At 46.7% G+C, this 71,148-nt stretch overlaps 1 long non-coding RNA gene and 1 other non-coding gene across 3 annotated transcripts; one reads left to right on the forward strand and one right to left on the reverse strand.

The window, feature by feature from the left end:
• Positions 1 to 17,867: 17,867 nt before the first annotated feature.
• Positions 17,868 to 33,231, reverse strand: LOC128932239 (uncharacterized). Of its 2 annotated transcripts, none has more exons than XR_013536251.1 (4): positions 31,767 to 33,231; positions 29,252 to 29,329; positions 24,698 to 24,765; positions 17,868 to 19,588 (listed from the first exon to the last, which is right to left on the reverse strand). It is a non-coding gene; the product is annotated as an uncharacterized LOC128932239 (long non-coding RNA). The 2 variants fall into 2 exon arrangements; XR_008481838.2 differs by having other exon boundaries at positions 31,042 to 33,231.
• A 2,306-nt stretch (positions 33,232 to 35,537) lies between these two features.
• LOC118154162 (U4 spliceosomal RNA) lies at positions 35,538 to 35,675 on the forward strand. The gene has a single exon (XR_004744060.1). It is a non-coding gene; the product is annotated as a U4 spliceosomal RNA (small nuclear RNA).
• The last annotated feature ends 35,473 nt before the right edge of the window (positions 35,676 to 71,148 follow it).

The raw sequence follows: 71,148 nt of genomic DNA on the forward strand, positions 1-71,148 counted from the left end.
GAATTGCAAATCTGGATAGTATGAGAAGCCAGAAGCCCTCACATATTTTTCTGGCAAAACACAGTTATCCAATGACTTAGCAATTCCATGGAGATAATTCACCTTCGGTGGTAAAATATGGAGACAGAGAGAAAGCCAAACGCTGATGTTTTAAAGGTAGCCTGAAGCTTTACTGCTGTTGTGTGTGCACGAGATCGCGATTCAGGTAGATTTGTGATCTGCGGGATTTGATGATTTTTCATGCTCTCACTGGCTTTTCAAAATGCACAGCGCCCTTTTTCTTTGCAGAGCTCCAGTGAAGCATGTCACTGTTGCTATTAATGAAGAACCTCAATGGATTTGTTTCTTAGTTTAATGCATTAATTTCATGCTACATTATTATTATCCGGTATAAAATCCTCAAGAACTACTTGTGATCCACTTTTTAAAAACTGTGGGTAAATATAACGTGAAATGTCCCACCTTAACCATTTGTAAGTATACAGTTTACTGTCGTTAAATCCATTCATATTGTGCTATTTGTTACAATTTTACCCTTCCTCCTACTCTTACCCTCATCAGTCTGGACTCACATGGTGGTCACAGTGAGATTTTGTTGGCTGAGATTTCTGCTCATCCCACCCCAAGGCACATCTTTGTCCTGTGAGGGTCTCCCCTCCATTTGAACAGTAATACTACCAAACTCTTTAATTTCAGCCAACTTCCCACAGAACCATAGTGAATAACATGTTTATCTCTAATTTATAGTCATTCTTCTTTACACCAAAACTACAAAGGAAAAGTTATGAGGGGAAGGAGCCAGCGTTTATCAGACAGCACTGTGCTCCTTTTGTGCTAAGCAATTTACAGATCTCATCTATTTACTGTTTTAAGTATCCTTTACCATAAGTGGTATTATCTCCTTTTAACAGATGAGAAAAATGTGGCCCAGAGGGGTTAGGTAAGAAGGTCACACAACTGGGATTGAACTCCATGTTCAAATAAACCAAAATCCAACATGGTACATGGGCTAAGAGAAAAAGAACTCAGAAAGACAGGGAGAGTCTAGGAAGGAGATGCGAGCAGTGAATGAGTGAGGGAGTGAATAAAAGAAAGAGAATGCTGGTCTCCCTTTCTAAAATCAACATCATTATCTCTGCTCTTAACAGCACTGACAGGGTGTTTAGCTGACTGGGCTGCTTTCTTTTTTTTTGAGATGGAGTTTCCCTCTTGGCGTCCAGGATGGAGTGCAATGGCGTGACCTTGGCTCATTTCAACCTCTGCCTCCCAGGTTCAAGCGATTCTCCTGCCTGAGCCTCCTGAGTAGCTGGGATTACAGGTGCCCAGCACCACACCGGCCTAATTTTTGTCCTTTTAGTAGAGATGGGGTTTCACCATGTCGGCCAGGCTGGTCTTGAACTCCTGACCTCAGGTGATCCGCCCGCCTTGGCCTCCCAAAGTGCTGGGATTACAGGCGTGAGCCACTGCACCCAGCCTGGGCTGCTTTCTTAAGAAGAGTCCTCCCACAGAGGGCTTTGGCCCCTGCTCTCCCCAGTGGGAATATGATTACAGATGGGTTACTTTGATCACTGGTATTCTTCTGCTCAAAGGATCACTCAGAGCTACAGGTGGAGTTTCTGACTCTGCCTCGAATTAAAACACCAACTATTTGTCAAGATAGACTTTTCTTAACCAACCATCTCCAAGCATTGGAATGTCTCTGTCTAGTTGAAAATATCCCCCCAGGGAGTTACTATGGCAACCCCTGTCTGCAGAATGGCAGGATCAAATCCTTAAAAGAGACTTCCAAATTGGCATGGCCACTTGCAGCCAGAGGTCCACACTGGGTTTTGCTGTGGGTATCTATCTGATGACCCCAACCTAAGGCATAAAAATCCAGGAGTCAAACTCAAAGATACTGAAGACAAATGAAGCATCTGCCCAGCCTCAGGAGTGGGTTTGCAGGGTCTTTATCAGGCTGTGCTTATTTTCCTCTATCTTTGCTCCATCTTCCAAATTCAAGGTCAAACACTTAAAGATTTGTCTGCTATAGAGATGGACTGCCATGCAAGCTAGGTGAAGAGGTAGCTAGCTCAACAGAGGCAGATAAAAGAAGATAAAAACATTTGAAGATTTGAAAACTGGAATTTGTTTTTGATGAAGGATTAAGATAATTTTCAAGAGAGCTCAATCATTGTGCCTGTGGGTTTTTTGTTTTTGTTTTTAAAAATTGAATAGAAATGTAAAAGCAAAGAGGTTTGGAATACAAGGTTTGACACAGGCAAGTTTCAAAATTACACACCCTCCAGGACGCCAGTCTGTGCCCTCTAGCACGTCTTGTGCCAGTTTTTGGTAAATGCTGTGATACACCTAAAGAGGACAAACAACATACCTCAGCATTTAAAAGATGTACACGGTCAGTTACGTGTGAGAGCCGGGTTTGCAGATGTGTGCAGAAAACCTGTAAGTGTTACAGAAGCATTAGGCTTTCCAGTCCTCTCTTGATAATACCTTCCTGCATTGTTATTTTCCTTGACTCTAATCACCCAGGAGGATTCCAGAAAAGTCCCTTCATCTCTTTCTTCCATCCCCTCTGCCTGAGCTCTCTGCCCTTCATAGTCTGATGCCACAGCAGGAACAATGTCGCCCAGACTCTTGGAAAATTCAGAACAAAGAAATACTTTTGTCATAGGATGGTGTATTAGATTCCCAGGGTGGCTTAGAAAAAAACAAGAATATATTCTTTCATAATTTTTGAAGCCAAAAGTCCAAAATCCAGATGTCAGCAGGATTGGCTCCTTCTGGGGGTTTGAGGGAGATTTCTTCCTGTGCGTGTCTCCTCGCTTCTGGGGCATCTGTCACTCGGGGGTGTTCTCTGTCTTGCAGATGGGTCAGCCCAATCTCTGTCTCCATCTTCACCTAGTATTCTCGCTGTGTGCCTGTGTCTCTTCTCTTCTTCTTACGTGGACTCCAGGCATGTTGGATTAGGGTCTCCTGTAATCCATGATGACCTCATCTTAATTGGTTAACTTTGCAAAGATTTTACTTCCAAATAAAGTCATATGCACAAGTAGGGGGTGAGGTTAGGATTCCCACATATCTTTACATGAAACACAATTGAAACCACAGGCGCTGGATTCCTCCTAAAATGGACGTCGAGACAAATATTTGAATGCCAATAGCTTATTGGTGAGGAGGCCTCAGGAAGCACTGGGAAGTAAGTGGGAAAAGAATTGGCTTTCTCCGATTAGAATTCAACAAAAATTCTAACATTGGAAAAGAACCTCACATCATCCGCACTCCTGCATAAGGGAGCATTGAACTGCAACCCTCAGAGCGGGACTCAGATCCAAACAAGATTAGAGTCGGAAAGAGAAGAGGAGAAAGCCAACAGGTATGGACTGCAATAACAAGCAAGATTCCCAGCACCTGAGCACACCCCGCAGTCACCGGAGTCCCATCGACAGTGGACAATCACCACGTGTGGGGCTAGAGAGGGCCGTGGGCTACCTACAACATCCACTCCAACTTCAGGGGCTCAGAAGAGAATTCTTCTTTGTTGAGAATAAAGAATTTTTATTGTAAATCACCTCAATTCCTTTTTAAATGTTGGCAGGTAACCATTGTTTAATAAATTACAAGTAAGATATATTACTCCAAAATCATTTTCTTTGAATATTGCCCAGCTATAGAGCATCACAAATAATTTCAAATTAATAACTGCATTTTAAAATAACCTTGTCTCTACCTCATACCTTTCCATCTTCCTTGAGTTTGATTTTCAGTCCTATGCCTTCTTCTTCCCAGTCCATGCCCATCAGGTAAATTTCTATTCTTTCTTCGAGACCACATTGTATCTCACCATTGACCATGCGCTCCACTCAGTCATCCATACAGAGCATGGTACCTTGCACACAGTAATTACTCTATAAGTGTTTGATGAATGAATAAGTGAATCAATGTGGGATCGCTGATTATTTCAGGCTCTCCATCCCACACAACTTTAGAGTGGCACTCTAACGACATAACTGTGCAATTCATTATACTTAAATGTGTCATCAACCGGGACATACTTTATATTCACATGAATACCTTGAAAATACTAACAATTTGTTCAGGTGTCACTGAAGAGGCCAACGCATGAGCGATTTTTCTCGCTGCAATGTGATTTGCTTCGATGTGCCGCTGCATGGCTCCTGCCTCGGGGTCTGTCCGTATTCTATTCACAGCTTCTTCTCTTTGACTCGGGGTCTGCTTGCTGCCTTTCCTCCAAAGAGCCAGGCTGTCACCCATCATTTCTCAGTGGGGTGGAATCTCAGTGGTTCCAGAGCCCCAGTGTGCAGCAGCCCTGCTCTGTGGACAGTTCTAATGCTCCCTTATGCAGGACTGGGAATGATGGGAAGTTCTTTTCCAATGTTAGAATTCTTGATCGGATTCTAGTCCAAACAAGATTAGCTTTTTCTGAATTTCTGCAGGAGCTGAGGAACATCTAAAACACGGGCTATTTGTCTTTAAATTATCCAATTCTGTGATCGTAAATTCACCTAGAATTCTATGAAATGCAATGCTGCTACCAGAGCCGGTTCTAGCATAAACATCGTTCTTGGTTTCCCCTTCGTTATTATTGCCCACGTTATCAATAACAGCTGTTGTCAAGCACAAAACGGTGTGAGCTGTTTCCCTTGGAGCCACAGGAGAGGTAACAACACCTTTTAAACTTGGAGCTTAAAATCTATGGCATTTTTCACAGGCATTTTTTGAGCATCCACACACAATTTAACCAATACTGACTGCAGGCTGCTGCCCTGAGAATACGATGGTGAACAAGCCCCAGTTCCCCAGGAACATCCATAGTGACAGCATTCACCACAGGCAAAAGCTGGAGACAAGCCAAGTGTCCATCAGCAAATGAATCAACAGACAAAATGTGCTGCGTGTACACACACACACACACACACCAGATTACTCAGCTATATAAAAGGATGATGTCCTGATACACGTCACATGAATGAAGCCTGAAAACATAAGCTAAATGAAAGAGGTTAATCACAAAAAGTCGGTATCTTAGTCTGTTTTGTGTTGCTATAACGGAATACCTGAGACTGGGTAATTTATAAAGAAAAGAGGCTTAGGCTGGACACCTGTAATCCCAGCACTTTGGGTGGAGGATCACTGGAGGCCAGGAGTCTGAGACCAACCTAGCCAACATGGCAAAACCCCATTGCTACTAACAAATACAAAAATTAGCTGGGCGTGGTTTTGTGCACCTGCAGTCCCAGCTACTCGGAAGGCTGAGGCAGGAGAATCACTTGAACCCAGGAAGCAGAGGTTGCAATGAGTTGAGATTGCACCACTGCGCTCCAGTCCGGGCGACAGAGCGAGACTCTCTCTCAAAAAAAGAAAAAAGAAAAGAACGAAAGCAAGGAGGTTTTATTGAGCTCATGGTTCTGCAGGCTGGGGCGTTCCCAGTACGGCGCTGGCCTCTGCTGAGGGCTTCCACGCTGTCATAACATGGTGGAGAAGGTTAACAGGAAGCAGACACATGCCAAGAGCGACTAAACGGGAGGCGGAATCTCACCTTAACCCACTCTTGCCGGACAAATTCATTCCCGGAGAACAAATGCAGTCTCTTGAGAGTGAGAACTAATTACGGCGAGAATGGCACCAAGCCATTCCCGAGGGATTCACCCCCATGACCCAAACACCTCCCACTAGGCCCTACTTCCCAACACTGTCACATTGTGGACAAATTTCAACATAAGTAGAAATTCAACAAACCATATCCAAACCAAAGCAGTCACATATTACAGATTCTCCTTAGATCCAAAATGGGTTAGTCTGTAGAGACAGAACACAGTGGCTGGTAGGAGGGCAGAAAAGATAATGACAACTTAATAAATACAGGATTTGGGCTGGGCACGGTGGCTCACGTCTGTAATCCCAGCACTTTGGGAGGCCAAGGCGGGCAGATTACCTGAGGTCGGGAGTTCAAGATCACCCTGACCAACATGGAGAAACCTCAGCTCTACTAAAAATACAAACATTGGCTGGGCGAGGTGGCTCATGCCTGTAATCCCAGCTACTCGGGAGGCGAGGCAGGAGAATCGCTTGAACCCAGGAGGCGGAGATTGCGGTGATCCGATATTGTGCCATTGTACTCCAGCTTGGGCAACAAGAGCTAAACTCCGTCTCAACACACACACACACACACACACACACACACACACACACAGACACACACACACACAGACACACACACACAGACACACACACACACAGACACACACACACACAGACACACACAGACACACACACAGACACACACACACAGACACACAGACACAGACACACAGACACACACACACAGACACACACACAGACACACACACAGACACACACACACAGACACACACACACAGACACACACACACAGACACACACACACAGACACACACACAGACACACACACGATTCTCTTTAAGATCATGAACATGTTTTGGAGCTGGTTAGAAGTGGTGGTGGCACAGCAATGAGTGTACTAAGTGCGATTTAAAATGGTGAATTTTATGTTGTGTGAATTTCACCAAAATAAACAATTTTTTTAAAGATCTAATTTGCATTCCTCACAGTGCATTATTTTCAGTTTTATGTCTGGAGTTGTGTGGGCATCCTAAGAACCTATAATGTAATGGAGGAGACGGACAACGGTCTAGAAATGGAGGCAGTCATTTCAATGTCACCGAGAGCTTGAAAGCAGAAAAGTATATGAAAACTATTCACAGATCAAAGCTGGATTCGGCACTGTGGTGGTCCTGCCTCACGGCCTTAGCCTTTAATTAACAGGGTTTTCTTTGTTTTTTGGCAATTTGGGTTTTTTAGTAGCCATCGGCCAAGCTGATGGAGGAAGAGAGAAATACAATGAGGTCTGAGGCACAGATTCCACCTGCCCTCAATCCCACCCGCTGTCCACTGCCATTCTAACAGGGGAAAGAGACCTGACCACAGGCCACTGGAAATGAGGTGGAATAGTAAACATGGTGGGAGGACGGAGACCTCAGGCTCCGTGCAAGCCCAGGAGGAGGAAGGGAAATCATCTCCATCCAAGAGAAGGACACACTGTCTACTCATGCAGGGCTGATGCTACATGCCAAGGGCTCTGTGCCCCAAAGGCTGTTCAGAAAAGAAATTCATCTCATCAGTACAGGAGGCCCGTTATGCGTGTGGAAAATTATTTTCTTGGTTTTCTCTCCCCAAGAGTTGCCCATCTGGCTTCCCATATTCTTTGGGGGATGTTGAGGGTGGGAAGCATCAAGGACAACGAAACCCTACTTCTGGGTTTTGCTCTCTGCCAGGACACTTCTCCGTGCTCCACTCACAGAACCTCTCACAGTCATGCTTTGAACTAGGGATTATGACCATCCCTCCTTTGCAGATGAGGCCCAGAAAGTTCAGTGATTTGCTCAAACCCCACAGCCAAAAACGAATGAAATCAGGATTGGAACCAAGGCAGGTCTGATGGCCCAGACTCTGCTCTGTGTGCCTCACCCTATGGCCTCCCCATTTGGCTAAGACTCAACACTATCGGGGATAAACCTGAATTAGGACAAGATTTCCAGGTAATGACATGAAGGAAAGATTAGTGCAAAGCTGAAAATGTCAAGGACCAGTAGCTGAAAACATCACGCACAGCAGACACTGCCCTCCCCTGGGTGACTGAAGCTGACGCCCTGAGACCTCAGCTCTCCTTCCCATGAAAGGGTCCAACTTCACATTCGGGTCAGGTTGCAGTGGATCAGAAACTGGGGAGGGGAGGGAGCGCCAGTGCAGCCCTCAGATCACGTCTGACCTTTTCGTGTTTTTGTTTTTTATTGTTCAGGTTTTTTGTTTTGTTTCATTTTTTTGAGACAGCGTTTCCCTCCCATCGCCCAGGCTGGAGTGCAGTGGAGCCATCACAGCTCACTGCAGCCTTGACTTCCCGGGCTCAGGTGATTCTTCCACCTCAGCCTCCTGGGTAGCTGGGACTACAGGCGCATGCCACCATACATGGCTAATTTTTTGTATTTTTAGTAGAGACGGGGTTGCCTGTTGCCCGGGTTGGTCTCGAACTCCTGGGCTCAGACAACTAGCCTGCCTCGGCCTCCAAAGTGCTGGAATTCAGGCATGAGCCATTGCACCTGGCCTTATGTTAAGAGGAATAATTTTTTTAAACCCTTTTTGAGCTTAAATCTAGTGTTTACAATTCAGGAGGTTTTACATAAAATAGAAGTTTCTGCCTCCTTTTGACAAGCCACACTGGACCTGTGCTCCTGAGCACTCCCCAGGAGTTGGGCAGCCATACCAAGGTTGGGTGGGCTCCCTTCCCCCCAGGACCTGTCTAGCTCCCTGTGCATCTGTGACCTTGGCTGCTACGTGAAGCCACGTCCTCAGCCCAGAGTCGAGGCTGCAAGGGAGGTGTCTGAAGAAAAAAGAGCAAATTGTATGCAGAGCTGAGTTCACTCTGCTGCGATGAAAAGGCCAGAATTGACATTTTTAAAATTCAGTATCTTCTAATAATAAAACCCTGTATTTACTGAGAGCTGTGCTTCTGAGTGCACCAGGCTTTGTACAAACATCACTCTGGAATGCTCGCAACGGAGGCTCAGGGTAGTGAGAAGGTGACTTGGACTAGGATCTCCATAGTTAAAAGAAACAGGCATAGAGGAAAAGTGGCCGGCTCCAGGCAGAATCCAGAGGCCAAAGCACCACGACATGAATTCAAAGAATGAATCTTCACTGAGCACGGACACATACCAGGCACTGCAGCAGACAACGAACAGGACGGTCTGCCCTGTGGCGAGTCTGCCTCCCAGGTCTGGTGCTCAGTTCTCTACTCCTTGACCACAAAAGAGATGGGGAGCAAAGCCGCCTCAGTCCCCTCCCGCAGGTCCACACTCCTCTCACGTTCACCCTCTTTATCTCAGGCTCTTGCATCTGTGATCCTTGGTGCACCCTAGTCTGCCTGCAACTTGTCCAGCAGCTGGAGCCCTGCTTACCCTGGGCCCTGAGTCCAGAGACCACCTGCTGCATAAAGTAACGATTGTATTGTTTTTGTTTGTTTGTTTGTTTTTGAGAAGGAGTTTCACTCTTGTTGCCAAGGCTGGAGTTCAATGGCACAATCTTGGCTCACAGCAACCTCCACCTTCTGGGTTCAAATGATTCTCCTGCCTCAGCCCCCGACTAGCTGGCATTACAGGCATGCACTTCCACCCCAGCTAATTTTGTATTTTTAGTAGAGACGGGGGTTTCTCCATGTTGGTAAGGCTGGTTTCGAACCCCTGACCTCGGGTGATCCACCCTCCACCTCGGCCTCTCAAAGTGCTGGGACTACAGATGTAAATGACCGCACCCGGCCTGTATTGTTTTATATCAGTTTTTTTCTCTCCTCCTGTTGGGCTGTGCCCTCCATGGGAGGAGGGAGCATATTTGATAGGGAGGCATCTCTATCTTCCTGGCCATGTGTCCAGGTGGAAGGGCGTTGACCAGAACATTCCCGTCCCTGCCCGTAGCTCCCCCACCCACACCAATATTCATTCCTTCTTTGCAGAAGAGTAACTGGCTTATCTAGCAGATGAGCTGAAATGCCTGGTATGCTGGGCTCTGCCCTTTCTCTCTCTCCAATCTGGCTGCCCATGGAGGAGCCAGGTATGCCCTTCAGCCTCACAGTGAACGCCCTAGACACACTCAGCCCTTTTGGGGAGGGCACGGTGGTCTGGCTCTGCTGTAACGGATTGGACAAGCTCGTGAAATAACAGGAGGTGGAACATTGAAAACACTTCCTTCATTCCATCTTTACCAGTAATGAAGCTGGTAATTTAATCTCCCTCCTTCAGACTCCTGAATCTCTCTCCATTGGTTTCAAACTGAGGATAGACAGGAGTGTGATTTCTTCCTCCCGTGGAGCCCTCCCAGGGTCTCTACCGCTTCTCTCCTCATGACGAGCACGAGACCTGGTACATAATACAGGTTTTGGATAATAAATTACTCAAAGATTCTGGATGGGAGGCCCCACTTTCCTTCCCCACTGTAGGAAAAGTGCAAAGCACACCCACTGACATCCCACACTGGGTACGCAGGATTTCTAGGCAGGGGTAGGGCAGGGTGGGGTGGAGACCCCTCCAAGTTTCATTGACTGAGGCTGAAGTATGAGGTTCTTCTATCTTGTTTAAGATTATGTATGAAATGGAATTGTTCCAGCCCAGGGCAAAGACTGGTAAGGAACTTTCTGTTGGAAGAACAAAATCCACATGAATTTGATGAAGTTTAATGCTGTTGAGGGAAATGGAAATACCTGTTGAAGTTTTTCTTTAAAAAGCACTCATCTGCCTAATGCAAAAGCAGCAAATGTTGATACAGGATGTGACCAGACATCAGAAGGTAAGTCTCCTCATGTTTGTCTTCCTCCAGCGACAGGGTCGGAACAAGAGAAGCCCCTGCCGTGAGGAGATGAGAAACTTCGTGGCATATGTCAGTGGCCAGAAGTCAGCTGTAAATTTTAATTCCGCACAAGGAGAGGAGATTGAGCTTAAATTTTAATTGAGGCTGGGAGAGTTTGTATGAGCCCCAGGGAATGACAAAATGAAAGAAAAAGTTTGTTTGTTTGTTTAAAGCCTGAAAGTAACAAGGGAACTTAATAAAGATCTGAAGACTCCCAACCACAGTGCAGAGGAGCAGAATGTGGAATTTTCCCCAAGAAAGTAAACAGAAAAAGCCGGGCGCGGTGGCTCACACCCGCAATCCCAGCACTTTGGGAGGCCAAGGTGGCGGATTGAGATCAAGAGATTGAGACCACCCTGGCCAATATGGTAAAACCCCATCTCTACTAAAAATACAAAAATTAGCGGGGCGTGGTGGCGCCCTCCTGTAGTCCCAGCTACTGGGGAGGCTGAGGCAGGAGAATCACTTGAACTGGGAGGTGGAGGTTGCAGTGAGCTGAAATCATGCCATGGCACTCCAGCCTGGCAACAGAGCAAGACTCTGTCTCAAAAAAAAATAATAATAAAGGAAAAAGAAGTTAACAGAAAATAATGTGAAATTAAAAATGAACTAACAAAATAAGTAGCCCATAATCATCACATATTTCTGTTGTGTTAGTGCTAGAGGTCTAAACCTTCTGTGGGGCAGGGGCTGCAAGGTTAGGGAGCAGGAGGTGGCGGGGCTGCTGGGTGGAAAAAGGCCCCGAAGACAGGGACCCGCTGGTGAAAGTCAGGTCCCTTCCAGACATGTTCCCACAGCTCTCTGCTCTTTTGGTTGTGTGCAACTCCGTGTGCTGAGAGGTGAGGGAGCTGCCGATTCATGCCCAGTTGCAAATGTTGGCTTGGCCACTCACCCAGCTGTGATCTTGGGCAAGCCTCTCAGTTTCCCCATTTGTAAAATGAGGATAATCACATCTATTATTTCAGAATTGTTATGCAAATTATGTAACCTAAACTAATCGTTTGTGCCACAACCTAAAAGCATTTTGTCACCTTGTGGATCCAGAAATTCCATCTTGTCAAGAAAAAATTCCCACTTGTCAAAGACTTGTAGTTTTCTTTGGAAGGGAAAATTCAGGAAGCCCTAATAACCAACAGTAAAGATTGCTTCCTCTCCCCCTCTCCCTGTCTACCTTGTGTAAATTTTTAGTTTTTATTTTCCAGCTGTCTTACTCCATCCCTGAAGCAAGACCTTTCAGGGATGGGCCACAGCAAAGCCCTAAAGTGAAGTACCATAATGTGATAGTAACGCTTTCATTGATTGAGTTGTTCATCTGCTTCAAGCATGAGTTAACCCCCTCAACAATGAGAAGAACACTGTTATTATTCTCCTTTTGCACACGAGGAAACTGAGGCCCAGAGAGGTTCTGTAACTCACTTCAGGTCCCATAGCTAGTAAGTTCTGTCAGGTCCAGCCCTGCTAGCCGTGCGCCCTGCCTTCACCTCCCTGTGCCCTCCTCCGCCTCTCCCTCCACTGCACTCCTAGCTGGGACTGGGAGGGAAGCATAAAAGATACAAAGAGAAGCCCTTGGAAAGACCCAGGAACTCTGGGGTGGCCTCCCTGGGTCTCATCCTCCCACCAGGACTGTGATCTGTGGCAAGAGATCTAACTGCTCTCTGCTTCCTGGTCCCCTCTGCAAAACACAGAATTAAATGACGTAATTACAGAACGTGCTTGCCAGGCTGAGTGGCATGTGTTCAGCATTCAATAGATGTTGGCTCTTATGATCATGATTGGCTTTGTCCTCTCAACCAGAGCATGCCTAGAGGCAGAGAGAAAGAAGCAACAGGAGAAGGGAGGAAGGGGGTGGAGGAAAGGGGAGGGAGAGGGAGGAGGCGGAGGAGGACACTAGGCTACCCTTGATCATTAGCACACTGTAATCAGATCTTAGCGGACTCTTCTCAGAGACACATGGGGTGATTGCTTGAATCTGCTAAAAGAAATAACGAGTGCTCGTGGTCACCAGATTAACCAGCTAATCACGGCTCTCCATCTGTGATTATGAAGGAGAATCGAGAGCTTGTTAGGTAAGAATTGAATGAGCATTAGTCGATTCTAGAGGCAAAACTTGCAAGGAACATCAGAAACTCAGAACAATAGCACATGGGAAATCGCATCTATTATCTCAGCATTGTTATGCAAATGATGTAACCTAAACTAACGCTCTGTGTCGCAACCTAGGCGTGAGTCAAGCAACGTCTTAGGAGGTTTTATTCTTTTTAAGTATCCAAGGCCAAACCTCAAATGTCTTAAAAATGCGGACCCAGGATAGAAAATGCATCTAAAATATAACAGGTTAACACTCAGTTCAAAAGACTGGCCTCTGGCTTCGGCTATTAATTAAAGTGTTTAAAATATTATTTTCCTCTCTCCTTCTCTCCCTTGTGTATGCTTTTCGTTTTTATTTCGCAACTGTCCTAGCCCATGCAGGCTGCTGTAATAAAATACTTTAGACTGGGTGATTTATAAGCAAGGAAATTTACTTCTCATAGTTCCAGAGGCTGGGAAGTTCAAGATCAAGGCGCCCGTGGATTCATGTCTGGTAAGGGCTTCTCACAGAGGGCACCTTCGATGTGTCCTCAGATGGCAGAAGGGGCAAACAGACTTCCTCAAGTCTTTTTTATAAGGTCACTAAGCCCAACCACAAGGGCTCATGACCTAGTCTACCTCCCAAAGGCCGCATCTCTTACTATCAACACACTGCGGATTCGATTTCAACATACGAATTTGGGGGCCACACCAACAGCAGACCATAGCACCAGTAAATCGGGCTTACCTGTGGTTATTTCATTTCTCCGCAGGTCCCACCTGCAGTGTGTCGGAGCTCTGACATCTGGAAATGAGCTGCCATATCTTCTGATTACCAGGGTTCTCTTGCTGCTCTGACCAGGGAGCAGAGTGCCTTTCTTCCTCACCCTTCCCTAGGTCATGGCAGAGGGGGCATTGATACCACTGGACATGTCTGCTGTGGTGGCTGCCTGACCAAGCTCCAGCTGCTCACGCAATGGTGCACAGCTGCCCCTGCTTCCTGGTCTCTGCTGACTGATTTGAGGGCAGGCACCTGCCCCAAGGGCTGTAATTATTTGGCTTACAGAGACGGCCAGGACCCATCACAATTTTGTTGTTGTTGTTCAGAAATTCAAAGCAAGAAAGATGCATTTGCCCACTAGTTGCAGGAGTGATGGCCAAAGATCACGCAGCAGAGTCAGGGATAAGGAGAACTTACCTGCTGGTGGCTCCAAAGAAAAAAAAAGCAGATGTGAAGTGTGTGGCCGTGTCCAGCCAAGGCGTAACACCAGAAAAAAGTGTCCACACCGTGGCAGAGTCCCGTGGACCTAGGAAGAAGCTGAGGCATGGCTTAAGCAGTTCAATGAATGAACTCATGTGAGCCAACTTTGAGTGACCACAGCCCAGGAAACATTTCGAAGTTACTTTGGGAAGTGCTCCTGAGAAAAGCAAAAAAAGCTGAAGCTTTCAAAGAAAAAAAAAATGGCCAAACCAGAAGACGGGGCAAGTACAAGAGTTGTTTTTCAAGGATTACAATTGATGTGATTTTATCTAAAGCAGCTTTGGAGTCAAGGGATTGATTGTAACAACCTAAAAGGGTGCCTGGGGTCCGGAACCACCCAGCTCAGCAGGAAACAGTGGCGGTAACAGCAGGTGTTCTGGCAGTGGCTCTGCTGGGGGCTGTGATCCTGAGGGTCCAGAGTTCCCTGGTTAACATGTGCCTGAGGCTCAAGCTAAAATGGCCTCCTGGCTTTATTTTAGGTCCTTGACTAAACTTTCGCCATCTTCCGACATCTTCCTCCTTCAGTTTCCAGATCCGGGTGAGCCCCCCGGGGCTTGGCCTGATTACAGCACCACGGGGGTCCCTGCGGCCAAGTAGGGTTCTCTTTGGAAGCTGAGTGAACCCAATCCTGGTATTGGGTACAGAGAAAAACGAAGGCACTACTCCTGTGGCTAGAATACTCCGCCAGGGACGGGGAGGATTTTGTTCTGATGCCACTCCAGAGTCTTCTCTCGTCTGCCCGAATCGCTTCACAAGACGCCATCGAGTGCAGATCCTAACCTTGGAGCAAATCCGCCTGGCGTGGCTCTGGGCGTGGAGCAGCCTGCACAGTGGGACCATGAGGCCATGGGCAGACTCATGGTGAGATGCGACAGTGGAAACAGCCTCTAAAACAAGCGCTTTAGCCCCGTTTATAGATGTTATAAATGTTTCTTATTTCTGAACTTGCTTATTGGGGCCAGCACGCACATAGCCATTCAACAGGTACTTTCTTTCTTTTTTTTTTTTTTGTTTTTTTTTTTGTTTTTTGAGACGGAGTTTTGCTCTTGTTACCCAGGCTGGAGTGCAATGGCGCGATCTCGGCTCACCGCAACCTCCGCCTCCTGGGTTCAGGCAATTCTCCTGCCTCAGCCTCCCGAGTAGCTGGGATTACAGGCACGCGCCACCATGCCCAGCTAATTTTTTGTATTTTTAGTAGAGACGGGGTTTCACCATGTTGACCAGCATGGTCTCGATCTCTTGACCTCGTGATCCACCCGCCTCGGCCTCCCAAAGTGCTGGGATTACAGATGTGAGCCACCACGCCCGGCCTTCAACAGGTACTTTCTGAGCCCTCTGATGTTCCAGCCCCTGGGCCAGGTGGTAAGTGTGATTCAAAGATAAAATATTCGGCAACTGTTGCTCTGGACTTACAGTTTTGAAAACAAAGAAACAAAGGGCCTGTACTGTAGACATCAAGACAAAAACATGTTAACTGTCATAAGAAGGACAAATAAAATGCAGTTTTATTCACAGCCGGGGCCCAACTACTTCCTTCTGAAAGGATTAAGGGAAATATGGGGGCCAAGCTGACATTCTGTCTGCCTCGACCCTGGGGTAGGATTTGAAGGCTGGTGCTGGAGGCACGAACAGGAAGTGCTTCCTGTTTAGCTGGAGAGTAAAAAGCAAGAGAAAGAAAGAACTTAATTAATCAAGTGGCAGGGGCAGATTAAGGGAAAATCCTAGGTAATGAAAAATATTACAATGTGGAATTTGGGCTTTATTCTGAAGACAAATTTTGTCATGGAAGGTTTTGAACAGAACAATGGAGGGCGGAGCCAGCCCTTAGAAAAATTACCGAAAATTGTAGGAAGAGGGAGGCTCCAGATGAGCATGAGGAATTTTCCAAGACTCACTGAGTTGAGCGGAGGGTGGGCGCCTCCATCTCTCTTCCCTGTGCTGGGGTCTAAGCCACCTGATCACGTGCGCTTTCCCTCCATGACAAATGGCTTTTCTCTTCCTGATGGACCCCCGCCTGGCCTCCCTCTACTATAAAACATTGCCAAATGGATTTAAGTCAAATTCTGTGTAATAAAAACATAAAGTAAGGCAAAATAAATGGGAATGTTTTTAAGTAACATGCTCTGGCATCTCATAAAAGCCTCTTAAATTGATTACAAAGACAGCATGGTGTAGACTACAGAAAAAGGAAGGTTTTATGGGAACCCTGGCAGAGCCCCAAAGTGGAGCTGCACTGTGGCTGCTGCAATCATAATTCTTCCTCCAATCAGGTTTTGTGCTTAAAGTGCAGGGCTCTGCACAATGAAGGTTATTTTCCTTCCATAACCGGGCATATATTTAAAAACAAAACCCCACGACGGTTAGCAATTCCAGACAGCTCTGACCAGGCTCCTATCAGGCTTCTAGGCTGCTGAAATCTTGAGGTCTGTTTTCTAATGATTGGGAGAACCAGGAGTGTGAAAGCTTTATCCCAGTGGTTGGGAAAGATCTGTATTTGCATCAGTCTGGGGGGCTGATTTTGCATGGTGCTTAGCCTTAAGCCTGGTATTCAGTACAGAGCAAAATGATGGCACTATGCCTGCTGGGAAGCTCCTCCAGATATGGAGAAGATCCACTTTAGAATCTTCTCTCATCTGCCTGATCCTAGTCTGCAAGATGCCAGTCCTGTGCCGACCCTTGACATCAGAGCAAATCAGCTTGGCCGTGGCTCTGGGCTTGGGGCAGGACAAATGGAGCCATGAGGAGGATCCCTGTGTTCTGCAGTGACATGAGGACCCCCTGACGGCCACACGATTTCTCTGGGAATGGGGATACTTGGCGAGGCTTCCACTTACAGAAGTGGAAGATCTTGTAAAGTGAGGGTCAGACTCGCAGAGAAGGTCACGTACTGCAGGTTAGACTGAAGAGGCCGATTGAGGTGTTTTCTATGGAGTGTTCAGACTGGTGCTTACATAGTAACTAGAAGACCAGGAACAACCCCCATGGCTGGACTGTGCCCACACTCGGCAGACACCAGTACTCTCTCTAAGTGTATCTACATTCTGGTCCCTCCTTCTTGGGAGATGGATCTTGACCTTATAGCTAAACCAGGGGATATCTTTTCACAAAACTCCTTATATTAATTTGCAGTATTTTCCCCAAGAGGGTAAGATTCTTCCAGTAAATGAACTCTTCTGCTTTCTCTCTCTCTCATTTGCTCTTGCTCTCTCTCGCTGCCTCCTTTGTTCCTTCCTTCCTTCTTCCTTTCTTTTTCCTTCCCCCCTCCCCTCCCCCCGCTTCTTCTTTCCACATCACAGCTGGGAGTCTACTAAGTGCCACTCTGCTAAGGGCAAGGGGGGACAAAAATGAACAAGGTCTAACCTGGCCTGCCCAGAGCTCCCAGTTCATGTGATGCTTCTCAACCAGATGTGCACCTGGTCAGTCACCTGCAACATAAAAGAAAAAAAAAAAAGGTTCCTGAGCTCCACCCTAGTCCTACTACATTGAAATATTTAGGAGTGCAGCCTAAGAACATGTATTTCGAAAAAGTCTTCCTGTGTGTCTTTGTTATATAACTAAGGAAAGAATTACGCGCCTGGGCCAGGCACGGTGGCTCACACCTGTAATCCCAGCACTTTGAGAGGCCAAGGTGGGCGGATCACGAGGTCGAGAGATTGAGACCATCCTGGCCAATGTGGTGAAACCCCGTCTCTACTAAAAATACAAAAATTAGCCAGGCGTGCTGGTGTGTGTCTGAAGTCTCAGCTACTCGGGAGGCTGAGGCAGGAGAATTGTTTAAACCCGGAGGCAGAGGTTGCAGTGAGCTGAGATCTCGCCACTGCACTCCAGCCTGGTGACAGAGTGTGAGCCTCCATCTCAAAAAAAGGAAAAGAAAAAAACAACTACTAGCCCGTTGGAGAAAAATAGTTACAACATTATATGATAAGTGCCAGAATGGAGGTATAAAAACAGATGTGTCAGCAAAAAGAGGTCATTGATGCAGTTAGGAGAGGGATGTGGTCAGGGAAAACTTCAGAGGCAATGCCTGAACTGGGTCTTGCAGGATGAACAGAGTTTGCTAAGGCGTTATAAGGGCAGGGAAGGGAGAGTTCTTTAGATGCACACACATGAAGGAAAAACTGATTCATTGCAGGGGCACCAGGCAGCACTCTGTGGCTGCAATGCAATGAGCAAATGGGGAATGCTTTGGGGCATGTCCAGATGGGTGACTTGGGGCCAACTGATGCTAGTTGCAGAGGTCTTGCCAACTCATTCGTATTTTTCCCCTCTGAACCAAAGGAGAACTTTGAAGAATTTTAAAGAGGGCATAATCAAATCACATTTACATTTGGAAAACATAAACTAGGGACAGTGAGATGAGGCTGAAGCAGGCAGGATCCCCTGGGAGATTCTCAACATGAATCCGAAAGGCAGATCCAGCATCTCACAGGACCCAAAACTCTAAGGACGAGACGGATTCATCAGAACCTTTACAGATGTGTCCAGGTTCTTCAGTTTTCACTTACTCTCAGGAAAAATTAATAGTCCATTTTCCATCTCCCTGTTACACCATCAACCACACACATTTGGTGGGAGAAAAGGGTCTATAAGCCTCAACCAATACACTCACTGGTCTTCCAGTCCTGGGTCCTCAAGATTGCAGGCAAGATAATACCACTGTCCCGAGCCCGTCAGCCACTTTACTTCCTGCTCAGTATTCAGCGAGTGTTTGTTGATCAACTATGGCAGGTAATAGCCACACAAATAATCAACGCCTTCATTTGGTGCCAAAGATGTTTTCAAGAAGGTGCAAGCTTTCTTTTCATGGTTAAATCAAGAACAGCGTGTTGCATTTATTGTCTTGCGAACACATCCCCTATCTTACGTTCTTTACCCAAAACATACCGAATCGACCAAGAAAATCCCAGTGAATGAAAAACTCAGAGGAATTCCCATCGAGCACACAGTATTCGTAAGAACAGTTATTTAACAGCTCAAAGACAACTTTTAAATCAAATGCTTATCTAGAGCCAAGAAACTGGCTTGAGTGTGCTTCAAAAAGCTGTATGACCTAAAATTAAAGCACGTATAAAAAGAACAAATTCAAAACTTCAAATGAATGAGGTTAAAACCATCTCTAAGAAAATGTTAAATGGAAGAGCAGATTTGTTTAAGGGCCAACCACTGAATGAAACAACTGAAAACCCAAGGATTACACACTGTGATTGAATGTTACAAACGAATGGTTTAGAGAATGGCAATAGATACAGTGATGTTTATAATATATGCCAGGTTTTTAAATTGAGGTCTGTTATTTGGTACCCAGGTTGCTTATAAAATGGCTTTTTCTGTGGTGAAGAACATGAAAAAGCAGCAAAAATGGACTGAAAATTGCCTGCAGACTTAAATTAGGCTCATCAGCCTAAACTGTGATTTTTATATGCCTAAACAATGACGAGGTCAGCAGAGGCCAAAGCCAGCTGCAAAGCCCTAGAGAAGCTACTAGCAATTTAGCGTTTTCAGATCACGTGGAAATTTTAATTCCATTTACCAAAGATATGTGCAGAAATGGTTTTCATGATGATTCAGACCTGTAACTGTAAAAATGTGAAATTTACAGCATCATAAAATGGTTTGTGTCAAATGCAAATATCCCAGCTGGGTGGGTCGGCCAGGGAGGTGGCGGTTGGGCTCCTGCCCGAGCTCATTACCATTCCAAGTTCAGCACGGGGATTGTTTGCTTTTAGTCTCTAAAAGGGCATGTTATTCTTAAGTAGCTTCTTTGATTATCTTCTGAGCATTGTGATGGCCTCTTCAAATGGTGAACAGCTGTGCAAAGCAAACACATAAGCAGAAAGTATGTTAATTCGGGGGTAAATTAGGGCATTTTCATATATTCTTGTGATTACAACATAGGGTGTTCAAGTGTTAGTAAGTTAATATTACGTTATCTGGTATGCAAAGAGGAGTGAGAATCACTAAGGTCACATGTTTATGGACATCAAAGGTTGAAAGGGGCACAGAAAATGCTTAATGAGGGATGGTGGAAATAGAGAAAATGAAAGACAGGGTTAAGGTTGGCATTCAAAAGAAAAAAGAAGGGAAAATAGATGACTTGTAGGTATTGGCTCCAAAGTGTGGCAAGAGACAGCACAGAAACTGGGCCTCCCGAGCAAACGTGACTATTACTGTTTAGGACTTTCTCCTTAGTTCAGCGAAAACGAGGTCTTTGTCACACAACCATGAGAGATTAGGCTTGCAGACACTTTGAAGGGTGAGAAAAATGGAATTTGTTGGACAAAAAGGGAAACAGGAACTCTCGGCAAAGCGAGTCTCGCTAGCTAGCTGGCTTCCCACCTCACAGACAGAATCCCAGGTACCACACTGGAACTGGAGAGGCCAGGCTCCTCCCCTGCCCCTGGGGAACCTCAGGAATTTCAAGAGGCTCCACACCCAGGTGGGTTGGAGGTTCTCCGGTAACCCCTTTATACTTGGCTGTCTCATTATCACTTAGCTTCCGTTGGCCCCATCCTTTAGTCAATCAACAGCAAATACACATTTATAGGTAGTTACCAAAAGCTCGATGGCCTGGAGCAAGGAGGGAAAAGATAATCTCCCAGGGATAGCTGCCTTCTCACAGACCCCTCTCTGGGAACAATCCCTCTCTCAGCTCCTATGGAAGGGGCAGGACTCGGCAGCCTTCCAGTCATGGCTGAGTGGACAGGGTCCAATTTAATGGCTGCAGGATAATCAGTCAGTTTCTCTCTGGAAAATTGGAACTGAACACACTGAAACTGTGTTGGAAGTGGATGCTGTACCCATCGTTTCACAGAGTTGGGGTCACTTGGGAAGGCACTGAGGTATTTCAGGTTGTTACAATGAACAAGGAGATGTCACTGGCATTCATCGGGGGATGCAAAATATGCACCAATGCACCAGACAATCAGCTCAACCCGGAACCGTCCCACCCGGGCTGCCTAGGGCACATTCGTCGGAAAAACAGAAAGTCAAAGAAAGATGTCTTTGTGTGTGGCAGGGGAGGACAGGCACGGAGGGAAAGTGGGCTGAGAGAGGAGACAGAGGGGCACAAAGGTGAGGGAGACCCCGTGGCTCTTCCAGACCCTTCCTGTTGTCTGCAGGTCTGCTGTTCCTCCTGCTCTTCGTTCTGTGGTGGTGTGAGATGTTACTATAACCTTCCAATGAGGCATTTATTAAAAACTTGACCTAATTTGAGTTGAATTAGTTTTTTGCAACTAAATGAGTCTAGACAAAAAAAAAAAAAAAATATGCCACGATCCGTTTCCCAAGAAGCTTAGAAGTCAGTGGAGACAGGACAGCATAGGTGAACATCACAGAGCCTTACGTTACACCTTCAGTAGTGAGGCTGGCGTCACAGTGACAGGATGCTTGGCAGTCTGTGCTTTACTGAAGGTGCATAATAAGCTGTGTCTCCCACAATGTATGGTTAAATACTCATGAAAATATATCAAATGTTTCCCCACTCCTGCACAAAAAAAAAAAGATAAATAGAATAATACGTATATATGCTTGGGATGCGTGATAGAAAGCAGGAAAGGTAGGTTTTGGGGAGAGAGTTGTTTGTTTTGTTGTTTTGGTTTGGTTTTCATTTTGAGAAAGAGATCCGGGCCCTGTTAGTGCAAGAAACAGAGGGGAGAAGACCCAGCCAAACCCAAACTCTGCAGCGCAGGGTCCTGCCTCCACCACCCCAACCCGAACCCCCAACCCCCAAGTTTCCTGGGCTTAGCACTGTGATAGACAAAACTGTCTGCATAAAAGCCAATTCTGGAAAAACAGTATGTTTGCATTTCCCCTTTCCAACAGAAGTAGCCATACCGTCTACCATAAAAACAGAAGTGCCAATGTACAACCTAGATGATCCCACTTTCTTTTGTCATAAGGGGTCTCGGGGAAAAGTGGCACACACATATTCAAATCTGAGTTTATGTCAGAACAACTAACATGGAAGCAACTTTCAGATCCACCCTCCCGGAACTGGACTCTAGACTATAACAGAACTTAGTCGGTCCTGTAAGGAACGGGACAGTTGCTTGAAATGGTCCCCATTTGTACCTGCTAAGAACTATTAATATTCCTCACCACCACCCACCCCAGCAATATCCAAGGTGTCCCAGTCCAGATGATATGCTCACACTAGCCAGGAGGCCTGCAGGACTCAGACCAAGGAGACAAGCGGAAGGAAGACCCAGGGAAGGAAGGGTCTTTGGGCTCTGGAAGCAGCCAGGCATATCTTCATCTGAGTTTTCTGTTTTGTTTTATTGTTTTTTTTTTTTTGAGATGGAGTCTCACTCTGTTGCTCAGGCTGGAGTGCAGTGATGTGATTTCAGCTCCCTGCAACCTCTGCCTCCTGGGTCCAAGCGATTCTCCTGCCTCAGCTTCCCGAGTGGCTGGGATTACAGGTGCATGCCACCACGCCCGGCTAAGTTTTGTATCTTTAGTAGACACGGTGTCTCACTACATTGTGCAGGCTGGTCTCAAACTCCTGACCTCAAGTGATCTGCCCGCCTCAGCTTCCCAAAGTGCTGGGATTACAGGTGTGAGCCTTCGAGCCCGATCCGATTATTAAGAAAGATTTGTTCTGCACTTAGAAAGCCTCTGACCGTGCTGGGGGCTAAAGAAACATCAGAAGAATCCGGCCCTTGGAGAGCTCCAAGCCATACACTGATATATCTGCTTAGGATGTATCGGTGAGCAAAATGGACAAAGACCCCTGTGGGCTTAAATTCTAGGAGGAAGAGACGAAGTGAACCATATACACAATAAATATGTAGCATTAATATGTTAGAAGGGGATAAATATCATGAAAAAAGAAAAAGTAGAGCAGAGAAAGGAGATTATAAGGGTGGTGAGGTGAGGCAATTCAAGCCACAGGAGTAAATACACTAGTCAGGTGGGTTAGCCTTTTTGAGAAGATTTTATGTCATTCAGCAATTAGCTCATTTGACGGTCCCATATTGCCAACAGGATGATCATGATTTCCATGGTGTTTCTCAAAGTTTAATGGCCATACAAATCTTCTGGGGATGTGGCTAAACTGGAGACTCTGATTTAAGGTCTGAGGCGGGGTCAGAGATCCTGCATTTCCTTTTTTTTTTTTTTTAATACTTTAAGTTCTGGGGTACATGTGCAGATCTTGCAGGATTGCTATATAGGTACGCACATGCCATGGTGGTTTGCTGCCTCCATCCCCCCATCACCTACATTAGGTATTTCTCCTAATGTTATCCCTCCCCAACTTCCCCACCCCTGCTATCACTCTCCTAGTCCCCCACCCCGCAACAGACCCCAGTGTGTGATATTCCCCTCCCTATGTCCATGTGTTCTCATTGTTCAACACCCACTTAGGAGTGAGAACATGTGGTGTTTGGTTTTCTGTCCTTGTGTCAGTTTGCTGAGAATGATGGTTTCCAGATTCATTCATGTCTTTGCAAAGGAGATGAACTCATCCTTTTTTATGGCTGCATAGTATTCCATGATATATATGCACCCCATTTTCTTTATCCAGTCTATCCTTGATGGGCATTTGGGTTGGTTCCAAGTCTTTGCTATTGTAAACAGTGCCACAGTGAACATACATGTGCGTGTGTCTTTATAATAAAACCACCCCATCAAAAAGTGGGCAAAGGATATAAACAGGCATTTTTCAAAAGAAGACATTTAATGCAGCCAACAAACATATGAAAAAATGTTAATGCTGGGCGCGGTGGCTCAAGCCTGTAATCCCAGCACTTTGGGAGGCCGAGGCGGGTGGATCACAAGGTCAAGAGATTGAGACCATCCTGGTCAACATGGTGAAACCCCGTCTCTACTAAAAATACAAAAAATTAACTGGGCATGGTGGCACGTGCCTGTAATCCCGGCTACTCAGGAGGCTGAGGCAGGAGAATTGCCTGAACCCAGGAGGCGGAGGTTGCGGTGAGCCGAGATGGCACCATTGCACTCCAGCCTGGGTAACAAGAGCGAAACTCCATCTCAAAAAAAAAAAAAAAAGAAAGAAAAAATGTTCGTCATCACTGGTCATTAGAGAAACAAAAATCAAAACCACATTGGACACCACATTGGACACCACCTCAAGCCAGTTAGAATGGCGATCATTAAAAAATCTGGAGACAACAGACGCTGGAGAGGATGTGGAGAAATAGGAACACTTTTACACTGCTGGTGGGAGTGTAAATTAGTTCAACCACTGTGGAAGACAGTGTGGCGACTCCTCAAGGACCTAGAAATAGAAATTCCATTTGACCCACAATCCCATTACTGGGTATATATCCAAAGGAGATCCTGCATTTCTAACAAGCTCCAGGAGATGCTGCCGGCTGTGAGACCACACGCAGGGCCATGAGGAGCTACGGGGCAGGACCATGCCTTCCGTTTCTGTGGTGTTTTTCTCAGCACCCCATCCCCTGCATGGCTGGAACAGGTGCTCCATAAATATGTATCGACTAAACGCATGGAGAGGAGTGGCGTAGCGTCATGTCAAGCAGTATAATGAATAATGAGCAGCCAGACTGTGATGACGGACTCCGTTAATGGATTCCTTTTCAGAGGCAGGGCCTCATCATAATTGCGTTCATTTGTACTTCACTATAACAACATTTACACCATACAGAATTAATTTCGTTTTAAATGGGGACGCCATTAGTGCTCCTAAAAGATTTCTTGTCCTGGAATTTTAAATGAATTCATCATGAATTTAAATGTGTTCTCTCTACAGCCTCAGGGCTGGCCCTGTGCTTAGAAAATGACCCATCTAGTATAATTTGATGAGGCTGGAATAGGCCATCTGCTCAAAAATACTTCCTCCCCTCACTCCAGAAAATTCAACACCCTAGTTTCACTTAATAAATCACAAATAATTTGATTGATAATCAGGTCAGTAAATATTTACACAATACTTACAACTTCCCGAGAACCGTGGGTTGTAGAAAGACGAATACGGCAGTTCCTGCCTGCGAGGACCTCTCAGCCTGATGTGAAGAAAAGAAACAGCTATTTAAAGATGTGTGCACGATTTAAAGCTATTTGTTAGAAACTCTAAACTTTTATGGAAAGGAATAACTTTCTAGTTCCTTAAGTGTGGCAATTAATCACCAGGAAGTTTCTTGAAGGACACAGAGGGATGATATAGTCTGTCCCTACAGGGACTTTGGAGTCAGCCATGGGTGCTAATTATGTGCAAATTGGGTACATTCCAGTGAACTGTTTCCCTCTCTGAGCCTGTGTCCTCATCTGCAAACAAGTAATAACAACCTTCGCCTTCCCGTGTTATCTGAGACTTACTGAAATAGCATATTCAAAGCACTTAGGATACTACACTTTGTACAATGCCCGAGTAGATACAAGGTAAATGTTGGTTCCTTCCCCCTCATCATTTCTTTGAATGGAATAAGATGTGTGCTTCACTCCTTCCTTCATTAAAACTCACCAAGCATTCACTGAGTCCCAGATATCAGGTCAGATGTTAGGGCTAAGATGGCAGATAGAAGCGTGGCTCCGCCGGGCACTGTGGCTCATGCCTAATAATCTCAGCACTTTGGGAGGCCGAGGCAGGAGGATCATGAGGTCAGGAGATCAAGACTATCAATGAAACCCCCTCTCTACTAAAAATACAGTTTTTTTGTAAAAATACAAAAACTTAGCTGGGTGTGGTGGTTCGCACCTATAGTCCCAACTACTTGGGAGGCTGAGGCAGGAGAATCACTTGAATCTGGGAGGCGGAGGTTGCAGTGGGCCGAGATTGCACCACTGCACTCCAGCCTGGCAACAGAGCGAGACTCTGTCTCAAAAAAAAAAAGAAGTGTGGCCCATCTTCACACCATCCTATAGGGCACCCAGAGAAGTTAAGGCACATGGCACAGCCTGCTCAGTGCCAGGACAGACATCAGGGCAGAATTCTCCAGACAGGCTGGAACCGAGTGGAAGAATCAAAGGCCTCCCTAGGAGGGACGTGGAGCTGAGTCTGGAGGATGACCAGGAATTGGCCCAGAGAAGGCAGTGGGGGGATTCTAAGAAAAGGGAACAGCACGGCCAAAGACCCCCAGGGAAAGCAAGCACAGTGGAGGGTGGGGATAGCACAGTGGAGGGTGGGGATAGTGGGGGCAGCTGGAGGTGGAGTTCAAAGGGCAGGGATTTTCATCATCCCTTGGAGACATTAGGATTTTAAGCTAACAACGGCAGTGAGAATAGGAAGAAGGAGATGGCACAGGAGACGCCCAAAGAAGAATAGACAGGATCCTGGAGGAAGGTGTCCATGATGGCTCTGTTTTGCAGCCCTGCACCTGCAGGTGAGAGCCCCAGGAGGGCCAGCGGCAGTGGCCCCAGCCTCAGACCCTCTTCCCTACCAGACCAGCCTCTCCTGGTTGCTAAGCTGACTTCGAGAGGACCCCTTGAGGCCAGGGTATTCTCATGAATGACGGCCCTCCTTTTGAGTCTTCAGTTTCACCCTCTCTATTAGCATTCTCTTCTGCTTAAAAGGATGGTCTATAGCATCCTGTCTTCAAAAATAAACCCAAACTGAACCAGGCACAGTGGTGCACATCTGTAATCCCAGCACTTTTGGAGGCCAAGGCCGGGGAGGACTTAACATCAAGAGTTCAAGACCAGGCTGGGCAACATAGCAAGACCCCCATCTCTAAAAATAAAATAAAATGACACTAAGCCAAGCCTCCCCAAACCGGCCCCCCCTTAAGTTACTGTTTTCTTTTTTTTTGCCACTTCCCCCCAGGACTTTTTACAAGACAGTCTTCATTCCTCGCTTCTTCCTTCACCGCAGGCTCATTTCATTTTAAAAGCAACTCCTTCTGTCTCCCTGTTTATAGGCATGACTCATAATTACTACAGAAATTTAGAAAATACAGAGACACCCGTCATAGGCCGCAGTACAGACAGAACCACTGACTACTAATGCACAGGTTCCCTCCTTAGTCCTCTTCTCTGTGGAGCTAGAGAAGTAGATGGCAGGTGGATAGATTGACAGATTTGTGGCCAATTTTTTATGTTACAGATTCTGGCTCATATTGAATATAATGTTTTATACCCTGAAGTCTGATTTAACATAATATTGTACTCCTAGGTGATTAAATATTTATAATAATGGTAATGGTTAACTGACATTTCATCTCTGATATTCAAGTTGGATACCTGGGCAGTCTTCATTTTCCACAATTATAAATAGTGCTGGGGTAAGTAACCGTATGCCTCCATCTTTGTCTACACACTAAGCCTAGAAATAAAATTTTGAGCCAAAGGATATGAGTTTTTTTGTTTGTTCATTTGTTTTCAGACAGGGTCTAGCTCTGTCCAGGCTGGAGTGCAGTGGTCTGATCTCAGCCCACTGTAGCCTTGACCTCCTGGGCTCAAGCAGTCCTCCCACCTCAGCTTCCCAAGAAGCTAGGTTTCTAGAGTGTGCCACTACACCCATGCCTGGCTAATTTTGTTCTTTTTCTTTTTTTTGAGACAGAGTTTCGCTCTTGTTACCCAGGCTGGAGTGCAATGGTGCAATCAGGATCTCGACTCACCGCAACCTCCGCCTCCTGGGTTCAGGCGATCCTCCTGCCTCAGCCTCCCGAGCAGCTGGGATTACAGGCACGCGCCACCATGCCCAGCTAACTTTGTATTTTTAGTAGAGACGGTATTTCTCCATGTTAGGCTGGTCCCGAACTTCCAACCTCAGGCCTCACCCACCTTGGCCTCCCAAATTGCTGGGATTACAGGCATGAGCCACCACACCGGACTTTTTTTTTAAATTTTGTACAGACAAGGTCTCACTATGTTGCCCAGGCTGGTCTCAAAGTCCTGGACTTGGTGTCCCACAGTGCTGGGACTACAGACAAGAACCACCATGTTCAGCTGTGGACATGAGTATTTTTGAAGGTCTCAGTACATGGGCACATCAATGTTTGCTCTGTGAGCTGTTGGAAGGGACATCTTAACTAGCACAGGTGACTACCCGTCATTCACTTGTTAACTCTTCCATCTAGCTTTTCCCTTTGTGACGGTGACAAAATTGCTACCTTTCCAGGTTCTCTGGCGATTTTCTGATTCTTGCTCCCAAGACTTCTTTTGGTGCCTTCTCCCTCTCTCGACCTCTCTGGCTCTGGCTCTGCAGGGCTCCGCAGATGTCCTGATCTTTCCCTGATGGCCTCGCCTCCCTCGGCACTCACGACTCTCCACTGCTCTGCAACCCCCACAACCTCTCTGGTTGCTTCTCTCTGCCCTCGCCTCCTAGGCTACAGCTCCTCATGGGTACCCCCAGCCGCCACCCACCCCTTTTTTTGCACTAAATACATGAACACCCATGAAGAAGCAGATGCTGCCCTCAGAGAGGACAGGCCCATCATAAATACACATGAGGTCAGCAGAGCCACAGGGGTACAGCGACCTAAGTCAGGTGGAGAGAGTCATTCAAAGGAACTGGCCATGTGGAGGGAGGAGTACGGCTTGGTGAAGAGGAAGAGGAGGGAAGAGACACAGCAGACTGAGAAAAGAGATGTGACGTTCCTCCCTGGTGCCCCAAGGTTGCCCCGTCCCAGCAGTTACCTTGGCAGGACCACTGAGAGGCCACAGCCTGTCTGACCCCCTCTGGGCTGCGTCCCTTGCTCTGCTTTGTCCCTCCTGATCCCACCGCCACTGCAGGGAATGTGGACAGCTTAGCCCGGCCAAGGACAAGCGGCTTGGTCTCGGCAGAGCCACAAAAACTAAGAGAGAGGCCAGGACAGAGGCCTGTGGGCAAGGGGAAGCAGAGGGGAGCACCAAGCCGCAAGCAGAAATCCCCAGACCCTGGGCAGGTTGTGTGGCTCGAGGTGGCTTCACCTCCCCACCCCCCAGTTAGCCCTAGTTCAGGCTCAGGACAAAGTCTCACCCTGCTCTGCTCAGTGTTCAATCAGGACAAAAATAGTAAAACCACATCTGCCATTCCTGGCAATCCTGCCACAATCCATGATGAGTCCTATTAAAACATCAGGAACGAAACAGCACCATCGATTGAATATAGAGATGGGGTGAGAGGCCACGTCCCTCTCCTTCCCATTACCTACAGCATTTTTACACCAGAAGAGACCATTACTTAGAAAACCATTCCTGTCATCCTTAGAACGGCCAAAAGTCTTCAACGTCTTAATGGAAAGAAAATTATTGGTGTGATCATAATCAAAGACCTCAGCTCCCTGGGGGAACGTTAACCCTTCTGTACCCAGCCCACCCTGCAGAGACAGCAGAGATCCGGTATTTGTGGAGGTAACATGGAGCTCTAGACTCCACATCAGTCACTTAGCGAGCATGTCTGTGTGGCTTTGTGTTTTAAAAACTGGCTGTTCATTTCTGTGGGGAATATTTTATGCTTGGGAGAATCGTGAAGGTCTCAGTGTATCTCTCTTGCAAACATTAGAGCTGTGTACACATTTTAGTGAGGCATGTATATTCCATTCATTTATGTAAAAATACTCGAGTGCTTACCGTCTGCTAGGCGGAGTTCCAGATGCTGGGGTGGAACCTGAGGAAGGCAGATAAGGCCCCCGTTTCCCCAACTTACATCTATGTGAGGAGACAGAGAAAAAAGCAGAGATACATAAGTGAGATTATTTTAGACTATAACACACAGAAAACACAAACAGGCCAGTGAGTGATTGAGGGTGGGAGGACTATCTTAGATGGGGGAGCCAGGGTCCCTGAGGAGGTGGCGTTTGGACTGAGACCTGGGCAAAAAGAAGCCAGCCAGAGTGGTGTGGCATCTTCGCCCCTCTGAGCTGCCATCTCCTCATTCTGCAAAGTGAGGGCATTGGGTGCCAGGTTCTCGGAGGGGCTCCTGCAGTGCTAAGTTTCCACCTACAGGGGTGAGGAGGTCAGTTAAGCCTCTTCCCACGTTGACTTTGAGCTGTAAGTCCCTTGGCCAAGGCCTGCCTCAAGTCCCTTTTGGAAGATACTGGCGAGGTTTTCAGCAGATCCTGGCTTCTGGTGAACAATGCCTAGCTGAGTGGTCAGATTCAATGTCTGTAGGAAAATGCCTCAAAAGGAAAAAATTAGCCAGAGAATCATCCTATGCTTCAGCAACTCCACTTCTGGGTATATGCCCAAGAGAACTGAAAGCGGGGGGCTACGCCTTGCACCTCCATGTTCACATCAGCATTTGCCACAACGGTACAGGTGGAAACTGAGGTGCCCACCGGCTGGTAAGCCTGTGAACGAAATGTGGTGTGCCTGTCTACAGTGGCATATTCATCACCCTTAAAAAGGAACGAAACTGTGACACGTGCTACAATATCCAGGGACCTGGAAGATGTGCTAGGTCAAATTAAGTCTGACACAAAAGGGTATTTTATGCTTCCATTTATACAAGGAACCTACAACAGAGGTTACTAGGGGCCGAGGGGTGGGAGACTGGAGCGTTACTGTTTAATGGATACTGAGTTTCTATTTGGGGCATAGAAAAGTTTTGGATATGGCTGGTGGTGATGGCTGCACAGCAGCGTGGATGTGCTTATTACCACTCAGTTGTGCATTTCAAAAATCACTGGAGGCCGGGCGCAGTGGCTCACGCCTGTAATCACAGCACTTTGGGAGGCCAAGCAGGGTGGATCACAAGGTCAGAAGATTGGGAACATCCTAACCAACATGGTAAAACCCCATCTTTGCTGCTGATGGTCCGCACCTGTAGTCCTAGCTACTCAGGAGGTTGAGCCAGGGGAATTGCTTGAACCCGGGAGGCAGCGGTTACAGTGAGCCAAGATCGCGCCATTACACCCCAGCCTGGCAACAGAGTGAGACTCCGTCTAAAAAAATAATAATTGGAATGGGTGAAATGCGTTTTGTGTTATACGTATTTTATTATTGGGGAAAAAAAGGCAGTGGAGGACAGATCAAGCAGAAGAGTGACAAGTTCACTCTCAGATGTTAACTAAGATGTTATATGTTAAAATAGACTGGGTGGTGTGCAGAGACCAAGGACCACCCCAGGTTTCTGAGGCCCCTGCCAGCCCTCTAATTCCACAAGCCTGCCTGGCTGTCACTTCCAGGGCAGACCTAGCAGACACTGTCAGAGGAGCAAAGGGCTGGAACCTCTAACTTGGGCAGGGCTGGGAGGGATAAAACCCATGCCAAGTCCCTGCTGCTCCAGCATACCAGCCACACAGGTTGGGAAAAGAACCACTTGTCCCTGCTGTCACTTCTGGGGGCTGGTGTGGCTCTCAGGGAGAAGTCAGCCAGGCCACTGAGCCTAGAAAGTATGGTGAGGGTGGCAGAATCCCTACCTGCAGAAGCTCCCAGGTGAGGCAGATGTGCAGATTGCCAGCTCTCCTGTGTGGTCTGGGAATGTGTTAGAAATGCCCATTCTCAGCCCTCACCCCCACCCCAGCCCAGACCTCTGATCCAAACCCCAGGCCAGAAGCCAAAACAATGTGTGTTTTAGCAAGTTTTCCAGCAGAGGATTCTGGTGTTGGCATAACATTGGTGAAACACAGCTCTGAACCAGGGCACTCCTCAGGGCATCTGCCAATGTGTTCAGTGGGCTTGTTCTGAATGCAGAGCCCCAGCCTGTCTGCAGCAGGGAGACACAATGCAGCCATCTCAGGGAGCATGCATTCTCATGTGGTTCTAGGACTCTGGGCAGCTGGGCCCCCGCGTGGCTGTGAGCTCACTCAAGTCTAGGGCATGGGGCCCCACCCCTCCTGGAGGCGGATCCTCTGGGGTGGGCACATTCCACATGGTCTGCCAGGGCCCCTTCCTCATGAGTGTTGTGGCGCCATCTGATACATCAAGCCAGTGTTTTCCTCAGCTCACTGCCCCTGGCCAGGCTCTGGGAATGCACTTGGTACCCCTGCTGCATAAAGCGTCCCTTCACAACATCTAGGTCAGGTCCCATGACTTTCAGGTGACTTTCAGATTTTTCAAGCTCATTCCTTCCCAGTTTGAAGCTTCCCATCCCAGGGACATTTCATAGTTCATCTTGCCCTTCCCCCAAAGTGCCAGGACTCACCACGGGAATGGCAGCAGGACCTGGCTGAGGATGCCTCCTCCATCTCTTTCCTTGGGAGCTGGAGGAAGTGAGGGAGGAGTGGAGAGGTGGGGCCAGGCTCCTCTCTGCCGGGACTCAGCTGCAGTTCGCTGCTCATCAGGCCTCCTTCCTCGAATATCCTTCATGTGTCAGCTCCCATGGCTGCCTTCAAGAAGCATCAGAGACTTTGAGTCCTTGAAGAGCCCTGCAGAGCCTCTGTATGGCTCAGTTCCCGGGTGTGGAAGAGCCTGCTAAGCCCGACACGGTGCCCCATTCTGCTTCAGCCTCCACCGTCAGAACAGGCCCCAAGTCTCTTGCTGCCAGGGTCCCTTGGCATAAGGACAGGTGTTTCGGGTCAAGGTAGGGACAAGATAATTTACTGCCCGTTCTCCTTCATGGGGTTTTCTGGACCAGTGGAAACCCACATGGCCTTGCCACCTCAAGTGGAGTGGGAGGACTGGGTGCCCCAGTGCCACCCTCACTTTGCCCTGACATCTTTCTCCTGTTGACGTGGGCACAGGATAGGATGCCCGCTGTCTGAGCAGCATCTGAAGAGAGAAGGACTGCCACAGGACTGGCCACTCCGTTTGCAGGCCCAGGCCCAGAACTGTTTAACACGTATTAAGAACGCCAAGCTGGCGAGAGCAGAGCATTAAACCAACTGAGGGGCCATTCTGCGCGAGTGCACGGCTCACATGCCTGCGAAGCTGGCCCTGAATACAGGCCCCCTCCGCTCCAGCCCACCACGCCAGAGGGTTGTCCTGGGGCGTCCCTTCTCCGGAAGGAAAGCCCCCTTTCCCACCCTTGTCTTGTCTCACTCCACAGGAGCTACCACCCAGGAACCGTCCCTCCCCTCGCTCCAGTCATCTCCTCGAATGGGCCGAGGTTCCCACCGGGCATGGTGCCTGGGGGCTGAGGGGACAACCGAGCAGTGTCTTGGGTGCACCCTCGAGGCGGCTGCGTTCATAATGTGGCTGGACTAACACCTCATACTGGAGCTGCACTCACTAATCTCGGGCAACGAGAAAAGTCTCCTCAATGTCCTTGGCGTCAGGGTGCTGGAACTTCCCAGGCCCAGCCGCGATCAATTCATCCAGAGCCGGCGGCTGGACAGGGTGGTCAAAGGGGCCCCTCCGTGGGATTCTGAAATCTGAACCCAAGAGAACTGTCTTCCTCCGTCTGTGGCTGACACTGGGGCTCTCCCACGTGGTCGCTGGTGGCTGGTTTTGATCCATGTGTGGCTGAAGTCGAAGGACGCCATTGTGCAGAAAAAAAGAGAGACAGACAGAGAGAGGGAGAGACGGAGACAGGGAGAGAAGGGGAGAGACAGAGACAGGAAGAGGGGTGGGGCGAGAAGGAGGGACACGGCAGCTGGCGACCTGCTTCCGGACAGAGACAGGAAGAGGGGTGGGGCGAGAAGGAGGGACACGGCAGCTGGCGACCTGCTTCCGGCTGAGCGGAACTAGGTATGTCCCGTCCAGGGACCCGTAGTCTGAGTACGTTCCTGTGCGTTCCCCTTGAAGCTTCCGGAAGTTGCGTTTCTGCCATTTTCCCTGAAGAGTCCAGACAACGCTCCTCCCCACTGACGAGTGGTGCTTCCCCTCGCTCACTGAGCGTCTAACCTGCTTAGACCGGATGTCCTTGTAACTGGAGGAAATAAAGGAAGAGGAACCCGGAAGAAATCAGGGCCTGTGTGGGAAGGAGAGTGGCCTGAGGGTTAGGCGTGCCGGAAACCCTGTAGCTTCTGTAGGGCTTCAGGACGTAGGAAGTTACCATCGCGTACTGATACCGCAGGTGATTTCACCTGAAAGGTGGAGACGCCGCCCGCACGCGATTTCACCTGACGGTGGAGACACCGCCCGCCCTCGCACGATTTCACCTGAACGGTGGAGACGCCGCCCATGCACGATTTCACCTGAACGGTGGAGACGCCGCCCTCGCACGATTTCACCTATCGGTGGAGATGCCGCCCTCGCAGGATTTCACCTGAACGGTGGAGACGCCGCCCATGCACGATTTCACCTGAACGGTGGAGACGCCGCCCGCCCACGCACGATTTCACCTGCCCTCGCACTATTTCACCTGAACGGTGGAGACGCCGCCCACGCACGATTTCACCTGAACGGTGGAGACGCCGCCCACCTGCGCACGATTTCACCTGTCGGTGGAGACGCCGCCCGCGCACGATTTCACCTGAAAGGTGGAGACGCCCGCCCGCACACGATTTCACCTGTCGGTGGAGACGCCGCCCACCCGCCCACGATTTCACCTGTCAGTGGAGACACTCCCCGCAAATGATTTCAGCTGTAAAACGGAGACGCTCTACCCGGTTTGGTGCTGCTGTGTTTTGAGCTAAACCGTAGTCCGCCTTTGCCAGTCTCTCATATGGCAACCCTCTGTGGGCTGATTTGCTTATGCTGGGCGGAATCACATGAACCCTGCCTCACCTTGTCTTCACAGGATCGAGTCCAGCCTTTGAATTTATTGTTTCAGCAGTACCCAGAGCTCTGATAGCAGGCACGGTGCTGGGCTCCGTAGATACTTACGGTGAATAAGAGAGACCTTGGCAGGCCAGGCCGACTCTAGGCAAGTCATCACACAAGCAGTGTATTAATGAGCATGCTAATCACTGCTGCTCATTATTGTTCCAGGGATAGGACATTCTGTAACAGGAAGCCTGACCACCTGCATTTTCCTTTTTCGCTTTTCTCCAAATTCCAAAGCCTTCCATCTTTTCTGTGAGGTCTCCAGACAGTTACCACTGCTATTATTACCATTATTCCAGAAACAAAGACATTTTCATCCATTCTGTCAACTGCTATCCCCAGAGGCCCAGGAAGCAGTGCACGGACTTCAAGCTGTACTTCCAATACTAGTCACGTGTATACATCATGTGAAATATAGCTCGTTCAACTGAGGATCTTAAATTTTAATACAGTTTAACATAAATGTAAAAACTGAAGCAGTAGAACATATTTTTCCATTAAACATATTTTCTTAGGGCCACATTTCACTTTGTAGAAAATATAGTGTCCACCTGCACTAGGACATTTATGGTTGTAATAGTAGCAAAGACATGGAATCAACCCAGATAGCCAACAACACAGGACTGCATGGAGAAATTGCAAAACGAACAAAACTCTGACCTATGTGCCAACGTGGATGCAGCTGGAGGCCATTATCCTAGGCAAACTAAGGAACAGAAAACCGGATACCACTTACAACTTGGAGCTTAAACATTGGGTACACAAAGATGGGAACAATAAACACTTGGGATTCCAAGAGGTGGGAGCAGAGGAGCGGAAGGATTGAAAAGCTACCTACCTATGGGGCACTGTGTTCACTACCTGGGCTATGGAACCATTAGAAGCCCAAACCTCAGCATCACGCAGTATACCCATGTGACAAACCCACACATGGATGTATTAAAAATACTAAAATTGGCCGGGCGCGGTGGCTCAAGCCTGAAATCCCAGCACTTTGGGAGGCCGAGGCGGGTGGATCACAAGGTCAAGAGATCGAGACCATCCTGGTCAACATGGTGAAACCCCGACTCTACTAAAAATACAAAAATTAGCTGGGCGTGGTGGTGCGTGCCTGTAATCCCAGCTACTCAGGAGGCTGGGGCAGGAGAATTGCCTGAACCCAGGAGGTGGAGGTTGCGGTGAGCTGAGATGGCGCCATTGCACTCCAGCCTGGGTAACAACAGCGAAACTCCGTCTCAAAAAAAAAAAAACAAAAAAACTAAAATTACGCTTTGCGCAGTGGCAGTATTGCAGCCAATGAGGTTTATCAAAGGTGCAATTATTGCTAATTGAAAATTTTTCCCAGTACCCCACCATGACGACTTGAAATATAGACGGCATCAGCAATGTTTGAGTCTCTACGAGACTGAATTAAGAAAAAGAAAAAAAATACTATAATTAAACATCTAAATTTAAAATACTACCAATTCTAATAAATAAAACAAGAAAAATGACAATAAGCATCTCTAATGTATTTATGTGCCATCCATATATCTTCTTTGATGTTTATTAAAATATTTTGTTCATTCCTTAATTGGGTTGTTTAGTTTCTTATTATTGATTGTAATCGTTCTTTGCATATTTGGTCACGAGTGGTTTATCAACTGGGTGTTTTGAAAATATTTTCTTGCAGTCTGCAGTTTATCTTTTCATTATTTTATCTTACTTTTGAGACAGGGTCTGCTCTGTCTCCCAAGCTGGAGTGCAGTGGCGCGATTTCAGTTCACTGCAACCTCCGCCTTGTGGGTACAAGCGATTCTCATGCCTCAGCCTCCTGAATGGCTGGGATTACAGGTGCCCACCACCATGCCTGGCTATTTTTTGAATTTTTGTTTTGTTTTGTTTTGTTTGAGACGGAGTTTCGCTCTTGTTACCCAGGCTGGAGTGCAATGGCACGATCTCGGCTCACCGCAACCTCCGCCTCCTGGGTTCAGGCAATTCTCCTGCCTCAGCCTCCCGAGTAGCTGGGATTACAGGCACGTGCCACCGTGCCCAGCTAATTTTTTTTTTGTATTTTTAGTAGAGACGGGGTTTCACCATGTTGACCAGGATGGTCTCGATCTCTTGACCTCGTGATCCACCCGTCTCAGCCTCCCAAAGTTATTTTTTGAATTTTTAATAGAGACAGGGTTTTGCCATGTTGCCCCGGCTCCTCTCAAACACCCAGCCCTCCAGGTGATCCTCCCACCTCCCAAAGTGCTGGGATTACAGGCATGAGCCACTGCATCTGGTGTCTTTTCATTATTTTAACATTGTATTTAACAGAACAGAGAATTCGAATTTGGATAAAGTCTAGCTTATGACATAGACAGGAAAGAAGGTTTGGTGTGCAGACTAAGATATGCTTCAGTGTAAAGGCACACTGGATTTCAAAGACAACACGAAAAACTGTACAATAGCTTACTAATCATTTTTATATTGATTATATGCTGATGTGATCATATTTTTAATATGTGGGATTACATCTATTTTTTAAATTAATTTGTTTCTGCCTTTCTTAGTTCCATTTATGGCCCCAGTGGTGTTTTAATCATATGTTGGACAGGAGATAAAATCTCTTCAACAACCTTTGACGTCAGGGTACTGTGATTTCGTGCTTGCAGTGTGGTGGGAATGGGGTAGGGAATCCTCAGCCTCCAAGTCACTGTAGAAAGGTCAGGTGTTTATTTCTCCCCTTCCTCTGCTTCCTGTTCCCCAGACACCATGCTCACAGTCCTTTGTGATGGTGTTGGACTCTTGCCAGGTAGAAGATTTGAAACAACCCATCGTAAAGAGCACCCGCTCCCTTCATCACCGTCTGGCTGCAAGTTCTCTCCTTATAATAAAGAAAGGGGTTTCTTTGTTGCCACCAAGACTGGCCCGAGGCTGGCCTCCCAGGTCCAGGCATACGAAGGAGCCTCTCCCATCTCCCTACCCTTCCTACAAAGGGCACTGGCGACACCACCTGAGATCCCAGATCAGATTCTGGCTAGGATATCCTGACGGCTGAGGCGATCCCTTTAATATCTTAAGCTACGTTAGTGCCATCTTTATCTGAAACCTGCAGACAGATTGTGTCAGGAGATAAACACAGACTTAAGAACCTCATGAAATCCTAGCCTGCTGGGCGGTAGCTATGGCTTGTGGGTCTGGATTTTGTAATGTGAGCTGGCTTTGAGATAAACACAGAATAACTGTGACTGAAAGAAGACATCGGATTCTGGGCAGATCAGGCTCGTGGTCCTCAAAGCTTCTACAGTTTTAAGGCTCTGCTTTAAGAAAATAATACACAAGTATCTTATATTTTTATTTATAATTTTTTTTTTTTTAGAGATTGTCTTGCTCTGTAGCCCAGGCTGCAGTGCAGTGGCACCCAGGAGTTTAAGGTCATAGCTCCCCATGACCTTAAACTCCTGGGCACAAGTGATCCTCCTGCCTCAGCTTCCCCAGTAGCTAGGACTAGAGATTCCCACCACACGCCTAGCTAATTTTTTGTTTTTGTAGAGACAGGGGCTTGCTATGTTGCCCAGGCTGGTCTTAAACTCTTGGCCTCAAACGATCCACTCTGCTCAGCCTCCCAAAGCACTGAGTTATCGGGCTCTGCCTATATTTTTAATTTTACAAAAATATCTAAGACGGGGCCTAGAAATCTGAGTTTCACAAGCCCTCCAGGTGGTTTTGATATCACTCAAGTTTGTTAACCAATGACATCGTGGTTAAATGTGTGGATTCTGGTATAAGGCTAACTGAGCTAGAAGCCTGATTTTGCTTTTTATTATATGGGTAACCTTGGCAAGTTAACCAACCACTGTAAGCCTCAGCTTCACCATCTGTGAAACGGGGCAATAATAGAATTGAACATAAAAAGTAGTTACGTGGATTAAGTAAGATAACACGTGTAGTGCTAAGCCTAGTATGTGCTTTAATAAATTATATACAAATTGAGTATCTCTTATCTGAAAAGCTTGGAACCAGAAGTGTTTTGGATTTAAGACTTTTTAAGATTTTGAAATATTTACATATATACAATATCTTGGGGATGGGACCCAAGTTTAAACATAAAATTCGGCCAGCCACTGTAGCTCACACCTGTAATCCCAGCGCTTTGGGCGGACAAGGTGGGTGGATCGCTTGAGGTCAGGAGTTTGGGACCAGCTTGGCCAACATGGTGAAATCCCTTCTCTACCAAAAAATACAAAAATTTCAGCTACTCAGGAGGCTGAGGCAGAAGAATCTCTTGAACCTGGGAGGCAGAGGTTACAGTGAGCTGAGATCACGCCACTGCGCTCTCCAGTCTGGGCGAACAGAGTGAAACTTTGTCTAAAAAAAGAAATCAATAAATGTGAAATTCATTTATACTTCATATGTACCTCATATACCTGGCCTAGAGGCAATTTTACACAATATTTACAATGATTTTGTGCTTGAAACAGTTTGCATACATTGAGTCATCAGAAAGCAAAGGTATATGATCTCAGTCACTCGTGTGGACAGTCTGGTTGTTTGGGATGACCGTCATTCTCGACCGTGAACTTGTTTCCAGTAAGCGACCATTTTCTTACACTTACACGCAGGTACTTAACAGGGAAAAGAATGACACCCACTGACACAGTGAACACGTAACATGTTGGGAGTAACTTGGCGTCACAGCAGCATTACGAGAACACCTGCATCAACTGGTAGAGGACAGCAACAGCAGCAGCAGGCTTGCGGTCTCCACCTCCCACGCCGTATTAGATTAAAAGGCAACCGCACAGTGTTTTTTCCAGGTGAGAAGAAACATCAGAAGCAGCTGAGGGACAGGAAGTGGGTCCTCTAGGGATGATGAGGCACTCTGTTCCATGGCTTATTTAAATGTTGCCTACAGAGTCGTCAGCCTCATTCACAGTGATTTCTGTCGTAAAAGTCTTTGATTTTATAAACTGACATGATTTTCTGCTCTAAGTGCACACAGCTCTAGTCCTGCGATAAGCCCATCGCACGCTGTCACCCTGTGGTCTGTCGGCACTTTTTCTGCTTATTAACGACTTCTTCTGCGTCATCAGATTGTCACGATCACCTCGATTCAGAACCACTTAGGCTATTTCACCATCAGCGAATGAATGAACAACTGGACCCCGATGATCGAGGTTAAAAACTTCTTCAATATCCACTTCCTCCAGCTTACGGACAGATTCCGAAGGAGTCTTTTTCACATATATAAGGAAGTCAGACGTCGTTTTTTTCTCACATGACATATGCCATTTTATCAGCATCACTGAACACAGTCACAGGTCTGAGACTGTACCAGGTATGCATCCTGTGTCTTTAGTCACTGTGTTCCAAGCACTGGAAACAGCATCTAGGTATCTTTCATGCTAAACTCCTTTCGAAAATCCTCCCACACCCATACCTCTGTTCACTGCTGCTAGCGTGCTATTCAAGATAGGGTTCTTACATTTACTCTTCATAGATCTAAAGTCATCCTGGTCACATGGCTAAATCAATGAAGTCACATTTACTGGAAAGTACATGGCATCGATGTTACTTTTTATGAGAATTTTCAGCTGGAAGATAAGCAGAACAGTCGTCGAGGATTAACAACATCTTGCTACTGTCATCTAATCTAGCTTTCCTGTAGTTGAGCATGAGACACTAGTACGAAATGCCTGTGAAATTAACCAGAAAAGACGTCTCTGGTGATGCAGGTGTTTTTTATTAGCATCATATTGGACTGGCAAGACGTTCAGCCCGAGTGAGGATGCAAGCTTGCCTACCACAGCAAGGTGACACTTCTGTATGCCTCCTGCATTAGCACACCCGACTCAGTGACAGCGTCCTTCGCATCTGAATTCCTACAGGGACTGTCTCATCAGCTGTGGTCAGTGTCTTTCTGGGGCCGTAATGCCCAAACAGTGATACTTCATCAGCATTGTAGAGGTTTCGTCAGCGATGACCTTTGCAACCTTGTCAATGAATTTCTCCACTGCTTTGTGATGAGTAGAGGCGTTAGCACCACAAATCCTTAAAAACTCAATGCTGTATCTTTTCTCAAATTTCTGCAACCAGCCTGTTAAACACTCACAGTTCCCTTCAGCTTCTAGTTTAATGTGACAGATCTTTTCTTGTTTCGCGATCAGCGTACCATCACGTTACACGTGATCACTTCAACACGGGTGAATGCGTTCCTTTAACACGGGATCCAGATCTTCATTTTCAGCTTTATGTATTATTTTTCTGGTTTAAATTAACATGTATTCATGACTTTCGACATCGAACTTCGTTTATCCTTCTGTTTCGTGGTGGTCATTCCAACACCATCATCTTCTGTAAGATGTTTTACACTTTCACTGCCGTCCAGTTTCTCCAATAGCTTGACTTTCTGTGCTATGAACATACATGCTTCCTCTTTTTCTTATCTCTGTTCCCCATAGGGATACATGCAGACCTTTTTAGCATTTTCAACAATAACTTTACACCACAGAGCAGAGAATAAGCAAAACAGCACAGGGAGTGATGCGCCATGTCGGGCATCACGGGGAGCATGATGTTGGTGTGTCTGGTCTGCACACGTGCCATTTTATCACACTTCTCGGGCGTGTTTGCATGAGGAATCTGGGCATGCGTGGAAAAGATACATGCAAACTAAAGGGAGCTGGGGGAGTGCCTTTTCCCCTTGGGGATGCTGAATAATCTGTGTGTTGTGCACCTGTGTTTTGACTGTGACCTGTCACGCGAGGTCAGGTATGGACTTTCCCACTTGTGGCATCGTGTTGGTGTCCAAAAAGTTTCAGATTTTGGAGCATTTAAGGTTTCAGATATTCAGACTAGAGATGCTCATCCTGTATTGTTATTCTTCAGAGAGTGGATACTTTGTGTTGGAGGGAGGAGGAGGAGGGCAGATGCGGGAATAAGAGAAGAACTTTGGGCATGTTTGCAAAGTCGCTCAGATGTGATCGAGGTCTGCAGTGAAACCCTCCAAACTCCTGCTTTTTAAGGGTCTGGGCCAACCTTCTACATTGATAACATTAGTACAGCTAATTTAATGAAGCTTACTTTGTGGGGAGTCATGGACCCCTTGAAAATACAGTGAAAATGGCCGGGCGCGGTGGCTCAAGCATATAATCCCAGCACTTTGGGGGGCCGAGGAGGGTGGATCACAAGGTCTAGACATCCATAACATCCTGGTTAACATGGTGAAACCCCGTCTCTACTAAAAATACAAAAATTAGCTGGGCATGGTGGCATGTGCCTGTAGTCCCAGCTACTCAGGAGGCTGAGGCAGGAGAATTGCCTGAACCCAGGAGGCAGAGGTTGCGGTGAGCCGAGATCGCGCCATTGCACTCCAGCCTGGGCAACAAGAACAAAGCTCCGTCTCAAAAAAAAAAAAAAAAAAAAAAAAAACACAGTGAAAATTAGGGACCCCTCTCTAGAGGAGTATGTGCACATCACACGCATAGGCTAACTGACAGGCCATCATGGAAGAACTGCAGCCCCAGCCTGGAGCCCCTGGCTAAGAAGTCTGAGGTAGTACATGATGGTCACTTACAACATTGAAGAAGGAAGAATGGGAAAGATAGATGGAGGGAGAGTTGTCTGCTCATTGTTCAACCTGCCGCCTTTTTGGGGTAATGCATCTGATATTAGCAGATGCCTTCTGAACTCAATGTTGTAACCCAAATAAGTGCTATTGATTGTGGGATGTGAAGCACGGTGGCAAGGAATAAGATTTGGGACCGGGGATGCATTTTAGCATCTTTCAAATCACATCCCAAAGTATTTCGCTACTCTTTTTATCTGTAAGGGAAGCTGCAGAAATGTTCATCTTAAAGACATTCACCATCTCAAAAGACCATTTAGCGGCTGAAGATTACCTAGAGCTGATAAAACATGAATGTGGGTAAGTCAGACAGACACACGAGCCAGGGATGTGTGTATGACACATTAATTTTCAGCCTGTTTCCGTCACTCTCCCTGAGCTTACGAGGCCTGTGACACATTTGTGTTGTACTGAGCTGTCACCCAGCCGCAATTTGCACCATTCCTTGGAGTCACACTTTGGGTTGACTGGTTCAGAAAGAAATTCACTGTGACAGCTTTTACGGCTCTGGGCATTTCAAGTCCCTCTGATGATGTTACTTGTTTTGAAATCAGATTGGAAGGTAAACAACACCTTTCCCTGAACAGGAAGGCAGATGATGAGAACGTACCGATGGCAGGTGCCCAAGAACGCAGAAGCTTTCAAAGGGCTTTCTCCAGTATTCTGGACGTTTACCCCCTCTAAGGGTACCAAGCAGAAGAGGTGGCAGGGGAGTGTGCCTGGGAACAGGGTAGCCCAGCCTGTCTGACCTCCAGGCCATTGTGCTCCAGGGCTGCCCTCAGGCCAGGTCATGGGAGGAAAAGTCAAATGTCAGGTGGCCACTGGTCTAAGCAATGGCAACACAGGGAGAAAGGAAACGAATGGAGATGAGAACCATCGCCTCCCTGCCCTGCCCCTTACACGCTCTAGGCAGGCTTCCACGGCCTAATGATGAACCTGAAGGAGTCACTCCAGCCTCCCTGATCCCGCAGCTGCCACCCTCCATGACCCTTCACCTTTCCCGACACTGAGAGTGAGCCTCAGCCCCACTGCCCTTGCTCATGTGTGCAGTAAGGGCTCTCAGGTTCGCCCTGCCTCTGTTCCTTCAGCACTCTGTGAGCTGAGACCTCATGCCTGTAATCCCAACACTTTGGGAGGCTGGGGCAGGAGGATCCTCTGAGGCCAGGAGTTTGCAACCAACCTGGGCAGCATAGTGAGATTTCATCTCTACCAAAAATTTTTTTTTAAAAAACTTAGCCAGGCATGGTGGCACGCACCTGTAGTCTGAGGTACTCATGAGGTTGAGGCAGGGAGAATCTCTTAAGCCCAGGAGTTCAAGGTTACAGTGAGCTATGAACACACCTCTGAACTCCAGTCTGGACAATATAGTGAGACCCTGGCTCTAAAAATCATAAATAATAAATAATTTTAAAAATGTAATGGCCAAGCATAGTGGGTCACACCTGTAATCTCAACAGTTTGGGAGGCCAAGGCAGGAGGATCATTTGAGCTCAGGAGTTTGAGACCAGCACAGGTAACATGGTGAGATCCCATCTGTACAAAAAAATAAAAAAATTAGCTAGTTACCTGTGGTGCCAGTTACTCGGGAGTTAGGTGGGAGGATGGCTCGACCCTGGGAGGTCAAGGCTACAGTGAGTCATGATCATGCTGCTGCAATCCAGCTTGGGCAACAACGGAAGACATGGTCTCAAAAAGAAAGAAAAACTTAAAAAATAAAAAGATGTGAACCGGATCCATGTAGCTCTATAGCTAATACTGACAGAGTATATAATGTCAAACCAAAAAACAAAAGCAGCTGGGCGCAGTGGCTCACGCCTGTAGTCCCAGCATTTTGGGAGGTCGAGATGGGCAGATTACTTGAGGTCGGGAGTTCGAGACCAGAATGGCCAACATGGAGAAACTCTGTCTTTACTAAAAAAAAAAAAATACAAAAATTAGCCAGGCATGGCAGTGTGCACCTGTATTCCCAGCTACTCTGGAGGCTGAGGCAGGAGAATGTCTTGAACTCAGAAGGAGGAGGTCGCAGTGAGCCAAGATCGCGCCACCGCACTCCTGCCTGGGTGACAGAGTGAGGCTCCATCTCCAAGCAAGTGGCCGATCAATCAGAGAGACAGGAGACCACCCTGTACTCGTTCTCTTAGCCTTTTTTTGAAATGCAGGAGCAGCCACCAGCTTGCCAAGTCCCAAGACTGTCTGATAAAGACAGACTCCTTCAGCCATCCTCTGCTTGGGCCCCTTTCCCAGGAAGGGTACTTGGCCTTTGAGTCTAGCCCCAGCCTAGAAGAAAAAGAAAGGGAAGGAGAAACTAGCTGAGGTTCTGGCAGCCATGCTGGTGAGGTGCCTTGACGGACTTTGCTTCTGACGGTAGCTAAGTCACTTGGCTGAGCCACCACGCCCGGCCACTTCAGAGCCTCTGGTTCTGTCATCTATAAGGTCTAACTCACAGGACTGCTGAGAAGACCAAACGAAATAGCACACGTGGCAGCACCTGGCAGATAAAACGTGCCAGTGCCCACCACCTCCCTTTTCTTCATATTCTCCCAGGTGGTGGGAATGCAGCCACTTTTCTGCCACGGGGTGACAGCCAGGGCAGCCCACAACCCACCATGGAGACACAAACCTGAGGGTCCCCGGCCACCGCCCGGCCCTGCCTGTCTGCCCACTTTCCCCTCCGCTTGGTTTGCTGCCCCCCTTCCTCCTTCCCTATCATCCAGTGAGGAGGGGGGAAAGCAACGTGTTACTTACTACATTCTATGGATTCGCCCTGTGAGTTCCATTAATTAATTCAGTCTCAGTAAAGTCACCATTTTACAAATGATGAAAAGGGTGTGGAGTGGATGGCATGGGTGGGACCAAGACTTCACACCCTGGCAGGCTGGCTCCAAATTCTCTGCTGCTAAACTTACTATTCTATCCAGTAGTTCTCAGAGTGTGGTCCCTGGATCAGCAGTATCAGCATGACCTAGGGAATTTTTAGAAATGCAAATCCCTGGGCCCCGCCCACAGATTTACAGAAACTGAAGCTCTGGATTGCCACCCAGCCACCAGTGTGTCCCCAAGCCCTCCAGGGGACTCTGCACACTGAAGTTTGAGAACCTCTCTCCACTGTGTCTCCCAGCAAGCCCAGTGTCCCATTGTTTTCTAAGTTGGAAAACTCAAAAAATGAAATTGGCTACAGCTGGTAACGTCTTGTTTTTAAGGGTATTGGTTGCAAATTGATGGAAAATATTGATGTGGAAGTAAAGAGTGAGGCTGGCTGGGAAAATACAGGACTGTCTCCAGGTTCTTGTTGAGAGGAGAAAAGAACCACAGGCGCCAGGGAGAAACCCGGGTCTCAAATGGGTCTCTTTCCCTTTCCGCACTTTTGACCTGCTCATGCAAATGTTTTCTCAAACCCTCTATTAGATTGCTGTCTCCCAGGCACGGTCTTCATCATTAATAATGCAGGTCAGCACAAAAAGCCTGGGATGCTCATTTTATTTTATGTTTATTCTGCTTCTTTCATTCTTTCTTGACACAAAGGCCCACGCATATGTATACATACGCTTATTACCCTTGATTCAACCTTCTATTTGCAAAATCCATTTCTAAAAGTTTTTGAGCATTGGTGTTTCTCAGAGCTGCCATGTATGGATGCACAGGCTGTGCACTGCACAACTAGGAGGCGCCATTTACAGATGCAACCATGCACCCCTAGAGTAGCGTGGTGCTGTGGCTCTGCTGCTGGTGCTGCCCCTCACCACCTGGACAGCTGACTTTCCCTGGCAGTCTTCTCCCTCCCTGTTTGGCCTCACCTTCTCATCTAGGCCTTGCCTTCTTTTTCTCTTCCAAGCCTCTCCTGCTTCAAATTCTTGCCTCGGGACTGAGGGCAACTGCCACACCCACCCACCCCCTGTCCCTAGGGGCCTCTCAGCCTACACAGTGTTGAAGTTGCCTGCTCAGGGCTCCATAGCCTCTGGATTTCCAAGATGGAGCCAAGTCTCCTGTAGGCTCTCCGGCTCCTCACCATTCTAAACTCCCCAGGCCAAGCAGGGAAAGTGAGACTCTCCCGGATGAAGCCGCCAGGAGGTGATGTCTGGGTGCTACCGAGTATCGTTAGTGAATCATGGGTTCCATTTATTTATTCTGAGCCTGGAGTGCAGTGGCATGATTGTGGCTCACTGTATCCTCAACCTCCTGTGTTCAAGCAATCCTCCCACCTCAGCCTCCAAAGTATCTGGAACCAAAGGCATGAACCACCATGCCTGGCTAATTTTTAAATTTTTTGTAGAGATGGGGTCTCACTATGTTGCCCTGGTTGGTCTTGAACACCTGGGCTCAAGCCATCTTCCTGTCTTGGCCTCCCAAAGTGTTTGGATTACAGCTGTGAGCCACCACACCTGGCCAGAGTTCTTATGAGATGCAAAAGCCTCCACGTGTCTGTGTTATAAACATGAATGGACACGTGAACAGCCCATGAGAAGCATATCTGGTCCTAGACAGTGTGAGGAAATGACAGCCGTGCCCATGGTGTCTTTGCTAATCCCATTCTGTGTGCCTGGTGAGGGGCTGGGCAGGAGAGGGGAGGTGATCTTACGTGAGAACAGCTGCCCTTTGGAAGTTTGCTTCCCTGGATTCACCTAGGAGCTCATGGGTCCCTTCCCCACATGCATCTGTTTCACATTTATTTCTTGTGTACCTAGGAGTTCAGAGTGTTTGCTTTTGGAATTAGAAGAGACAAAGTAAATAAAATCAACTCTGAATATTTCAGATCCTTTTGATTGGCGTTTCTAAAACCCTGCAGCCACGTGCTCAGGGCCGATTCTCTCCATTCAGGGGCTGAGAAGTGCTGGCCGTCCACCGTGGGTTTGAAAAAGCAGGTGCCAGCCGGGCATGGTGGCTCATGCCTGTAATCCCAGCACTTTGGGAGATGAGAGGATCACTTGAGGCCAGGAGTTTGAGACCAGCCTGGGCAACATTGCTAGACCGCATCTCCACAAACGATTTTTAAAATTACCCAGCTGTGGTGGCATGCACCTGTCATTGCAGCTGCTCGGGAGGCTGAGGGTGGGGGGTCTTTTGAGTCCAGAAGGTGGTGCTTATAATGAGCCATGAGCCACGATTGTACCACTGCATTCCAACCTGGGCAGCAGAGCCCTGTCTCTAAAAATAATAATAATGAATAAATAAGTAAAGTGAAAAGCAGAGATTCGCTTCTGTTATTTTCTCCAAGACAAGGTCACTGGATCTAAAAGGCACTCTCAAAGAACCCGTCTCTGGGGTCAGCCCCTCCTTATGCTCCTGTCTCTTCAATATAAATTCTTTCCTGGACAGAAAAGCATTTGGCTTTCAGTTTGGCTCTATGGACTAGTTCTGCTCCCTTTAGAAAACATTTAGGGTCTTGAGCCATTTGGTTTCATCCGTTTATTTTCCACCTATAGCATGAAAATAACGAAAACAATTGCACCTACCTTGTGGAGTTGTTTAGAGCAAGCCAGCAGACTTCTTCTGCAAGGTGCCAGATGGGAGATATCTAAGCTTTTCAGGCCACAACACCTTGGTTAGACAATTGTCTACCAAAGACTGTTGTCTTTGAAGCAACTATTCAACTGTGCCATATTAGGAAAAGCAGCCATAACAATACGTCAAAGAGTCGCGTCAGCTGAGTTCCAGCAACAAAACAGGCAGCGAGCAGAGACTGGCCCACTGGTGGCAGCCGAATCAACATGAGGCAAGAAATGTCTATGAAAGTAAACTGTGAAGTGCCACTGGAAGTGCGAGGCCACGCAGCAGGCTCAGGGACACAGACTCGGTGCAGACTGGACCTTAGCAGAAGGCTCGGCCTTTGTGCAGACCCTGCTCTCTTGAGAGCCTGGGAGAGGTGCGTTTGGGCCCAGGGGGACGGCACATGCTGGCTGGCAGGGGACCCTCTTGCCCAGTGGTTTCCTTGTTTATGGAATAAGCATAAGAATGAACTTGAAGCTCAGGGCAAAAAGTGTCTACATGAAGGCACCAAAGGATCTATCTGAGCTTTGGCACCAGCTGTTTACAGCCATGGTTGGGAAAGGCAGTGTCCACATCTGGAGACCTTAGGGAAGGTTGGACCAGTCCCTCCTGTGGGAGAAAGAGGAGCTTCTAGTACCAACCAACTCAGGGGGGGCAACCAGGGAGGAGTCCCGAGGCCCTTTCCAGACAATCCTGCTAATTTTCACAGAAGATGACAGGGCAATTTCACAGAAGATGACAGGGCAATTTCATTACCCCCAAAGGAGGCAGCATGAAGTCATGAGAAGATCAGGACCTGTGGGGTGAGGTGGGCTCAGATCCCAGCCCCATTCCCAACCACCGTATCATAAAGGAACAATCTTCCGTGGTGCTTAACCACTGAGTAAAGCAGATTGCTTTTATGCTAGGAACGGGCCTAGTCTAGTCTGCTGAAGGCCTGAAGAGACAAGAAGGTGGAGAAAGAGTTTGCTTTCTCTGTTTGACTGTCTTCGAGCTGGGACATCGATCTTCTCCTGCCTTTAGACTTGAACTCAGACTAAGACGTACACCATTGGCTCTCTTGCTTCTCAGGCCTTCAGGCTTGGACTGGAAATGACACCGTTGGCTCTCCTGGGCCTTCATCTTGCTGACTGCAGATCCTGGGACGTGCCAGTCTCCAAAGCCATTGAGCCAAAGCCTTACAATAAATCCCTTTGTATAAAGGCTCTAGTGCCTATTTCTGCTTCTCTGGAGAACCAGCCTGAGACAAGCAGCTGACATTCCGTGAGCTCTGATTTGCCAGACGCTGTGGTAAGTGCTTTCCAAGCAATTCTCAGGTACCCCCCACCTCCACCAGATGAGCGAAGCACCATTGTCCTTCTTCCCTCCGAGATGGTAATGACCTTTCCTAAAATCTCCAAGGTAGTGATAGCAGAACTGGAATTCAACACTCAATCTGCCAGACTCCAAAGTGCATTATTCCATACCACTCTCGGCTCTCTATTTCATCAAAGCCCAAGGGACTGATCTCCCTTGAAACTGTCAACTACCTCTAACCAGCTGCTGGCCCACAGTCCCACCTGCCCTTACAGCTCTCTGCAGTTCATTGACTCACCAGGTGTTGAGCATGGACTAGCGTGCTCCGCCACGTGCAGGGCACCGGGTGTGGAGTAATGAGCAGTTGTACGTAGCTCCTGCTCACTCAGAACTCACAGGAAGGGGTCCTTCCTTCCAGGGAAGAAGATGACAGCTGCACGGGAAATGGCAACCCATATGATAAGGGATGGAGTGATGTGTCAGTGCAGAGCATAGGAAGCACAGAGCTCTTTAGAAGAAGAGCAGCGGCAGCTGGACCCTACAGAATGAGAAGATGTTTAAGAGGCAAAGAATAGACTCTGGAGTCAAATGGTGTATGAATGTGTCGAAGTGATGGTTTGTAATTCTGTTAGATGCACTATGCCTTTTCTGTTTTATGTGTGTGTGTGTGTGTGTGTGTGTGTGTGTAGATATATATTTGTAGTTGATGCTGCTATGTAAAAATATTTTATTAAGACTCCTTTTCAGTCGTATAATTTACCTAGATACATAATTTTTAAAAACCAGTACAAAGTCCCGGTTGTAATATAAAGGGGAAACAAAAGGAGTTTCAATAAAATAATCTGCATCTCCACATGCAGTCGCTCAGGCCCAGCCACACTAGTGTAGTGAGGAAGGCAGAAGTTAGCACCTCTCAGCGGAATTACAGTGAATGTGGTGGGCACGTGTTACGTTGGCAACTGAAATACCATGAGCAGCATTGCCAGCGTTGCTGTGAATTTCATAGTGATTAACAACCTTGGTAATGATCCAGATAAAACAAACTACAAATCTTCCTTTGATTTCCATAGTTTGCATCCCTGGAAATTTTAGCTTGTGCAAAAAAAACCAAAACCCAAAAATCTTTGCGTTTATATGTCAAACGGAGTTTGCACCCCTGTTTTACGGACACCTTGGGCCCAGACAGGGACTGTGAGAATCAGATTATTATAACTAATTTTTCACCTATCTAATGTCTGCTGGACATTCAAAATGATGCAGGTTATGGGATAATTCTTCTGTTGTGCTGGACTGCTTTCCTTTGGCCCATGTAGGAGGGACTTCCACGTTCTTCATGACCAACACACTGTATGTGGTAGCACCTCCTCCAGCTGATGTGACAAAGAGTCCCTCAGATTTTCTAGAAGATCTTTTAGGAGTGGAAACTGTCCCCCTTAGAGAAACACCGAGCTAAAGAAACTCTGAAGCAAAGTTGTCTAAAAAAGAAATAAAATAAACCCACGAAACCATTGAAATTAACCTTAATGATATAATGTACATAACCCGATATATCCAAAATTATTTCACTTCATCAGCATGATCAATAAAAAACATTATTAAAGATGTTTTACATTTGTTGTACTGTCTTTGAAATCCAGTGTCTATTTTTGGGGGGAGGGGTCAGGGTCTCACTCTTGCCCAGGCTGGAGTGCACTGATGCCATCACAGTTCACTGCAGCCTCGGCTTCCTGGGCTCAAGAGATCCTCCCACCTCAGCCTCCCAAGTAGCTGGGACTACAGGCACATGCCACAGTGTACTGGCCAATTTTTTATATTTTGTAGAAACAGGATCTTGCTATGTTGTCCAGGCTGGCCTCCAACAATTGTCCCACCTTGGCCTCCCAAAGTGCTGGAATTACAGGCGTGAGCCGTCACAATTGGCTTCAATACGTGTGACTGTACACCTGTGTCACGTCTCAGAGGAACACGTTTCAGACACTCAGCATTTGCAGGTGCTAGAGGCCGCCATACTGGATAGTCCCACTCTAGGAAGCATCTGGTCCCTTTCTTGAGCACAGGGCTTCTTTTTGAACACTCAGTTTCCCAGAACTTTTACACTTAGGAAAATACAGACTCAGGTTTCTAGACAGGTACTTGGAAACCAACCCGCAGGCTGTGATCCCAAGATGCAGCGGGCACACAGTTCAGAGCCAGCCACCAAGCCTGCGAATGCAGCGGCAGCACGCTGCCCGCTCCCTGCTCCCAGTCGCAGAGCTGTGCCACCGAGTCACAACTGACCGCTGATAACCACACACTGCAAACTGAAGGCCCCTCGAAAATGCTGAAAACAGATGTTCTGTAGACTCTGGCCTCTCATCATGAATTTCCCCCTTTTATTGCTGAGCTCCACGCAGCGGCATGCTCAATGTCAATGGGAGCATCCGTTGGGGACATTCCATCTATCAGATCTGAAGGTCACTGGAAATCTGGGCGCTCAGAGGAGAGAAGGACCAGGAGCAAGGGCAGGGGGCCCTGGGCACACAGGGTGAGGCTGAGAAGAGGCTCCACTGGCTGCAGCTGAAGCCTGAGCAGAAGAAATGAGCACCCTCCTACCTGCCCTTGTCCGATGCCTGGAGAAAAGCAGGGGTTTAGGGAGGAAACATACATGAGTGTCACAAAAAGCAAAAGCAATGATCTGAGGGAGTCTCACTCACTCTCCGCATCTTCCTTATCCCATCTGATGACCTGACGTGGCCTATTGGGAGCCAGTACCCAGCGAGGGACAACACACAGACTCTGGAGTCAGAAGGACCAGGTTCGAGTTCTGTTCCTCTTACTTTCTAGCTGAGAGACGTTGGGAACGCACATTCACTGAGCCTCCGGTGGCTTGGGTCAGGAATGGGGATAAGACCACTCATTCAACTTTGGAGAAGGCCATGGTATGATAGACACAGCACCTACCACAATGCTTGGTACACAGCAGGGACTTAATAAATACCCATCCATTCTCCCTTTATCGCCTATTCTCAATGCCACAGTTGATGAAGATGAGAGACTTTATAGCGGCTGGTGATGATGACTTTAGGAGTCTCCTAGCACCATCCTCCAGGAAATGGAAGATGTTTTGAGCCCAAAACTTTTGGGGGAAGAATCAAAGCAGCTTCCTAGTTAGACCAGAGGCTCAGCACGGCATTGCACGCCCACCCCTGCTAGTGGCCCTGAGGGAGATGATATGTTCTTGACTGCTCAGTCCCTCCAAGGCCCCCAGCCACAAGCTTGCCCCTTCCCACATTTCATTGCTTCTAATTTCAGGCCTGAAGGCCTTTCTTACCTTTAAGTGGTTTGCTAAAGTGCCCCAGTTTGGGGTTGAGATTTCAGCCAATTTTTGTGAAAAAACATGATTACACTTTGTCAGTACTTTGGAGAAAACCATTTCCTTCACAAAAGGAAGACCTCTAGGGCTTTTAACTTTCCTTCTATGAGAAAGAAAAAAAGCCCACAGCAGCCTGTGGAGTCTCAGGCAAAGCTCCAGAGAACACCTCAACTTATACATGGTCATTTTTACCCTTGGAATTTGACCCACTTCCTGGGGGCGGCAATCACTGCATCAGAGAGTCCCACTGAATCCCAGTCGGCCCTGAGAGCCACTCCTGAGCCAAGGCGGGGAGGGCCTGGGAGTGCTGCTGGCAAGATGGCCTGATTGCGTGGACCCTGGGTCACCTTTCCTGCCTTCTCCAGTACTGATGAGCTCACTTTCCTCTACTGAACTGAAGCCAGAGTAACAGCACTTGTTAGAACCCATGCCCCCCACCCTCACCCTGCAATTGTGGTCTTGCTTTTAGTGTTTGCCCCCCTGCTTACCGCCATCTTGGGCCCAGACAGGGACGTGAACGAACACCTCCAGGATTTGTAGGAAATGACCTGTCTTCTGCCACTGCCAGATGTAGAGTCTCCTCACACTCCTTACCCGCCAGGAGGCTGATAGGCAGACGGGTAGGGGCCCAGTTTCTTTCCTCTCTGTTTGCTGGGATCTGTTTTAAGGCTGACAACCCATTCAAAAATATCTCATCACTGCTCTGCGTCCTGATTAGTACTCTACACACACACACACACACACACACACACGCACATGCACTCCCATACACATGCACACACACACCCACATGCATTCCCACACACACATACACACATCCACATGCATTCCCACACACTTGCACACACACACCCACACACGCCCACATGCATCCCCACACACTTGCACACGCACGCCCACATGCATTCCCACACACATGCACACACACATGCCCACATGCATCCCCACACACTTGCACACGCACGCCCACATGCATTCCCACACACATCACATGCACACACATGCCGACATGCATTCCCACACACTTGCACATGCACGCCCACGTGCACACACATGCCCACGTGCACACACACACCCACATGCACTCCCACACACATGCACACACACACACACGCCCACATGCATTCCCACACACATGCACACGCACGCCCACATGCATTCCCACACACATCACACATGCACACACATGCCGACATGCATTCCCACACACTTGCACACACACCCACAGACGCCCACATGCATCCCCACACACTTGCACATGCACGCCCACGTGCACACACATGCCCACGTGCACACACACCCACATGCACTCCCACACACATGCACACACATGCACATGCATATGCACATGTATACATATTAAAATCAATAAAAGCTGAATAAGAGCTATAGTTTATTAGTATTACACACCACTCTCCTTGTTTTGAAAGGGCTGAGTGAAGGGTACATGGAAACTCTTTATACTTTTCTGCAACTTCTTTTGAGTCTCAAATTATTTCAAAATAAAAAGTCTCTCCCAGAAGTTCCCTCAGGTCCTTACAAAAGTTAAGCAACTTGGCCTCAGGCCCTGTTCCAGCAGCCAGGGTTGTCTCTGTGCAGTTGCGTGTCCCTTTTGAGCGTTTACTAAGAGGCATGTTCCTCCCTGGGCACCGATGTTCACACTCATCGTGACGTTGCTTCTTGGCTTTGGGCCGTTTCTTTACCTATTTGGGGAAACGTTCATGAAAAAGTTGTTTTATAACTGTTTCTCCTTCTTTTGCCCTTGACAAGGAAGCACTGGGGGAAACAGGATCCGCAATGCACTTTGCCACAGCTACTTGGTATCCCTGAGTTTCACACACCAGCTTGTGACATCAAATTATCCCCTCCAGGCCATCCTGAGATCACTCAGCTTCTCCCCTTTGCTCTCTCTATGCCTGTAGCCTCTGCCTGGCACAGGGCAGCACTCAAGAAATGCTTTTTGAAAGATGAGTCCTATATAAGAACTAGGGAAATAACTTAAATCAGACAATCTCTTCCTCCTTTTGGCCATTCAATGACAATTGTGACCTGTGGTCTTCAGGGGAGAGGTTTGTGTTCTCTGGGGATGCTAAGTTCATGATGTGCCCAGAAATTCTGAAGGCAGCCCTCCCTCCTGCCACTGCAAAGAGAAAAAGAGAATGCTCGCAGAAGGAAGGCAGAGGATAGCAAGACCACAGATAGCCAGGTGGTGGGGCTGGGGAAATGGAGGAGGGGATGGAGAGAGAGCGGGGAGAGAGAGAGAGAGAGAGAGAGAGAGGGAGGGAGGGAGGGAGGGAGGGAGAGAGAGAGAGAGGGAGAGAAAGAAGAGAGAGAGAGAGAGGGAGAGAAAGAAGAGAAAGAGAGAGAGAGAAACAACTCAGGGCACTGACCGAGCTGCTGGATTCAGCTGTGCCTGAACTTTCCGAGTCATATACGCGGAGCCGCCACGTCTTCCTCTGGCGGACGCACCGGGGCGGCTCCCGCTTCCAGGACAGCCTGCACGGCGCCGGCACTCTGCAAGATCCCTCTTTGAAATTACCGGAATGTGTATCGACACCCAGCGCTCGGGCCCTCCGAGCTGCTTTGCTCATCCTCACGCATTGAAACTAAACGCGTCGAAAATGTCACAGAGGCCGCCACAGGAAAGGAAACTGGCATCTAAAAAATCGGGCAGGGGAAGTGGTTGCAGAAGCCTGTGCGGATGCGCTGCATTTTATTTAATTTTATTTTGAAAGGGAGTTTCGCTTGTTATCCAGGCTGGAGTGCAATGGCGCGATCTCGGCTCACCGCAACCTCCGCCTCCTGGGTTCAGGCAGTTCTCCTGCCTCAGCCTCCTGAGTAGCTGGGATTACAGGCACGCGCCACCATGCCCAGCTAATTTTTTGTATTTTTAGTAGAGACAGGGTTTCACCATGTTGACCAGGATGGTCTCGAACTCTTGACCTCATGATCCACCCGCTTCGGCCTCCCAAAGTGCTGGGATTACAGGCGTGAGCCACCGCGCCCGGCCGCGCTGTATTTTAAAGACTAAGTGGCGCCAGGCCGAGAGTGGCATGTGGGGCAGCACACGGAGCCCTGAGAGAGACAGAGCGAGGATGTGGGGGCGAGCAGAGGAGGGGCTGCAGGAAAGGCATCTTGAGGGGCATGAGGAGGATGAAGGCCAGTGTGGGGTCCGGCCCTGCAGGGTCCTGTGAGTCCCTGTCTGCTGGTGTGGAGACAGAAACGGTGGAAATAAAAGACACAAGACACCGAGAAAGACAAAACAGTTTGGGTCCCTGGATCCACGGCCCACCAAAGCATGGAGACCAGCCAGGCCCCGAGTGCCTGGATGCTCTGACTTTTATTGAGTCCAAAGCTGGGGGAAGGGCAGGTAGGGTGAGGTCATGGTGCTCAGTGACAGGGTCAGGTAAGTCACGCATCTTGGAGACAGCCGCCGAGGCTCTGCAGAAGCTGAGAAGTTAAGGTGTCAGTACGTTTCTCATACTTGTCAAGAAATAACAAGGTCACCAAGATTTATATTACTATTACTAATTCTTATCTTCTAAGAGAAAGAGGAACCAGGTGCCAAAGCAGAACTGGAAAGTATCCATGGAAGGTGACCCCTGAAGCACAGCACCACAGAGACACAATTAAGTCCCTGGATGTCTGTGGGCCTCCCTGACAGCCGCCAGGCCCGCCCCAAGACCCGCTCTCCTGTGTGTTAGTCAGCTTGTGCTGCTGCAGGGAAACACCACAGACTGGGCGCTTGGACAGGTGTTTACTTCTCACGGCTCTGGAAGCTGGAAGTCCGAGATCAGGGTGCCAGCACGGTCGGGTTCTGGTAGTAATGAGGCCACAACCTCTTCCTGGCCTTCAGTGTGCGTACACGGAGAGGCCTCTGTCCCCTCGCCATTTTATATAGGCACCAACCCCATCATGAGGCGCTGCCCTTGAATGCAACCTGATTACCTCAACTTCAAAGAGCATCACACTGGAGATTAGGGTTTTTGACATCTGAATTTTGGGGACACACACATTCTGCCTACAGCACCCTGATTCTGGGGGTGTTGTCTGGAGGCAGTGGAGCTGGGAGAAGGGCCAGTCCTGCAAAGTTGGAAAAGACATTTTCCACCAACCCACAACTGCCACAGTCAGGTGTAGGGTTTTTGTTTTGATGACATTGACAGTATTCAGAAATGCCCAAAGTATCAGGCAGGCCCTGGCATGAGAATTCATACAAGTTTCCATGAAGGAAAAGACAAAAGCTAAAGGTGAGAGAAAATGACAAATCACTTTTCTCGGCCTTCCTAGAAGTGAAGGAGCTGGAGTCTCATTTTAGGAAGAAGTCCTAGGCTCAAGGGTGTTGTGTCCACAGGTTCATTCCATTCATGAAGGAGAGATCCTTTGCTGGGGCCTCTTCATGTCAGAAGCTTGATTTGGACAAGCATATAAAACACACACAGAAGGTGTCTGTGACCTGCAAACGTGCATATAAAACACACACAGGTGTCTCTGACCTGCAAATGTGCATATAAAACACACCAGAAGGTGTGTGTGATCTGCAAATGTGCATATAAAATACACACAGAAGGTGTCTGTGACCTGTCACTGTGCATATAAAACACACAGAAGGTGTCTGTGACCTGTAAATGTGCATATAAAACACACACAGAAGGTGTCTGTGACCTGCAAATGTGTATATAAAACACACACAGAAGGTGTCCGTGACCTGTAAATGTGCATATCAAACACACACAGAAGGTGTCTGTGACCTGTAAATGTGCATATCAAACACACACAGAAGGTGTCTGTGACCTGCAAATGTGCATATAAAACACACACAGAAGGTGTCTGTGACCTGCAAATGTGTATATAAAACACACACAGAAGGTGTCCGTGACCTGTAAATGTGCATATCAAACACACACAGAAGGTGTCTGTGACCTGCAAATGTGTATATAAAACACACACAGAAGGTGTCTGTGACCTGTCACTGTGCATATAAAACACACACAGAAGGTGTCTGTGACCTGTCACTGTGCATATAAAACACACACAGAAGGTGTCTGTGACCTGCAAATGTGCATATAAAACACACACAGAAGGTGTCCGTGACCTGTAAATGTGTATATAAAACACACACAGAAGGTGTCTGTGACCTGTCACTGTGCATATAAAACACACACAGAAGGTGTCTGTGACCTGCAAATGTGTATATAAAACACACACAGAAGGTGTCTGTGACCTGCAAATGTGTATATAAAACACACACAGAAGGTGTCTGTGACCTGCAAATGTGCATATAAAACACACACAGAAGGTGTCTGTGACCTGCAAATGTGCATATAAAACACACACAGAAGGTGTCTGTGACCTGTCACTGTGCATATAAAACACACACAGAAGGTGTCTGTGACCTGCAAATGTGTATATAAAACACACACAGAAGGTGTCTGTGACCTGTCACTGTGCATATAAAACACACACAGAAGGTGTCTGTGACCTGCAAATGTGCATATAAAACACACACAGAAGGTGTCCGTGACCTGTAAATGTGTATATAAAACACACACAGAAGGTGTCTGTGACCTGTCACTGTGCATATAAAACACACACAGAAGGTGTCTGTGACCTGCAAATGTGTATATAAAACACACACAGAAGGTGTCTGTGACCTGTCACTGTGCATATAAAACACACACAGAAGGTGTCTGTGACCTGCAAATGTGCATATAAAACACACACAGAAGGTGTCTGTGACCTGTCACTGTGCATATAAAACACACACAGAAGGTGTCTGTGACCTGCAAATGTGTATATAAAACACACACAGAAGGTGTCTGTGACCTGTCACTGTGCATATAAAACACACACAGAAGGTGTCTGTGACCTGCAAATGTGTATATAAAACACACACAGAAGGTGTCTGTGACCTGTCACTGTGCATATAAAACACACACAGAAGGTGTCTGTGACCTGCAAATGTGCATATAAAACACACACAGAAGGTGTCTGTGACCTGCAAATGTGCATATAAAACACACACAGAAGGTGTCTGTGACCTGCAAATGTGCATATAAAACACACACAGAAGGTGTCTGTGACCTGCCACTGTGCATATAAAACACACAGAAGGTGTCTGTGACCTGCAAATGTGTATATAAAACACACACAGAAGGTGTCCGTGACCTGTAAATGTGCATATAAAACACACACAGAAGGTGTCTGTGACCTGTCACTGTGCATATAAAACACACACAGAAGGTGTCTGTGACCTGCAAATGTGCATATAAAACACACACAGAAGGTGTCTGTGACCTGCAAATGTGCATATAAAACACACACAGAAGGTGTCTGTGACCTGCAAATGTGCATATAAAACACACACAGAAGGTGTCTGTGACCTGCAAATGTGCATATAAAACACACACAGAAGGTGTCTGTGACCTGCAAATGTGCATATAAAACACACACAGAAGGTGTCTGTGACCTGTCACTGTGCATATAAAACACACAGAAGGTGTCTGTGACCTGTCACTGTGCATATAAAACACACACAGAAGGTGTCTGTGACCTGTAAATGTGTATATAAAACACACACAGAAGGTGTCTGTGACCTGCAAATGTGCATATAAAACACACACAGAAGGTGTCTGTGACCTGTAAATGTGCATATCAAACACACACAGAAGGTGTCTGTGACCTGCAAATGTGTATATAAAACACACACAGAAGGTGTCTGTGACCTGCAAATGTGTATATAAAACAACACAGAAGGTGTCTGTGACCTGCAAATGTGTATATAAAACACACACAGAAGGTGTCCGTGACCTGTAAATGTGCATATCAAACACACACAGAAGGTGTCTGTGACCTGTAAATGTGCATATCAAACACACACAGAAGGTGTCTGTGACCTGCAAATGTGCATATCAAACACACACAGAAGGTGTCTGTGACCTGCAAATGTGCATATCAAACACACACAGAAGGTGTCTGTGACCTGCAAATGTGCATATCAAACACACACAGAAGGTGTCTGTGACCTGTAAATGTGCATATCAAACACACACAGAAGGTGTCCGTGACCTGTAAATGTGCATATAAAACACACACAGAAGGTGTCTGTGACCTGTCACTGTGCATATAAAACACACACAGAAGGTATCCGTGACCTGCAAATGTGTATATAAAACACACACAGAAGGTATCCGTGACCTGTCAATGTGCATATAAAACACACACAGAAGGTGTCTGTGACCTGCAAATGTGTATATAAAACACACACAGAAGGTATCCGTGACCTGTCAATGTGCATATAAAACACACACAGAAGGTGTCTGTGACCTGTAAATGTGCATATCAAACACACACAGAAGGTGTCCGTGACCTGTAAATGTGCATATCAAACACACACAGAAGGTGTCCGTGACCTGTAAATGTGCATATAAAACACACACAGAAGGTGTCTGTGACCTGTAAATGTGCATATAAAACACACAGAAGGTGTCTGTGACCTGTAAATGTGCATATAAAACACACACAGAAGGTGTCTGTGACCCATCACTGTGCATATAAAACACACACAGAAGGTATCTGGGACCTGCAAATTTGTATATAAAACACACACAGAAGGTATCTGGGACCTGCAAATTTGTATATAAAACACACACAGAAGGTATCTGGGACCTGCAAATGTGTATATAAAACACACACAGAAGGTGTCTGTGACCTGTAAATGTGCATATAAAACACACACAGAAGGTGTCTGTGACCCATCACTGTGCATATAAAACACACACAGAAGGTATCTGGGACCTGCAAATTTGTATATAAAACACACACAGAAGGTATCTGGGACCTGCAAATGTGTATATAAAACACACACAGAAGGTGTCTGTGACCTGTAAATGTGCATATAAAACACACAGAAGGTGTCTGTGACCTGCCAATGTGCATATAAAACACACACAGAAGGTGTCCGTGACCTGTAAATGTGCATATAAAACACACAAAGAAGGTGTCTGCGACCCATCAATGTGCATATAAAACACACACAGAAGGTGTCTGGGACCTGCAAATGTGTATATAAAACACACACAGAAGGTGTCTGTGACCTGTCACTGTGCATATAAAACACACACAGAAGGTGTCCGTGACCTGCAAATGTGTATATAAAACACACACAGAAGGTGTCTGTGACCTGTCAATGTGCATATAAAACACACACAGAAGGTTTCTGTGACCTGCCAATGTGCATATAAAACACACAAAGAAGGTGTCTGTGACCTGCAAATGTGCATATAAAACACACACAGAAGGTGTCTGTGACCTGTCACTGTGCATATAAAACACACACAGAAGGTGTCTGTGACCTGCAAATGTGCATATAAAACACACACAGAAGGTGTCTGTGACCTGCAAATGTGCATATAAAACACACACAGAAGGTGTCTGTGACCTGTCACTGTGCATATAAAACACACACAGAAGGTGTCTGTGACCTGCAAATGTGCATATAAAACACACACAGAAGGTGTCCGTGACCTGCAAATGTGCATATAAAACGCACACAGAAGGTGTCTGTGACCTGCCAATGTGCATATAAAACACACACAGAAGGTGTCCGTGACCTGTAAATGTGCATATAAAACACACACAGAAGGTGTCCGTGACCTGCAAATGTGCATATAAAACACACACAGCCGTGCTCTGTCAATGTGCATATAAAACACACATGGAAGGTGTCTCTGACCTGCAAATGTGCATATAAAACACACACAGAAGGTGTCTGCAACCCATCAATGTGCATATAAAACACACACAGAAGGTGTCCGTGACCTGCAAATGTGCATATAAAACACACACAGCCGTGCTCTGTCAATGTGCATATAAAACACACACGGAAGGTGTCTCTGACCTGCAAATGTGCATATAAAACACACACAGGTGTCTGCGACCCATCAATGTGCATATAAAACACACACAGAAAGTGTCCGTGACCTGCAAATGTGCATATAAAACACACACAGAAGGTGTCTGCGACCCATCAATGTGCATATAAAACACACACAGAAGGTGTCCGTGACCTGCAAATGTGCATATAAAACACACACAGCCGTGCTCTGTCAATGTGCATATAAAACACACACAGAAGGTGTCTGTGACCTGCAAATGTGCATATGAAACACACACAGAAGGTGTCTGCGACCCATCAATGTGCATATAAATCACAGGGCAATCGTTGTCTGAAGACGGAGCAGAAAGCCCAGTGTTGCTCTGGATAATTGAAGAGACAAGTGTGCAAAAGTTTCTTTCACCAAAACCAGGACCATCCCACAGATGTGAGGCTCACATGTGAATTTACTTATGAATTACTGTGGGCATAAGTATATTAAAAAGGCAATGACATAATCTGTCTGCAACCCATGTGCCAAGACAGTGTTCTGCTTGTTTGAAAGGTTAGTCCCAGTGAGAACTTTAACATGGTTATTTGGAGAAACATGAAAAACGGGCGGTGGGAAAGGCTGCCAACATCCATCAGAGATGGAGCATTTTCTCCTTATTTCCAGCATCGCCCTCAGAGAAGCCACGCTGGTCATCAGATTGCTTTGTGCAGAAGCTCTGAGGCTATTAGATTAGCTGTCAGTTACTGCTAATCAGATTCTAGGACGTGTTTTCTCTTTTCCATGTAAGGTAAACCCTGCATGCCAGTAACACACTTGGAGATTACTCTTGCTCTGAACTGGAGAAACGCATGTTTAGGGTACATCCAGCAGGGCGCTTTGATTAGAAATTTAGATAACTGGGAAGGAATCATCAGAGAGATAGAATCTAGCAAACAGATTTCTTCTGGATGTTGAGTCACTCCTTATGCTAACGAGGTATCTTCATTAGTTAATGGGTCTGTCCAAAGAACTGATAAAGCTGGTTAAATATTGATCATTTGATCAGTGTTATTTAAAGAACTCAAGGGACTGGGCTAATTGAGATGTCTTCCTGAACGTGGAGAAGGACAGGAGTTTAAAGTAGCAAGGCAGAAAAAAAAAGCGTAGTAAAAACAGGGAAAATAAAAAGACGGAGATTTGCCATTTTTCTTTAAGTTTGAAATTGCTTCTAGACACAAAACTATTTTATAAAATTATTAAAATGTGAGTTATAATGCTTTTACTTTTCTGTGGCTTCTAAAACTTCAGACTTAATTTTTTTCTCTCTACAGATAGATAAGTACTTTTCCAAAGAAATCTGTTGTTATAACTGACTGCATTAGAAAAGTGGAGTTCTTTGGAAACATTACCTAACCCAAGCCTCACAATGATCTTATTTGGTATTTGTGTCTTTTTACAGTTGAGGCCTGAGAAGGTTAGTTTGCCTCACACATAGCTCTAATTAAAAAAAAAACAAGGATGTAACCCCAGTCTCTCAAGCTTGCCAAGACATCCAAAATTATACACTGACCAGAGACTAGCAACCAAGTCCTTTTAAAGGGAATAACGTTGAGACTAATATCAGACTTTTGAATGGCAATGTTTTATGCCAGAAGGTTAGGGGTAGGAAATTTAAATCACTCAAGGAAAGAAAATATGGGCCAAAGACTGTGAATTCAGACAAACTGATCTCCAGGTATAAAGGTCACAGACAAATTGTTGTGAACATATTAGAATTTAGGGAATATTGTACCCCTGGTCCCTTCCTAAGAAACTGATTTGAGAACACGCTTGGACCAACCAAAATGACTGACGAGACATACTTGCCTGTAGAGCTAATGTTAAATGGGAGAATCCGGGAGATGCTGTAGTAATAATTGCAGGCTCTGATAATGTCTCCGCAGCCCAACCATCAGACTGTGAAGACAGAAGGTGCAGAGTGCCTGTGTATGGAAAGCAGAAAAGCTAAACTTCATGGCTTTCTCGTATTAACGGTGAGTAAAATCATGTTATAATACTTCAAATTAGATGCTACAGAACAGGGAAGAGAAAGAAGAAAAGGTGACTTGGTATGATCAGATTACTCAAAGGAGGGAACTGATGAGATCCAAAAAAGGGGGACTGAGAGGAGCCATAGGCTGGGCGTGGTGGCTCATGCCTGTAATCCCAGCACTTTGTGAGGCTGGGGTGGGTGGATCACCTGAGGTCAGAGTTTGAGCCCAGCCTGGCCAACATGGTGGAACCCCATTTCTACTAAAAGCACGAAAGTTAGCTAGGTGTGGTGATGGGCACCTGCTTATCTGTAATCCCAGCTACTCAAGAGGCTGAGGCAGGAAGAACTGCCTGAACCAGAGTGGCGGAGGTTGCAGTGAGTCAAGATGGTGCCATTGCACCAGCCTGGGTGACAAAGCAAGACTCTGTCTCAGAAAAAAAATAAAATAAAAAACAATCATATAAAGATCAATTTCGGACTAAAACACCAACCTTCCTGATGTAGATCGGATGTTGTCCCTGCCTGAATCCCATGTTGAAATGTAGTCCCTGATGCTGGAGGTGAGACCTGGTGGGAGGTGACTGGATGACAGGGAGCAGATTTCTCATGAATGGTTTAGCTCCATCCCCTTGGTGCTGTCCTCACGACGGTGAATGAGTTACTGTGAGATCCGGGCGTCTAAACACCTCTCCCTCCCTCTTCTCTTTCTCACCCTGCTTTTGCCACGTGAGGCACCTGCCCACCCTTTACCTTCTGCCACGACTCTAAGCGTTCTGAGGCCTCCCCAGAAGCCAAGCTGATGTCAGCACCAGGTTTGCTGGACAGCATGCAGAATCACGAGCTGATTCCACCTCCTTTTTATAAGTAGCCCATTCTCAGCTATTTCTTTATAGCAACCCAAGAGTGGACTAATACACTCCCTAAGTATGAAAGATGTGTCAGAAAGAATAAATAAAACAGGAGGTCACATAATAAAAATAGGAAGTGAACTATATCAATCCTATCAGTGAACGTGAAGGGACTTAAACCATGGAAACAGTTTCAGATTGGCTAACAAAGCCAAACGGAAAATTATGCTGTATTTAAGAAGACCATCTGAAACAAAGAGACTCAGCTAGGTGAAGAAATAAAAGGCTGACACTGAAAAGAATTCAAATCATTTTTAGTAACATGTTGTTGGCAGCAGTGCGTGTTGCTGTCATGATTCTGAGGTTGTGTGAGTTGCTGTGAGGTGAAGGAAATGAGCAGTTACAGTGATGCTGCTGGGAAGCAGAATTTTTTTTTTTTTTTGAGATGGAGTCTCACTCTGCTGCTCAGGCTGGAGTGGAGTGGTGCAATCTCGGTTCACTGAAACCTCTGCCTCCTGGGTTCAAGCGATTCTTGTGTCTTAGCCTCCCAAGTAGCTGTGTATAACATGTGTGCACCACCACAATTGGATAATTTTTGTATTTTTAATAGAGATGGGGTTTCGCCATGTTGGCCAGTCTGGTCTCGAACTCCTGGCCTCAAGTGATTCGCCTGCCTCAGACTCCCAAGTGCTGGGCTTTCGGGCGTGAGCCAGAGTGCCCAGCCGGAAGCAGAATTTTTCGTGTGAAAGAAGGAAGGTACTGGTGTAAGATTTGAAGTAAAAACCTTGTAGCTCTGAATTGCCTTGTATCAGTTGCACGGGTATTAGCGCAGACTCTCTTCTGACCAAGCCTTTAGTCGGGCTCTGGGTTCTGACTAGGCCTGACCTTGGGTTTCCCTCTCTGTCCTCGTAGAAACTGGTTTGAGCAAGAATCCTGGTGAGACTGTGTACAGACATCCCCCACTCTGGGCATCTGACCACCCTCCATCTCTAATCATCCTGGCTTGCCTTCAGTAAGAGTCCTATCGAGACCTTTGGGCCAGAAGCCCCTTTTTCTTGATGGTTGCTCTTACTTATTTTCCATCTACTGAGTCCTGCTCTGCTCCTTGGTGAAGTCCCACTTTTCCGTGCTGGAGTCGGAGTTGAGTCCAGTCTGGAGACTCCGTTGCGGCGGCCCTTCCACCTATCTCCGTGGCCTCCTGGAATAAAGTCTTCATCCGTCTTCAGCAAGTGTCAGAAATGATTTTTTCTTTAGCAGAATTCATAGTGTATTTTATTTCTCCAAAGAAGTGATGTATTTCCTAGTTCAGTTCATTGAATGGGCCCACGAATAAGACCGTGGTCTCTAGATACCATTCCCCACTAAAAGAAGGATCTTTGAAGAAATGGCTAATTCCATGTCTTAGGCAAGAAAGGTACAAAATGATTCTGAAACATCTTCTAATACTAGGAAATGGGGAAGCGATATTTATTAAAAGCTAGATTGTGCCAATATGTTTAGGAGTCCATCTGAAAACATTCCTGTTGGCCAGACATGATAAAACTGGGGCACCTATAATAGTAATAACGGCAGTGGGTGCCAGCAAAGGAAACATGGGTACATCTGTGAGTTTTTGATTACATATATTTTTAAAACTCAGTTCACTTCAGGGGTGACTGGTAAGGAGAGAGAAAAACTGTGTTTATCTCACCTTTCCTGGATGAACTGCATCTCACAACAATCAAGCAATTGATGAGGAAAGTTTCTCTTTCTAGAAGGCTGCCCGTTTACAAATGGAGAAAGAATGATGGAATCAGACTATTACCATTTTGCAACAGCTAATAAAATAGTGGGTCAGACAATAAGAGTCAATGATTACTAACATCACAAAGAAACACTCTGACATTATAGGCCTCCTTTTGGAATATACAACACTAGCATGAAATATTTCTGCCAGATAATCTTACCTGATTGCATTCAAGTCTCTGCTCCTTAGAGAAGCTTTCTTTATCTAAACTGGGAGGCAGCTGGGAATTTGGATTGAGGAGGAGGGCTAAGAGAGGAAGCAAGACTATCTTCAGAATTTAAAGGACAATTTCACAAATCCTTTAAGAATTTGGATTCCTCTTTACAACACCGGTTTTGCCTTGATGAGAGCATACGGGGGCATGACGACTTCATGCCATAGTGGTGGAAAGGGTGCTTTAAAGCCCAATAGTCGTAGCCTTTTGACCTTGAGTGAATCACGTGTTGTTGTGAACCTGTTTCTTCATGAGAAAATGAAGGCTGAAAATATCTCCCTTGCAGGTTTATGAGAGGTTGATGAGACACAGAATGGAACATGCTTGGCACACACTCACTCACCCAGTGGCTCCTGTGCCCATTCCTCAAGTGGCGGGGGGCACTATCCCTTGACATTGCTGCCACATTCAACGTGCGGAGGGCTTCAGAGTGAAACTGCCGTTAGCAAACTTCAATGTTGTTGTGAATATTTGTCTTTCTTTTGGTTAAGCATCTTTGAGCATCCTTCCTATGCTTCTGGGGATTCTCCATCTAATGGATCTGTGCTTCCCCAAAATCAAGGAAGAAACTCACCTTCCCAGCCTCCCTCTGCAGCTGGGCTGGAGCCCTGTGATCAGGCTCCACCAATCAGAGCTGCTACTGACTTTCAATTCAGCCGCCAGGGAAGGAAAAGGCAGCTGCCAGTGTCCGTTCAGCTGAGGGAGGCAGCAGTGCCAGGGCTCCTCTTGGGAGCATCTGGGCTCTGGATATGGAGGGTAAGACGCAGAACTCATGCCCAGAGGCACAGTGGTGCCCACTGCGTGGGATTTAGGCGTTACTCTTGGTCGCATAAATTCAGGCCTGGTTCTCCAGGCCTCGAACGTCCTTTCATAAGCTTTTTTCAACTTCAATCAGGAAGAGTAGTAGTTTTGCTGACCCTTCCTTATTTCTTTATATATGGTCCCCATTTATTAGCCAAGATACGTGTACTGCTGTAACAATCCCACATCTCTGTGACTTGTTAACACACCGAGCAGGTGGCTGTCCTCTGAGCAGTGAGCTGACATTCAGCCCCTTCTAGCTTGTGAAGACACTGCTCTGGAAGGTCTTGGGGTTTTCTGCTTGGTTGGGTCTGGACAGTTTATGAACAAAGAGAAAAAGTGTGAAGGCTTTCATGGGAGTCAGCAGGTACTGGATCTGGAAAACTGCATCCGTCTTTCCACAGGGCAAGTGGGTGAAAGGTGTAGGATAGCTGTGTGCCCAAGAAGAAGAAATGACCAGCCCCGCCACTGTGGCCTGGGCTAAGTCCATCCAGGCACTGCTTTCCTTGTATCAGGAAGGTCTCCCTCGTGGTTCACTCCAGTTTGTAATAAGGATTAAAATCTGATAGTGTGGGCACCAGGGCTTTGTAGTCAAACATGGATATCACGTGCAGACATGCTCTGTCTTACAGCAAATGTTGGTCAGAGTCTCTGGGTAGTTTTCATGTGAAGGATATTTTAAACCCTAAACCATATCAATAAAAACAAATCCAGGCCTAGGTAAGGGGAGACTTAAAAAAAAATGGAGATTTTTGCCATTAGGGAAGGAACTATTGAAACAGGAAGAACACTGACCATATGACCAGAAGCATCAACGGTCAAGCAAAAGAGGGTTTTTCCTTCACAAGAAGGTGCCAAGAAAGCAGGAAAGGACAGATGTGGGGACTTAGAATGGACGGTGCGATGGGACGATTGATTAGGAATTATCTTTCCTTGTAACCAGCTGATTCTCAGGAGGGGAAATCAAGGAGGGGTTGTTCCTTGTTCTTTAAGCTCACGGGTGGGTCAAGATCCAGGAGCTTGTGGGGAGGGAGGAGACTTGATTAAAGTTTTCTCACATAAAGTCCGTGGGTATTTAGTCCATATTGGTCAGTGGGGACAAATAGTCCAGCAAATCATTTGTGAGAAAGAACATTCTGTAGTTTGTGTCTCCCCAAATTCATGTGTTGGAAACTTAATCTTCAATGCAACAGCGTTGAGAGGTGGGACCTTTAAGAGGTGGTCAGATCATAAGGGCTTAGCCCTCATAAACAGATTAATGCTGTTATCAAGAGAGCAGGTCACTGGAGGAGTGAATTCTTGAAGGGAGAAGAGGATGACTCGGGTTTTTCCTCTCTTGCTCACCGTTATGCTCTCCTGCCCTTCCGCCTTCTGCCATGGGATGACACAGCATGAAGACCCTTGCTGGAGGCTGGCACCATGCTCCTGGACTTCCTAGCTTCCAGAACTCTGAGTCAAATGCATTTCTGTTCATTATAAATTACCCAGTCTGTGTTAATTTTGTTACAGCAACATAAAATGGACTGTGACAAATGGGAATTTGGGTCCACGTCTGGCCTTATCACAGGTAAACAAAGTCGTGAGTCCACAGGTCTTATCTAAGTCACGTGGGGAGGGCGGTTCTTCGCAGCCATTTCTGCAACACAAAAGTGTGACTCAGGGAAAGTTCAACATCATCAGCTGAATACTGATAATTACATGATGACTATAATCATAGGGACGTAGGACAGAATGACATCCCCAGCTCGCCAGCTAATACCAGGACTTAATTTTCATTTATCCAATCTGTTGTTTAATATGCCATAGTGCTAAGTATTAGGGTATGCCTCCGAGGCAAGCTGCACCACGCAGAGGGTGATAATTTCTGAGCTATGAAATAAACTAATGAATTACATTCTGGTGTTATTAAAAAAGCCCTGGGCATTTCAGATTTTCATTCAAGCAAAATATTATTTCAGCCTACTTATGGATAAGATTAGGTTGAAGTCTTTTTGATTCAATATAGATGTTTTTAGTTCACAATTTTCAGTGTTTAAAACGGTGTCCAACCGAGTCAGTCTTAAAGCAGCTCATCTGCCGTGTAAATATGTGTGTGCTTAGACTTCAGGGTTCATTATTTAAACTTACCTTTCAGTGTGTTTTATGAGCCCGCTGTTAGAGTCACTAAAGTCAGTTATTACTTCGACTCAGCAGGTTTATTTCAATTCTCAGTATTTAAGCTGTTCTCACAGTTAAAATGCCAAAGAGGCTTACTCAACATTATGCACCAACAGCAGGAAAAAACATTCATAATTGAAGTAACTTTCAATTTATGCGTATAAAATACATTCAAGATCAAGAGAATGCCTCCCACTCATCCTGTGTATCATAAACAAAGGAATCTTTCTTCCCACACAGAGAGATAAAGAGGAAAGAAAAATTCCCACAGTTTTTGGAGTGGGGGTCGGGGAGACAGAAGAATGCTGTCCATGGCCGGTACTTATCAGTCACTCTGAAAATAGACACCTCTGCCTAACCGGGGCGTAAGTAATGGAAGGCAGCCCAGACTGTTTCTCAAAGAGCAGAAAAATCCACTCTTCCTTTTCACCAAGTGAATCATAAAGTTTCCTTCCTTGCATGTAGCCCCACCCAAGCAACAGTGTCTTTTTACGTTTTGTTTCACATTTCACACGGGAAAGGAAGGTGGTACGAGGTGAGGAGGACACACGCTAGGGATCAGCTAGTTACCAGTATCCATGGAACGCCAGTGCAAGCCATAATCAACTGAGGTCTGGGTTATGGTCTATCCCTGAATGTCACAGGAGAGGCCACTGAAAGTAGACAGAACTTCCCTACCTTTAAACACACACATGCAACTCTCCCATCCGTCCCTATGATCTTCTTCTGGCTTAATGATATTGCATTTGGGATGAATTCATTTATTTATTTTAGAGACAAGGTCTTGCTGTGTCACTTAGGCTGGCATGCCGTGGCACCATCATAGCTCTTTGCAGCCTCAAATTCCTGGGCTCAAGCGATCCTCCCACCTTGGCCTTCCAAATAGCTGGGACTACAGGTATGCACAACCATGGCTGACCTGTATGCAATGTTTTTCAACATAATGGATTCTTGAGTGAACGATGATACTATTGGCATCTGCTATTTCCCAACCCCGCCAAAGTCTGCTTGTGAAAGATAAGTGCCACAAGTTTAATTTATGCTGCACCCTGAGGAGTCTTGATGGAAAATAAAAGCCAGTATCTATTTAAGAATTGTAATATAAAATTCTTTCCCAAAGGAACTGGCAAATAGCTTCAGGAGATATGGTAATAATATCTCACATGTAGCCACTGGAAATGTCATGAAGTTATTTTGAAATTATCTGCTACCCTTTTAAACTTCGAAATGACTAAAAGAGCTTCTTGGTTGGATGGTTCATTTTAGTAGGAAATCTGTCTATATTTGCCCTTTAGGAAATTCACATTCTTTGTGAAGATCAAATTCAGGGATGAACCCATTTAGCATCCTCATTAGCACAATACCCAGATTAATTAAGCAATCATCTCTGTAGCACTGCTTATCAGTGGTTGATACAGGTTTACCAGTTAACTTTCTGAAGCTGAATCTGTGATGGCGAATGTCCCAGGCAGCTGGGTACCCACAGTAAAAGTTTTGACAAAGCTTATTGCTGCCTTCAATTGGTCTTGATTTGTAATTATTATAATAAATTCGTAAATATCGTGCTGGAGACGGCCAGGCAGGGGAAAGGAATCGGTGCTTATCATGGAGGATATGAAACAGAGCAGGAAAGAGGTTAAAGCTCAGCTGTGATCACAGCCACAGATGTAAAAACTGTATTATCGTTTTAATTTAAAAATAATTTTTTTATTTTTAATTATTTTGTTCTTTTTTTCCCCCATCACTACAGATGAAACTTAATTGTCATGGAAAAATGATGTACAGAGCTGAAGTCTAGGAATCAGAAAGTAAAAATTAATGAGGCCTAAGAAATTTTTAATTCCTATATTTGCATCTTAATATGAAAAAATAGCTATCCTGAAAGAATGAAAGTTTGAAGCGGATTTAGCTAGAACCTGATCCATTGTAATAATTTCGTCACAAACTTCCTCTGCCCTTAGTTAGAATAATAAATCCAAAGGAAAAAAATATGCCATACATTTTATGACATAGTAGACAAACTCCACTTCATCCACAGCTTGATTTAGCCAACATTTGGGCGCTCACCATTTTCAAGTGAAAGCTGTTTACTGGAAGAGCGCGGGAGTGGGGACTAAAAAGATCGATTAGAAATGGCTTCTGAATTCAAGTGGATTATCCTGTTCAAATAACTACATGGGAGGCTGCGAGACTAAGGCAGCTCCAGTGCCCTGCGTTCCTAAGTGAACAAACTGAAACCCAACTCAGAATAGCTTTTTTTTTTTTGAGACAGAGTTTCGCTCTGTTGCCCAGGCTGGAGGGCAAAGGCACAATCTCGGGGGACTACAACCTCTGCCTCCTGGGTTCAAGCAATTCTCCAGCCTCAACCTCCTGAGAAGCTGGGACTACAGGCACCCGCCACCACGCCTGGCTAATTTCATGCAGTTTTAGTAGAGATGGGATTT

This window comes from Callithrix jacchus, chromosome 5 (genome assembly GCF_049354715.1).
Source record: "Callithrix jacchus isolate 240 chromosome 5, calJac240_pri, whole genome shotgun sequence".
Lineage (NCBI taxonomy): Eukaryota > Metazoa > Chordata > Mammalia > Primates > Cebidae > Callithrix > Callithrix jacchus.